This window comes from Coffea arabica, chromosome 8c (assembly GCF_036785885.1).
Source record: "Coffea arabica cultivar ET-39 chromosome 8c, Coffea Arabica ET-39 HiFi, whole genome shotgun sequence".
Lineage (NCBI taxonomy): Eukaryota > Viridiplantae > Streptophyta > Magnoliopsida > Gentianales > Rubiaceae > Coffea > Coffea arabica.
Genome location: NC_092325.1, coordinates 28322074 through 28394162, shown reverse-complemented (window position 1 = coordinate 28394162; position 72089 = coordinate 28322074). Strand labels below are relative to the sequence as shown.

The 72089-nt window shown below is 36.5% G+C and overlaps 2 protein-coding genes and 1 pseudogene across 2 annotated transcripts; 1 reads left to right on the top strand and 2 right to left on the bottom strand.

Moving 5' to 3' along the window:
• Positions 1–34458: 34458 nt before the first annotated feature.
• Positions 34459–35586, bottom strand: LOC113706002 (glutamate receptor 2.8-like). The gene is made up of 2 exons (XM_027227900.2): positions 35220–35586; positions 34459–35117 (listed from the first exon to the last, which is right to left on the bottom strand). The coding sequence occupies exons 1-2, from the start codon at positions 35412–35414 to the stop codon at positions 34500–34502; spliced, it is 813 nt and encodes a 270-aa protein (XP_027083701.2). The 5' UTR covers positions 35415–35586; the 3' UTR covers positions 34459–34499.
• Positions 35587–35856: 270 nt separating this feature from the next.
• Positions 35857–37903, bottom strand: LOC140004424 (glutamate receptor 2.2-like). The gene is made up of 2 exons (XM_072062733.1): positions 36623–37903; positions 35857–36225 (listed from the first exon to the last, which is right to left on the bottom strand). The coding sequence occupies exons 1-2, from the start codon at positions 37901–37903 to the stop codon at positions 35872–35874; spliced, it is 1635 nt and encodes a 544-aa protein (XP_071918834.1). The 3' UTR covers positions 35857–35871.
• A 7516-nt stretch (positions 37904–45419) lies between these two features.
• On the top strand, positions 45420–47279 carry LOC113706003 (luminal-binding protein 4-like; annotated as a pseudogene).
• The last annotated feature ends 24810 nt before the right edge of the window (positions 47280–72089 follow it).

Sequence of the window (72089 nt, the reverse complement as noted above, 5' to 3'; positions counted from 1 at the left end):
TTAATCATTAACTAATTGCTAACTAATTGATGGGGCCCTAAGGCCTTATTCTCTTGGTGGCCCGCTTGACTCTTCGTGGGCTTGGATCATGGTGTAAATGACTCGATTGTCTCTCTCCAAGCCCCCAATATCTTTGTGGACTCCATGCTGGTCTTGGACAACTCTAACAAGGGCTTGGAGTGATTCTTTGAAGAGATTGGCTCGTGCACGTGTGACTGGGCCCAAACTCGGACTTGGTCATTACGTGGGCTAAGATCTGTGCACACATCAGTCCCCTCCACTTGAGAAGGATTTGTCCTCAAATCTGGATGAAAATGAATGACACGAACAAGGGTTGGTAGTATGAATCCTCAAATCGAACGCCACCACACATTGACTTACATGTTTCTTGTTTAGTTTGAAAAATGCTCACAACAGCCAAGAAAAACTCATGGCTTTACTCCAGTGGCTCCTATTGTCCGTATCATTCCCCTCCTCTTGAAGGCAATTTGCCCACAAATTGAAGCACGAATGGTGACAAGACGAGTTACATGCCTTCGACTCAATCTTGTTATGATGGCTACAGATGTCATCCAATGCAAAATCCACATGCTAAGTTGAAAAATAACCCTTGTCGAACCTTGAATCTCACAAACCATCTTCAATGTATGCTCAACTTGATTGTTTGTGGTCATGAGGTAAGGGTCCTCAAAGTGGTGTGAAGTGTATCCCATGAAATCGAACTCCGGCTCGTACACACTTGCAAGGCACCAAAGCGGATTTGGTGATGTTGGAGCTTCATGTGGACTAAGAACAAGACGAAAATCATAATGGTCGTTAAGGTACTTGTTCTTTAAACGAACCCTTGGTACACAACCATCCCCAAAATGTGGAGTGTTCCCTTCAAGACGAGCTCGAATCAACTTCCTTTTGGTGTGGACTGATTTGAGTTGACATTGTTCCATGAATGGATACCAACGGGGTTTAACTCTTGGAGTACCAACTCCATGGAGGCTTGCAAAGTCTACAATTAATTTTGGACTGGAACACACCAAGATCAACTCAACTTGCCTTTGCTTGATCTGTATAAAAGAAGAAACACTAAACAAAGTAAAGGTAAGTTCGTTAGGAAAATAATAGGCCCTCACATTCTTGCTCAAAATCAGCCCTCTTTCTCTCTACTCTTCCTTTTTATCACCCATCTCGTCCGATTTGTCCATCTCTTTTTCTAGTTCAACAGCTGCCCCTTTGATCTCATTGCTTTCAACTCCCTCGGATTTTACCTCTTCAGGCTCAAATCCCTCATCTCGCTTTTCTCCATCCTTTAACGCTCAAGCTCACTTTTCATGCGTGCTAGATCAATACAAAGCTGGTCATAAGTAAGTGATACTAGTCCAAAACGGCGACCATTAAATAAGAAAGAATACTTATTAGCATGTCCGTCATATTTAACTTCTTGCCTTGACATCCATGCTTTGCCTAACAACACATGTGTCACTTGAATTGGGACTACATCACACAACACCTCATCCACATATTTGCCGATTTGAATAGATACAAGTGTGTGCTTAGTAACCCAAACATCACCATGAATGCTCGTCAACTTGTACGGTTGAAGATGATCAATGGTTGGAAGATTTAATTTCTCAACCATGATAGCACTTGCAAGGTTGACTTCACAACTCCCATCAATGGTCAAGCTACAGATTTTATCTTTGACACCACAACGAGTATAAAACCAACCAAACAACTGAGATTTGACGATGTCCAATTGCTCATCTATACCACGTAATGCCACTTCTTTGACTCCCTTAGGATTAGGAAGACAATGTTGTGAGCTAGCTTTTATGCATCTTGTACTCGCCATGATGTATGAGGGAACCTGCAAAAAGTTAGCAACAAAACCGAAGATATTACCTTTCACGTTCCCTTACGTGTATCCACTCGCACTCGTGTATATGGATGTCACTCTAATGGACTTACCAAATATATTTACCTGTTGGGTTAGGTAGTTGAGAAATGCCGCTCAAGTCCAATAATTATCACCAACTTTTTTCACAAGAGTAACCAAGAAGGTAAGACAGAAATGTAGGTGCAAAATGAAGTGAAATGGACGAATTTGGAAGGGATGTTGGTGGGGGTCAGCAATGGTATGTGTGTCACAAAGAAAAGGAAACCCTAGAGTTCTAAAGTGTAGGAGTAGTTTCCTAAAGTGGATGAGAGAATATAAGAGAGTTTCCTAGAATGGAGGAAAGTTTCCTAAAAATGGATGAGAGAATATAGGAGAGTTTCCTAAAATGGATGAGAGAATATAGAAAAGTTTCCTAAAATGCATGAGAGATTATAGGAGAATTTCCTAAAATGGATGAGAGAATATAGGAGAGTTTTCTAGAATGGATGAAAGAATATAGGAAAGTGTTCCTAAAATGTAGGAGAGAATGTAGGAGAGTGTTCCTAAAATGTAGGAGAGAATGTAGGAGAGTGCCCCAAAATATAGGAGAGTGTTCCTAAAATATAGGAGAGAATGTAGGAGAGTGCCCCAAAATATAGGAGAGAATATATGAGAGTTTCCAAGTGAAAACAAAGAAACCCTAGCGCAAATGAAACCCTAGACGCACCAATGAGATCCTAGCCGCACAAAGGGAAACCTCGCCGTCACAAGGAAACCCTAGCCGTCACAAGGAAACCCTAGCCGTCGCCTTCTTGTTTTCTTGTTGCTTCGGCTAATGACTTGGACAGAATTTGGTAGCCATGTTGGAACACCAACGACCAGAAATTTCGATGCAACAAACGACTCTATACCACGAAACAACTTGCGGACAGATTGGTCACAACAACTACGGATGAATGGACAGAAATTGGACTCACGAAGACCAAACAAAATTTCGGGCAGATTTGACACAACAAAGAAACATGCACGGCAGAATTGAAGATGCAAAACACAGCCAAGTTCAAACAGATTTTCGAGTAACGACGTGACACACAAACGGACAGAATTGGTGATACAACCAACGACTCCAACGCAAGAACACGTTATGGACAGAAATTATCAACAAACCAGACACAAACACAAAGGAGATAACACACCAAAAGATTTTGTATTCGGGTGAACAGTGACGGTGAACAGTAACGATGAACAGTGACGGTTTTTTTTTATTTTTTTTTTTGTAGAACAAGGCAGGCACAAACGGACAGATTTGGACTCGACTTCAACAACAAACAATGACCAGAATTTTTTTTTCTTTTTGAGACAAGTGCAGCGGAAATAAGGAAAACTAAGACAAGACTACGGATATAACGGAAAATACCTCCACCAAAGCTCTGAAGCCAACTGATACGTTCCTCGATCAACACGTTCCAAACACGTAGCACGTTTGCCCAAGGATCTAGCGAGGTTGTCCAACGCTTGATTTGCGGAACCTAGAGTCAAACGGACGACACGATTTGACTTAGGTGGTAGACGACACTCCGATGAAGGTGAATACTCCAGGGGAATAGGTCGGATGGACAATCAAGGACAGGACGCAAGATTGCTCAATAACCCTTGCCAAAGCAAGTTAAAGGCTCGAATTCTCTAGAAAGAAAACGAAAGTACTAAGAAATTTATTCATAAAACTTGTCCCCTTAAACCTTACAAAGCAAGCCTATTTATAGGCTAAAGTAACTAAAACCCTAAAAGCTAGGAAAAGGAAAGAAGTCGGCCCATGCTCTTGGAACAAGATGGGCCGGCCCATTCTTTTACTTAATCATTAACTAATTGCTAACTAATTGATGGGGCCCTAAGGCCTTATTCTCTTGGTGGCCCGCTTGACTCTTCGTGGGCTTGGATCATGGTGTAAATGACTCGATTGTCTCTCTCCAAGCCCCCAATATCTTTGTGGACTCCATGCTGGTCTTGGACAACTCTAACAAGGGCTTGGAGTGATTCTTTGAAGAGCTTGGCTCGTGCACGTGTGACTGGGCCCGAACTCGGACTTGGTCATTACGTGGGCTAAGATCCGTGCACAGATCAGTCCCCTCCACTTGAGAAGGATTTGTCCTCTGTGAGAACCCGTATTTTTCCCTTAATGTTTTTCCTAGGGTTTTTCCCCTTTAATTGCATGTTTGCTGCATTTTCTGGCGTAGGAAAAATTTCTTGGTGGATTTTATGAGTAAGTATAGTTTTTAGATGATTTTTCTAGCATTGGGTAGTTTTTGAAAAATTACGGATATATATTGGACGTGGGACCCACTAGTGCGAAAAGTTCGGAAAAATTCGGCCAATAAGGTTAAGTTTTGGATACTGGTTGAAATTTATCGGGTGTTAAGAGATAAATAGAGGAGGTGAAGTGATTGATGTGAGAGGAAACAAAAGGATAGAAATGCATTTAATGGAGTGACAAGTGTCACACTTCCATTGGTTGAATCCTAAGACAACTATTCACCTTTTTGACCTTCCTTACCCATTAAATAAATATCTCAAAAATTGACAAAAAATTCACTCTTTCTTTCTCCATGTTGGCCGGCCACCTTAAGCTCAAGAAGGAAGAAAACTCTTCAAAGAAAAACTCTCCATCTAGTGCAAATCATCCAAACCAAGTGCTTAAATTTGTTTCTACTCCATAAAATCCCTCTATTTGGTGCTAGTAAGTGTTTTGTGGAAGTGTCCAAGGAAGCTAAGGTGCCCTACAACTCCTTCTCTCTTGTTTACTAGGTAAGTGGTGATTGAACTTCCTCCTACACTTAATGAAGCTTAAGTTGTGCTTAGTGGTAGCTAAAGTGCTGAAATTTGGGGTTTATTATTTGGTTTGAGATGAATTGGTGAAGTTTTTATTTTATTGAGGAATTTTCTGGTTTAATGTGATCATGATGTTGTGGTTATTTATGATGGTTGGTAATGAGGGGTAATGACTCTAGTAGGTGTAAATGATTGGTAATTGCAACCAATTTTGGGTTTGGAAGGAATTTGAGGAAGTTAGGGTTTCATAACCCCTTTTCTGTCCGGTTTTGTATCAGATGGATAGAGGCCGAATTGGCCTTTGCTTAAAACATAAAAGTTGTCGGTATTGATGTGTTTGAGGTGCCTGTAAAATTTCAGGTCATTTGGAGTAGTGTAGAGTGAGAAATGTCGATTTTACTGTTGCTGTTCTGGGTTGATCAGAATGTGCGAACTGCGTCTGAAATGGGTTGTTTTGGCTGGGATTGTTTTGGATTTTGTTGTTGGTGTCTTCTGATGAAATGTAGCTTGATGTCCTAGCTATCATATTCCTTTGGAATCAATGCATTTGGACCTGTATAGACTGAGTTGGACTAATTACATCATAGTGTGATTTGTAAACCTGCAATTACGGTTCTGGTTTGGTATTCTGCATTTTTGACCTAGTTGTGCTAGGATTTGGACTGAATAGCCTTCTACGTTGTTGTAGCCCTGTCTTTTAGCTTCGAGATGGTGGGTCTTACACCCTCATCCGATAGGCATAGCGCATTTTGTGCCATTACTGCATAAGGTGGCCAAAACTGTTTTGTTGTTAGGGCTAATATAGTTACATTTCCTGATTTTCTGGTTTGCTATCATACTTATATATGCATATGAAACCCTATTGGAGTTATGATTGGCATGGCTTTATGACTCGTTATCGAGTCTCATGGTAATTGTTTACGTGTTCTAGGGCGTGACGTTAGTACACAACGTACTTTGGACGACAGTGCATGAAACCCCACCTACGTGAGTGGTGAGTATACTACTCACTTAAATGTTACAATGTGGCTTTGTTATTTGTGAATTTGATGCCTTGAAGGCTTATTTGGCTAATGGAAGTGATTGAGTTGAGGGTGTACTTGACCGCCCTCACCCCCTTGTGATTCCATTCATGACTGTTTACCGTTTTACTGAGATACTGCACTTGCTATATGAGATATTGAATTGCAATCATGAAAAACTGATTTGGTGTCGTTTGGACGAATATCCAATGGCCTTACTGTATTGCTGAGCTCAACCCCGTAGGTAGTCAATTGAATCGAGCCGGCGAGGGTTTGGTCGTGAAAATTGACATACCACGGGGACTGTACTGGGGAATCTTGTAGTAATGAGACTCTTGGTTCCGGTATACTCGAGTATTACCAAAAGCTACTGGTTGGAGTGCGGGCCCGGTTGGGGTATGTTGGGTGGAAGGAATGGAAGTAAAGTGAGGTCTACGGTTTGGTACTTTTAACATTGACGGAGGGTCAATGAGGTTGGATCAAAACTGTAAGCATGGAAATGGGCTCTTGAGAGCCGTCCGTATCCTTTTACCGTTTTGTTTCATTCCTTAATTGTGTACTTTACATCCGTATCCTCATTCCGTTCCATTTGTTTTCCTTACAGGAAAATGATCACTTTTGGAAAGGTTGTACTAGCAAGTTGAGCTCATGTAAATGTATATTTTGAATAGCTCTTTGAATGAAACCCTAATGTGTATTGGGTTCATTTTCTTTTGATTGGCAAACCAAACATGTATATTCATGATGAATGGTTTTTGTGGCATGCCATTTGGTTGTAAATGTTGAATTTCAATGTATGTATATGTTGGATTGATGTATGGTTGAACTCCGGATTCTGACATGTCCGGCATTGTTCATCATCGGCGCGTTTTTTATTTTATTTTATTTTATTTTTATTTTGTGATTTTGACTTGTTTGCGCGCGTGGGTATGTTCCGGAACGTAATAGATCGACGTAACTGATCCGTTAGTCCTGGCGAGAGCTGGACAGGCAGTCCGCCAACACCTTTGGTTCGCCTTAGGGGAAGGTGGGGCTGTTACAAGTGGTATCAGAGCCACTTCGCGTGGTCTCTGCGCGGAGTGAGACTGGGCCAAGTGGTGTTGTGGTTCTAATTTCATGAATATGTCTAAGTGCTCGTTTGAGCGTAAGTTATGAACCGGGCATGTGATAAGTGTACGAATCATTATCATGGGACTCGAGGAAGTTAGGTATGTATGTCGGGTAAAAATCTTTAATAAGGATGGTTTACTCTTGGGACCGGCCGGCTCGAGATGTGAATTATCTTAGACGAGATTCTTGCGGCCGGATACGAAAGATATGAGGGCCTAGGTTAGAAAGGATTTGATGAACTAGAAAGGCGATTCTATGGAACTTCGTGTGGTTTGTTCGGGTGTGGTTAAGCGTGATCGACCTTGATTAAGATATAAATATTTGGACGAAACCCTAGAAGGGGAAAAACTTTTCGTGAGTTCTTTTGCACTTGTGACCTAGGTGTCTATAGTACTTTTGGAGGACCCTTTTGTTTCATGGAATGACTTCGTATGTACTTGACTGACTGTTCTGTATAATTGCTTAATCTGGTTATGTGATCTATGTATACGTGTTATGTGTTTAAATGCTTTTCGCGGTAATTGTTTGAGGTACTTATTTTTGTTTCATTGTTCCTGTCTGGTGCTACGGAAAGGAGGGTTGGGTGCCCTTTAACAGTATATTTATTTGGTGACCTAGATTGACTTAGATTGATGGAAGGCACTGGGAGTGGTCGAGGCCGTGGACGCAGAACTAGACAACCCACACCGGTTAGGGGTACGGGGGAAACCTCTACTGGACCCAATCTGGAACCGCAAGTAAACCCTAATGTGCAAATAGCTGCTGCTATGCAGCAAATGACTGACTTGCTAGCACAGGTGGTGCAGCAACAGGGCCAAAACCCAAACCCTAACCCTGGTAACCATATCGAGAGCGAAGACAGAGCTCTCGAACGATTCTAAAAGTTCGCTCCGCCAAAGTTTGTTGGGGGACCCGACCCAGACGTTGCCGAAAGATGGCTTGAAAAGATGGTGGATATATTTGCAGCCCTACACTACCCTGACGAACGGCAGGTGACTTTTGCCGTGTTTCAACTTGAGGGGGCAGCCCGTTCCTGGTGGAACGTAATTCGGCAGAAGTGGGAACGAGAACAGACACCTAGGACTTGGGTGAACTTCATCAGAGAGTTCAATGCGAAGTTTTTCCCTCCTCTAGTTCAGGAGAGGAAGGAAGACGAGTTCATTCGACTCCGCCAAGGAGCTGAAACTGTGGTGGAATATGAGAGCCAATTCATCCGCCTATCAAAATTTGCGCCCGAACTCATCATGACCGAGCAACGAAGAATACGGCGATTTGTCCAGGGCCTGAACGTAGAAATCCAGAAGGACCTCGCGGCAGCCCAAATTAACGCCTTCAGCGAAGCAGTGGAGAAGGCACAACGAGTAGAGAATGTTAGGCTCCAGGTGAAAAACTTCCAGACGAAAAAGAGAGGATTTCCTGGAAGTAGTTCGGGGCAGGGGGATGAAAGTATCCCTCCCAAGTTTGGGTGGGGAACGGGAGGAGTAAGGATGCCGGGAGTGTCACAAGAGAGCCCGTCAAGAGGAGGCTCGGCTTCTACAGCACGCGGACCCTGCGGGTATTGCGGAAAATTAAACCACTCGGAGGACAATAGTTGGAAGAAAGGAGGAAAATGCTTGCTCTGTGGGAGTGCCGAACATCAAATTGCTAACTGTCCAACTCGTCTGCGCGAGCGGCAAGGGACTCTGCCACCAACTACTACCAACCCTGCCCGGCCGAAGGGGGACAAGGATGGATCGAAAGTGTCCTCTCGGGTGTACTCCTTAGAACAACATCAAGTCTTTGACCCATTAGAGGACGTGGAAGGTAATAATTTACTGAACCTGGCCAGTGAAGGGGTACAGATCTGTTAGCTAAGTATAATGCTCAATTTAATTCCGGAGTAGTCAATGATAAGGAATTTCGAGGACGAAATTCTTTTAAGGGGGAGAGAGTGTGAGAACCCGTATTTTTCCCTTAATGTTTTTCCTAGGGTTTTTCCCCTTTAATTGCATGTTTGCTGCATTTTCTGGCGTAGGAAAAATTTCTTGGTGGATTTTATGAGTAAGTATAGTTTTTAGATGATTTTTCTAGCATTGGGTAGTTTTTGAAAAATTACGGATATATATTGGACGTGGGACCCACTAGTGCGAAAAGTTCGGAAAAATTCGGCCAATAAGGTTAAGTTTTGGATACTGATTGAAATTTATCGGGTGTTAAGAGATAAATAGAGGAGGTGAAGTGATTGATGTGAGAGGAAACAAAAGGATAGAAATGCATTTAATGGAGTGACAAATGTCACACTTCCATTGGTTGAAGCCTAAGACAACTATTCACCTTTTTGACCTTTCTTACCCATTAAATAAATATCTCAAAAATTGACCAAAAATTCACTCTTTCTTTCTCCATGTTGGCCGGCTACCTTAAGCTCAAGAAGGAAGAAAACTCTTCAAACAAAAACTCCATCTAGTGCAAATCATCCAAACCAAGTGCTTAAATTTGTTTCTACTCCATAAAATCCCTCTATTTGGTGCTAGTAAGTGTTTTGTGGAAGTGTCCCTGGAAGCTAAGGTGTCCTACAACTCCTTCTCTCTTATTTACTAGGTAAGTGGTGATTGAACTTCCTCCTACACTTAATGAAGTTTAAGTTGTGCTTAGTGGTAGCTAAAGTGCTGAAATTTGGGGTTTATTACTTGGTTTGAAATGAATTGGTGAAGTTTTTATTTTATTGAGGAATTTTCTGGTTTAATGTGATCATGATGTTGTGGTTATTTATGATGGTTGGTAATGTGGGGTAATGACTCTAGTAGGTGTAAATGATTGGTAATTGCAACCAATTTTGGGTTTGGAAGGAATTTGAGGAAATTAGGGTTTCATAACCCCTTTTCTGTCCGGTTTTGTATCAGATGGATAGAGGCCGAATTGGCCTTTTCTTAAAACATGAAAGTTGTAGGTATTGATGTGTTTGAGGTGCCTGTAAAATTTCAGGTCATTTGGAGTAGTGTAGTGTGAGAAATGTCGATTTTACTGTTGCTGTTCTGGGTTGATCAGAATGTGCAAACTGCGTCTGAAATGGGTTGTTTTGGCTGGGATTGTTTTGGATTTTGTTGTTGGTGTCTTCTGATGAAATGTAGCTTGATGTCCTAGCTATCATATGCCTTTGGAATCAATGCATTTGGACCTGTATAGACTGAGTTGGACTAATTACAGCATAGTGTGATTTGTAAACCTGCAATTACGGTTCTGGTTTGGTATTCTGCATTTTTGACCTAGTTGTGCTAGGATTTGGACTGAGTGGCCTTCTACATTGTTGTAGCCCTGTCTTTTAGCTTCGAGATGGTGGGTCTTACACCCTCATCCGATAAGCATAGCGCATTTTGTGCCATTACTGCATAAGGAGGCCAAAACTGTTTTGTTGTTAGGGCTAATATAGTTACATTTCCTGATTTTCTGGTTTGCTATCATGCTTATATATGCATATGAAACCCTATTGGGGTTGTGATTGGCATGGATTTATGACTCGTTATCGAGTCTCATAGTAATTGTTTACGTGTTCTAGGGCGTGACGTTAGTGCACGACGTACTTTGGACGACGGTGCATGAAACCTCACCTACGTGAGTGGTGAGTATACTACTCACTTAAATGTTACAATGTGGCTTTGTTATTTGTGAATTTGATGCCTTGAAGGCTTATTTGGCTAATGGAAGTGATTGAGTTGTGGGTGTACTTGACCGCCCTCACCCCCTTGTGATTCCATTCATGACTGTTTACCGTTTTACTGAGATACTGCACTTGCTATATGAGATATTGAATTGCAATCATGGAAAACTGATTTGGTGTCGTTTGGACGAATATCCAATGGCCTTACTGTATTGCTGAGCTCAACCCCGTAGGTAGTCAATTGAATCGAACCGGCGAGGGTTTGGTCGTGAAAATTGACATACCACGGGGACTGTACTGGGGAATCTTGTAGTAATGTGACTCTTGGTTCCGGTATACTCGAGTATTACCAAAAGCTACTGGTTGGAGTGCGCGCCCGGTTGGGGTATGTTGGGTGGAAGGAATGGAAGTAAAGTGAGGTCTACGGTTTGGTACTTTTAACATTGACGGAGGGTCAATGAGGTTGGATCAAGACTGTAAGCGTGGAAATGGGCTCTTGAGAGCCGTCCGTATCCTTTTACCGTTTTTTTTCATTCCTTAATTGTGTACTTTAATTGCAAGGACATGCTATATGTTCTTTGTTGCTTATGTGGTAGTAACTCACTGGGTTTAAGCTCATTCCGTTCCATTTGTTTCCCTTACAGGAAAATGATCACTTTTGGAAAGGTTGTACTAGCAAGTTGAGCTCATGTAAATGTATCTTTTGAATAACTCTTTGAATGAAACCCTATTGTGTATTGGGTTCATTTTCTTTTGATTGGCAAACCAAACATGTATATTCATGATGAATGGTTTTTGTGGCATGCCATTTGGTTGTAAATGTTGAATTTCAATGTATGTATATGTTGGATTGATGTATGGTTGAACTCCGGATTCTGACATGTCCGGCATTGTTCATCATCGGCGCGTTTTTTATTTTATTTTATTTTATTTTTATTTTGTGATTTTGACTTGTTTGCGCGCGTGGGTATGTTCCGGAACGTAATAGATCGACGTAACTGATCCGTTAGTTCTGGCGAGAGCTGGGCAGGCAGTCCGCCAACACCTTTGGTTCGCCTTAGGGGAAGGTGGGGCTGTTACAAGTGGTATCAGAGCCACTTCGCGTGGTCTCTGCGCGGAGTGAGACTGGGCCAAGTGGTGTTGTGGTCCTAATTTCATGAATATGTCTAAGTGCTCGTTTGAGCGTAAGTTATGAATCGGGCATGTGATAAGTGTACGAATCATTATCATGGGTCTCGAGGAAGTTAGGTATGTATGTCGGGTAGGAATCTTTAATAAGGATGGTTTACTCTTGGGACCGGCCGGCTCGAGATGTGAATTATCTTAGACGAGATTCTTGCGGTCGGATACGAAAGATATGAGGGCCTAGGTTAGAAAGGATTTGGTGAACTAGAAAGGCGATTCTATGGAACTTCGTGTGGTTTGTTCGGGTGTGGTTAAGCGTGATCGACCTTGATTAAGATATAAATATTTGGACGAAACCCTAGAAGGGGAAAAACTTTTCGTGAGTTCTTTTGCACTTGTGACCTAGGTGTCTATAGTACTTTTGGAGGACCCTTTTGTTTCATGGAATGACTTCGTATGTACTTGACTGACTGTTCTGTATAATTGCTTAATCTGGTTATGTGATCTATGTATACGTGTTATGTGTTTAAATGCTTTTCGCGGTAATTGTTTGAGGTACTTATTTTTGTTTCATTGTTCCTGTCTGGTGCTACGGAAAGGAGGGTTGGGTGCCCTTTAACAGTATATTTATTTGGTGACCTAGATTGACTTAGATTGATGGAAGGCACTGGGAGTGGTCGAGGCCGTGGACGCAGAACTAGACAACCCACACCGGTTAGGGGTACGGGGGAAACCTCTACTGGACCCAATCTGGAACCGCAAGTAAACCCTAATGTGCAAATAGCTGCTGCTATGCAGCAAATGACTGACTTGCTAGCACAGGTGGTGCAGCAACAGGGCCAAAACCCAAACCCTAACCCTGGTAACCATATCGAGAGCGAAGACAGAGCTCTCGAACGATTCTAAAAGTTCGCTCCGCCAAAGTTTGTTGGGGGACCCGACCCAGACGTTGCCGAAAGATGGCTTGAAAAGATGGTGGATATATTTGCAGCCCTACACTACCCTGACGAACGGCAGGTGACTTTTGCCGTGTTTCAACTTGAGGGGGCAGCCCGTTCCTGGTGGAACGTAATTCGGCAGAAGTGGGAACGAGAACAGACACCTAGGACTTGGGTGAACTTCATCAGAGAGTTCAATGCGAAGTTTTTCCCTCCTCTAGTTCAGGAGAGGAAGGAAGACGAGTTCATTCGACTCCGCCAAGGAGCTGAAACTGTGGTGGAATATGAGAGCCAATTCATCCGCCTATCAAAATTTGCGCCCGAACTCATCATGACCGAGCAACGAAGAATACGGCGATTTGTCCAGGGTCTGAACGTAGAAATCCAGAAGGACCTCGCGGCAGCCCAAATTAACGCCTTCAGCGAAGCAATGGAGAAGGCACAACGAGTAGAGAATGTCAGGCTCCAGGTGAAAAACTTGCAGACGAAAAAGAGAGAATTTCCTGGAAGTAGTTCGGGGCAGGGGGATGAAAGTATCCCTCCCAAGTTTGGGTGGGGAACGGGAGGAGTAAGGATGCCGGGAGTGTCACAAGAGAGCCCGTCAAGAGGAGGCTCGGCTTCTACAGCACGCGGACCCTGCGGGTATTGCGGAAAATTAAACCACTCGGAGGACAATTGTTGGAAGAAAGGAGGAAAATGCTTGCTCTGTGGGAGTGCCGAACATCAAATTGCTAACTGTCCAACTCGTCTGCGCGAGCGGCAAGGGACTCTGCCACCAACTACTACCAACCCTGCCCGGCCGAAGGGGGACAAGGATGGATCGAAAGTGTTCTCTCGGGTGTACTCCTTAGAACAACATCAAGTCTTTGACCCATTAGAGGACGTGGAAGGTAATAATTTACTGAACCTGGCCAGTGAAGGGGTACAGATCTGTTAGCTAAGTATAATGCTCAATTTAATTCCGGAGTAGTCAATGATAAGGAATTTCGAGGACGAAATTCTTTTAAGGGGGAGAGAGTGTGAGAACCCGTATTTTTCCCTTAATGTTTTTCCTAGGGTTTTTCCCCTTTCATTGCATGTTTGCTGCATTTTCTGGCGTTGGAAAAATTTCTTGGTGGATTTTATGAGTAAGTATAGTTTTTAGATGATTTTTCTAGCATTGGGTAGTTTTTGAAAAATTACGGATATATATTGGACGTGGGACCCACTAGTGCGAAAAGTTCGGAAAAATTCGGCCAATAAGGTTAAGTTTTGGATACTGGTTGAAATTTATCGGGTGTTAAGAGATAAATAGAGGAGGTGAAGTGATTGATGTGAGAGGAAACAAAAGGATAGAAATGCATTTAATGGAGTGACAAGTGTCACACTTCCATTGGTTGAAGCCTAAGACAACTATTCACCTTTTTGACCTTTCTTACCCATTAAATAAATATCTCAAAAATTGACAAAAAATTCACTCTTTCTTTCTCCATGTTGGCCGGCCACCTTAAGCTCAAGAAGGAAGAAAACTCTTCAAAGAAAAACTCTCCATCTAGTGCAAATCATCCAAACCAAGTGCTTAAATTTGTTTCTACTCCATAAAATCCCTCTATTTGGTGCTAGTAAGTGTTTTGTGGAAGTGTCCAAGGAAGCTAAGGTGCCCTACAACTCCTTCTCTCTTGTTTACTAGGTAAGTGGTGATTGAACTTCCTCCTACACTTAATGAAGCTTAAGTTGTGCTTAGTGGTAGCTAAAGTGCTGAAATTTGGGGTTTATTATTTGGTTTGAGATGAATTGGTGAAGTTTTTATTTTATTGAGGAATTTTCTGGTTTAATGTGATCATGATGTTGTGGTTATTTATGATGGTTGGTAATGAGGGGTAATGACTCTAGTAGGTGTAAATGATTGGTAATTGCAACCAATTTTGGGTTTGGAAGGAATTTGAGGAAGTTAGGGTTTCATAACCCCTTTTCTGTCCGGTTTTGTATCAGATGGATAGAGGCCGAATTGGCCTTTGCTTAAAACATAAAAGTTGTCGGTATTGATGTGTTTGAGGTGCCTGTAAAATTTCAGGTCATTTGGAGTAGTGTAGAGTGAGAAATGTCGATTTTACTGTTGCTGTTCTGGGTTGATCAGAATGTGCGAACTGCGTCTGAAATGGGTTGTTTTGGCTGGGATTGTTTTGGATTTTGTTGTTGGTGTCTTCTGATGAAATGTAGCTTGATGTCCTAGCTATCATATTCCTTTGGAATCAATGCATTTGGACCTGTATAGACTGAGTTGGACTAATTACATCATAGTGTGATTTGTAAACCTGCAATTACGGTTCTGGTTTGGTATTCTGCATTTTTGACCTAGTTGTGCTAGGATTTGGACTGAATAGCCTTCTACGTTGTTGTAGCCCTGTCTTTTAGCTTCGAGATGGTGGGTCTTACACCCTCATCCGATAGGCATAGCGCATTTTGTGCCATTACTGCATAAGGTGGCCAAAACTGTTTTGTTGTTAGGGCTAATATAGTTACATTTCCTGATTTTCTGGTTTGCTATCATACTTATATATGCATATGAAACCCTATTGGAGTTATGATTGGCATGGCTTTATGACTCGTTATCGAGTCTCATGGTAATTGTTTACGTGTTCTAGGGCGTGACGTTAGTGCACGACGTACTTTGGACGACAGTGCATGAAACCTCACCTACGTGAGTGGTGAGTATACTACTCACTTAAATGTTACAATGTGGCTTTGTTATTTGTGAATTTGATGCCTTGAAGGCTTATTTGGCTAATGGAAGTGATTGAGTTGAGGGTGTACTTGACCGCCCTCACCCCCTTGTGATTCCATTCATGACTGTTTACCGTTTTACTGAGATACTGCACTTGCTATATGAGATATTGAATTGCAATCATGAAAAACTGATTTGGTGTCGTTTGGACGAATATCCAACGGCCTTACTGTATTGCTGAGCTCAACCCCGTAGGTAATCAATTGAATCGAGCCGACGAGCGATTGGTCGTGAAAATTGACATACCACGGGGACTGTACTGGGGAATCTTGTAGTAATGAGACTCTTGGTTCCGGTATACTCGAGTATTACCAAAAGCTACTGGTTGGAGTGCGGGCCCGGTTGGGGTATGTTGGATGGAAGGAATGGAAGTAAAGTGAGGTCTACGGTTTGGTACTTTTAACATTGACGGAGGGTCAATGAGGTTGGATCAAGACTGTAAGCGTGGAAATGGGCTCTTGAGAGCCGTCCGTATCCTTTTACCGTTTTGTTTCATTCCTTAATTGTGTACTTTAATTGCAAGGACATGCTATTTCTTCTTTGTTGCTTATGTGGTAGTAATTCACTGGGCTTAAGCTCATTCCGTTCCATTTGTTTTCCTTACAGGAAAATGATCACTTTTGGAAAGGTTGTACTAGCAAGTTGAGCTCATGTAAATGTATTTTTTGAATAGCTCTTTGAATGAAACCCTATTGTGTATTGGGTTCATTTTCTTTTGATTGGCAAACCAAACATGTATATTCATGATGAATGGTTTTTGTGGCATGCCATTTGGTTGTAAATGTTGAATTTCAATGTATGTATATGTTGGATTGATGTATGGTTGAACTCCGGATTCTGACGTGTCCGGCATTGTTCATCATCGGCGCGTTTTTCATTTATTTTATTTTATTTTTATTTTGTGATTTTGACTTGTTTGCGCGCGTGGGTATGTTCCGGAACGTAATAAATCAACGTAACTGATCCGTTAGTCCTGGCGAGAGCTGGGCAGGCAGTCCGCCAACCCCTTTGGTTCGCCTTAGGGGAAGGTTGGGCTGTTACATCCTCAAATCTGGATGAAAATGAATGACACGAACAATGGTTGGTAGTATGAATCCTCAAATCGAACGCCACCACACATTGACTTACATGTTTCTTGTTTAGTTTGAAAAATGCTCACAACAGCCAAGAAAAACTCATGGCTTTACTCCAGTGGCTCCTATAGTCCGTATCACGCGAGTACAAGCCAAAAGTCCAAACAACTAGACTACGCTAGTCTTTACATGTCTTACGTCTCGCTCGTACCCCTGTAAGGAAAACAAAACTAACAGAGTGAGCCAAAACTCAGTGAAGTTTCAAATATCAAATTGGCCATCAAACAAAGTAATAACAGTGTGATAATGAAATAGCGAGCAAACAAGTCCTATCAGAGAGATAATATTTCAGGTAGTCAAGAAATATATGGGTCATATTCACATGTAAGGATACAGTGGCTCATGTCTCGGCTCCATCCCAGCTTGATCGATTAGTAGTTGACACTCCGTCAACTTTCAAGTAATAACTAGTCCAGAAATAATATCCCACTTCACGCCAGTCTCCGTCCACCGATCAACTCCCTTTTCCGGGCCCGCACGCCACACGAAACACGGGTGGTAATATTCAAGTATACCGATTAGTCGAAGAGATAACACTCCACTCGACATTACTAGTTACCCAGGGTTCGTTATCTAATCGACCAACCCCTTGCCGGCTCGACTTGATTAACTAGCCACAGGGTTTCTAAAATTCCAGACAAGATATAATTCATATGCATGTAGAGCAAGTCAAGTGAAATCGATAAGCAAGAACAAATTTGGATAGGACAAGTGCGATAAAGTACACCCTTGCCCTATCAAATCACATATATATCACGTAATCACGTTGGTCAAAGATAAATCACAAATATTAAGTTCAATCAGATATTTGGAAGCACTCACCAAAAGTAGTGCCTCTAGTGTTCACGTCCGGGTGGTACTCCGGGTTTGGGGTTCAAATCTGCGATAAAACTTGACTTAAGGTTCGAAATTTAGATGTTTCGTTCAATAAGAATCAAGAAATTGAAATTCACTTGGTGAATAGTCGCGAAACAGTTGCTCGCTTTTCAAACTGAAAAATTTAGTAACATGTTTGCTTGGCAATAACTTTTGAGTCGAAAGTGCAAGGAAAACGGGTTTATAGTGATTATTACCGCTTTTCCTAAGGGTGCAAGTTCGGCTAAGTTTTAACATCCAACCCTCGATAACCAAAGGAGCAAAAGTCCTAGATGGTTCAAATGGTATTCATTATCAACTTTACCCAAGTTGCAAGTGTATTTCTCTAGTCCTCGAGCGTAAATTTGGGCAGCATGCCCTTTGTATTTTCCTATTTCCAGCCATTTATGGCTTCATTTGTTTCCTCAATCAAAACCAAGTTACACACAACACAAATTCATTGCAATAGCCGTTCAATAGGCTCAAGACAATACAAGGGCAAAAATCAAACTAATAACAAGTGCGGAAATGAACTTAACAAAAGACAGATTTGACGGGTTTTTCCGGAATGGACACATCCAAGGCTACACTTATCGGATTGGGCTGCAACTTATACCGTTTCGAAGCTAAGACATAGGGCTACAATTTTCATGAAGATCACTTAGTCCAGTTTCTAGTGTAACCTAGTCAAATTCCCAATTCACAGAACCAACTTCCAACTAACCGGCTAATTAACCGTACTACCTTTAAATGGTCATATCTCAGGCTACCAAAGTCCGTTTAAAGTGTTCTTGGAGGCGTTGAAAATCTAAGACAGAGTAATAAAACTTTCATGTTTTGGCAAATGGCTAAATCAGCATAGATCATAGTGAATAGACACGGTTAATTGGATGAATCTGTCTAAAACGGATCACTGGAATGCATCCTAGGGCAGTCAGGGTATTTTGGTCTTTTCACAGTTTACGTTACTCCGATTGGGTTGAAATTTTTTAGGAAACTATAAAACATCATTCTCTACAACTTTCATTTTTTATTCTAAGCCTAATTCTACCTCTAACATCACTAACTGGAACTGGACAGAACAGGGCTACAATTTTCCAGAAATCTGGAATTTTCGGTTTCAAAGGAAACTTTCTTCATTTCTTGCTTCAATCACTACCAAAGTCCCTTATATAATCTCAGATACAACATATATTAACCATACAGCAAGTATAAGCAGCAATCTTTCAAACTCTAACTCATATAACTAAAAAAAACATACACTATCCACCCAAATCTTGATAATAGCTATCATCCACCACAAATTTAAGGTGCTAAGCCAATTTAAACAAGATCAAGAGTAAGAAATGGGGAAGTCAGCATTATTACCTTGCTAAAGTGACTATCAAAAGCAACCCTAGCTCTTCCTTCCAAAATTTCACCAACACCCCACTAGCTAAACACTCAAGGAAGGTTTTAATCGGTTTAGTTTTTTGTTTCCTCACTTGGATGATCCAATTTCAAGATGGATTGGGCAGCTCTCCCTTGGGTTTTTCTCTCTCTCTCTCTCTCGGCCAAGATAGCAGAAAAATGAGGAAGAAAGGCTGCTCCATGGTGATAAGAAGGCAAGATAATTGGTCTTGGTCAAGGCCCTTAGATGGCCGACAAGTGTCCTCACCAACCTCCACTAATTTTTTTGTTTATTTTCCTTGCCATTTTGGTTCAAATTTTTGGTCAAAGCCCGCTGGAATTGAGGGGATATTTTGCTCAAATATTAATGAGCTCATATGGTAACAAAGTTGTGGCCAAGTGGTGCGTTTAATCGCTAGTGCACAGTACCCGTCAGTTCGCAACGTTTTTCCTTAAATCACACGTACTAGGGTTTTTACTTCCTATTCACTAACTTTTTATCATTACTCCTAATCACATATTATTTCTCACCTAAAAGTCACTCTTGAGTACCAAATTTGATCCTTGCTCCGTACCGAAAAATCACCCTACCGAAAAACGTAAAAACCCTAACTTGCTCAAACTTGAAAATGAAAAGTGAAACCCTTCTTTCTAGGTTCATTTGCACTTATTGTGGAATGTTTAGGTAGTAGGTCTATAATAAATGAATAATTTCCAAATAAAACGGCATTTTTGAGAAAAATATAAGGAATTTGCGAGTCCTCACATGAAGTATGTATAATTTTCCGATTTTGGTAAATATGTGAATTTTACTTGAATTTCAATCTGAAAATTTGTGAATAACTGATGAGTTTATTGAATTTTGTATATGATGGGCTGATACAAGGTTAAAATTTTCTAAACTAAGTTTTTCCCCCTTGATTGTATACTGGTGTATTCTCACACTTGAATTTGTCTATGCTTTACACAAAAAAAAAAAATCTTGAGTTTTCGGAAGAATGGCGAATTTAAGTTTTTATAATGTAAATCTTGAACTTGATAAGATTTTTGTTACTTTAAATACTTTTCTTATGTTTTAAATTTCTTAGTTTTCAAGAAGAGTGAGCCTATCTTTAGGTGTACGGATTGAGGGAACTTTGAGATAAAGAATAACCGCATTCAAGAGAACGAAATTAGTGTGGATTGACTTGGTTTCCATTTGACACGTAAGTTAGCAAGTTGTACTTATTTCTTGGGTTTGAACTTGGAGCTTGAGGCTTTAACTATAAAACCCTAAGACTGGTTATTCTTAGAAATGATTGTGCTCTAGCTGGTGGCTTGCTTATTAAAGATTTTGAATTTCGAATGGATAACCTTTGGTTGTAGCTTGTGTTATGGTTTGATTGGATCTAATTTCAGAAAGGCATGTGATCTGATTGAAATTAGTGATATTTGGACCCTTTGGTTTAACTAAGGACTTAGGAAGGGTGGTGCACGCCGTGAGACCTTTTGTATCCTACTTGCATATACTTCTACATTTTTTGGCACTTAATTGCTTATATACAGTATTTGACATATTGGGCTTGTTTTGTGATTTCTTAACTCGTGCTATAACTTTTGATACATGTAAAGAAGCATGTTTTGATTCTAAATATTTTTGCAACTTGTATATGCATTAAGTTCTTTTATACTTAATCATTCCTTTTCTTGCGCTTATAGACTTCCATTAAATATAGCAGCAGGAATGGGAAAAGGGGGTTGTGGCCTAGGGCTTAGACAACCCCGTACTCATGAGAAAAATTGATGGATAGTCTTATATAATTTAATGAGACCCTAGCACTGAATATGAATCGAGAATAAACCAGAACATTAGATCTACCAGTGTATAATGGATTAACCTAGTTGGGAACTTAGTGAGATTTTCCTGTGCAAAATTTTAATAGTTGCTTTATACGTATATTATGATTGGTCCTGTGGCCATATTTCAACTTTTGTGAAAGTTTGAACTCCAAAAGTATTTTGTTAGTTTGGTGAGATGACTTGAACTCATTACCTATTTGTTCTACTTGAACAAAAGTGCTTTCAATTTTACTTGACTATTACTATACCCAGATTCACTTGTTTTACTTTTTCACAAAATATATATATATAGAGTTCAAGTTCGAATCTTTTCTTAGGAGCATGAATACCTATTTGTTATGAAGTAGAGATTAGAAATGATCAGGCATGATGTACTAGTAGAGTTAGCTCTTGGTTTGGATATAAAAGGATGGTAAAGGTGTTGGATCACAGGTTATGCGAATATGAACCTACATGTCTATTTATCTTTCTTCAAGGTATTTTCTAAAATATACGCTTGACCCAAACATAGTTTTAACTTGAAACTTTGAGGAAAAGTGTTGGAACACCCTCCATGTATATGTTATGATTATTATGTATATGTTTTAAAATTCATGCATTAAGTTGCATGATTAATCTTCTTAAACCTATTTGAGAGATTTGAAAAATGTATTGATGATTGTGGTTAAACATTTTTGAAATCTCTTACTAAGAACATTTAGTTTTGGATCATGAAGAAAATTTGTATCTTTAACGCTAATTTTGAAAATTTTGAATCGCATTTTGCCACAAATACATTCAAAATACATCAAAAGTCTCAACTTTTTCTTGTAGATCATGATTGGTTTGATTTAGACAAACTTTTGAGGAAAAGGATTCTGGTCCTACTAGTGCGTAACAGTTTTTAGTCAGGGTTTGGAACTTGTTTCATATGGCGTATAATTTATGGTTTCACTACATACGTGAGTAAGACCTTAGAATGGAAGTACATATCATTATATCAAGGGGTATTACTTTATTCGTGTGTGTGGATTTTCTTAAGTATCAAATTCGTGGAGAGGTAAGAGTAAATATACCTGGATGACTTAGATGCGTGAGAATTTATAGGTTGTGGATAGTTAAGTTCTAAATTTTAATTTGCTACTCATTTAGATGCTTGGAGTTGTTGATAGGCTGACAGTCAGGATTAAGCAAATGGATGAAATCTTTTTGTTGTTTTGAACATGGATGACTTAGCATGTTTTGCTACAATCTTGTTTATTCCCTTTTCTTTTGAAATGATTTGATAAATTTATCCTAACTTGATGAAACTATTATGGTCTTTTATAGCAAATGGAAGTTTACTTTGCATTTAATCAATTTCATGACTTATTCGTATATCTAAATTTTGTTACGTTTATAGCCTTGTGAGAAGGTCATGTCTATAATATTGAGGCTGGAATCAAGTGGGTATTAGGAATAAATATCTTTTACCTTGCATAAATGAATCATTTGAGTATCTACAAGAGACCGTAGTACTTTCCAAGTTAGATTTAATACAGGACTACAGCTAATTGAGGATTCTAGAGGAAGCTGTGATTAAGGCTAGTTCATCAGAACAGTAAGTACTTTGAAATTCAATTATGCCATTGGGAGTAATGAATACACCAATAGCATTAATGGATTTGGGTCTTTAAGTCGTATTTGGGTTAAAAATTGGCGGTAATACTCATAAATGACTTGGGACTACAATAAGATATTATTGAATTTAAGGTTTCATTTAGTACCTCGATATTTGCATACATGTTTACGGAACCGGATATGATTTTTGAAGTTATTGATTCCTAAGGGCTCTTACTACCTATTTTGAAAGATTATTAGGGTTAAGATCCAGTAGGACAAAACTTGTGTGCTATTAAGATCTTATCGAATTTGATCTGCGAGATATTTAAAGTTCATTGCGTATACCAATTTAAAGGGCTATTACATCATTTGTTCTTGAATTGACAAATTTCTTCAAGCAATTGAATCTGTGAACTGCATGAAAGAATTGTTGTCTCGCTCGTCGTGAATAGATTAAGAATACAAGACTTACGTGATATTTAATGCGGAATAAGTTTTACAATTCGTAAGAGTGGGATGCAAAAGTGACATCTGGAGTTTTTTAGTTAATGTATGAATTTCGAGGACGAAATTCTCTTAAAGGGAGAGGATGTGAGGACCCATAATTTTATTATTTCAAAATATTGTTAAATTGGTCATTTTAAAAATATTTCGTACTCGAGTTACCCAAAAAAAATATATATATATATAAATATATATACTAAAGTACATTGGTTCTTTACGCGCATATTATTTTAATGCCCAAATTTATTCAAGATGAATTGCTTATCGTGATTTTTATTGTTATATATATATACTTGGATTATCATACTTTAGAGTTTTAGAATCGAATAAGTTGAATTTCCAAGTTGAAATGAGAAAACCCTTAAGTTTGACCTTTATACGCGCGCGTGCCGAAAAGGCCCCGACAGGCCCCGACAGGCACATTAATTTGATTAATTGGAGATTTTAAGAACATGATATTAGACTACTAGTAATGTACTATTAATGCACTAGGGAAATTATCTCAGAGGTTTAGTGCACAAAAGTTGCAAACGAGCGCGAAAAATTGGAGACGCGAAGACCCTAAACGGACCTAGCATGAGTTGACACTTAGACTTAACCATTAAGTCACCAATTCTCTCCACTTTCATTACAAAATCTAATTTCACTCTCTCTCCTCTCTTCACTCTCTCTGTTTGGCCGAAAATAGGAAGAAAAAAGGGAAGAAAAATCTAGCCAAAACCCTTACAAAATTACTTCAATCCACTTCCAAATTTCATCATCCATTAGAGGGCTTTGATCCTAGCTTGGAAGAAGGGGCTGTTCATCGGTTTTCTTGGAGGAATTTCGGTCAAGATTTCTGCTCTAAAGCTGTCCAACTAAGTTTTTGAGGTAACTCACTCACCCACACTTCAATCTTACAAAATTATAGCTCAAATGGAGCAAAGGTAGCATGGGTTTGCAACCTATGGTAGAATTTGGGTTGATTGGTTGAGTAATTATGTTCTTGGAATTCCATGACATGCTCGAGGGTTTGAGGATGTTTATTGGTGGCTGATGTGATGAATTAACATGTTGTGGTTGCTGATATTGTGCTATGTTACATGTATATAGAATGATTGATGGAATGAAGTTGGAAGAAAGTTAGAAATTTGGAGAAGATACTGTCTCAAATTTCTGATTTGCTGCCGACTTTCTTGTTTGCTGCTGCCCTGTAATTTCGAAAATTTTTTGGTGCTAATTGAGCTTCCAAATTGGTGTAGATATGTTGTGCTATGTGTATTGTTGTTGTCTACCAAAAATCAACCCAAATGGTTGGTTAAATTTTGAGTTACAAGTAAAGAAGCAAAACTGGAACAAGCTCCAGAATTTTCTGACCAGCAACATTTGTGTAGCTATAACGTTTTGCTCCTTGATCGAAATTGAGTGCCGTTTGTGGCATTTGAAAGTAGACTCTTAGAGCTTTAAAATGGTACCAAGCTCATTTTCGAGTTCGTTCCGAGCGATTCATGGCGAGTTTTGAAAGTTGGCTGCCTGTTTATTACTGTTCATCCGAGACTATCCAAAAAATCCATTTTGTTGCTTGATTTTGAACCTCTTATGTCTGGATTTTGGAAATGATTTCTCCTGATAAATATATCCTTGTGAACCTAGTTTCTAACACCACCAACCGTTTTCAATTTCACTGAGAATCGAGTGAGATACGGCCTAATTAGCGAAGTGCATTAAATCTGGAAAATTTCTGGAAAGGTCAACAGTCCAGGAATTTTAGCGAACTTCAACTTTTTATTTCTTGAGCTAGGAACATCGGAATCGAGTTCCATTTTTTTTATTTGAAACCTGGATTGGAAATTTACATGCATATCAAATTTCAAAGGATGGTTTTGATTCTATGATTTTGGCAAAAATTCCAAAGTTATTGGAAAAACTTGGACTGTTTTGACCTATCTTCAATGAATAGTAAACTTTCTTGGAGAAATTGACTTGTTTCTGATTTGATTCTTGGAAAGTGACCTTCTACAAAGTTGTTATGCTTCGAATTAAGTTTTTGACAGTGTAAAATTTTCCATTTTTAGACTTTCCGAACTTCTGAACTGATATTTCCAAGAATGACTCGAAAAGTGAAAATTTCCAATTTCAACCTAAGTGTTCTTTTAAGGGCCTAGGTTACATTTTTACAACTCGTAGAGCATTTCAAACCTATTTTCATGGTGAAATTGAGTTCACCTATCACTTGAGACCTCATTTGAAAGTCGGTTCCTTATGGACTGAAATACTTTGGAAACTGGAATATTGGAGTCAAAATTGACTGTTTCTTTTCTTTACACGAATACTGTATGGCCTGGAATTTGATATACAATGCATTATTGCACACCTTCAGGATCTCAAGAGGACTTCGAGGGAACTCCCGGCGAAGCGTTTTAGAGCTAATTTCTCAAACTTTGACTTTTGATACTTGGTGAGTGTCAAGTGCATGTTTACTTGTACTTCACTTGAGATTTGTTGCCTACATGAACTCTACTTGAACTTGTTGTTACATGAACTATACTGGTTGAGGGAAGTGTGTACATTACCGCACTTCATCTTCTTTACTTGGATCAATACATGACTTGCGACATGAATTACATGAAATTACTGGACTTTATATGTACATGATCTGAAGTCGAATGCAGAAAAAAATCTCATCGACTAAAACTTGATTTGTTTTGAAAACCTGACCTGTGGGGACGCCCAAACCCAATGGTTAAACCTCGTAATCTCGCAGCCAATTGTGAGGTCTTGGTCGGGAAAACTTGGTGAACCTTGGGAAGTGTTATAGCTTGATCCAAATAAGGGGTCTTACTAGGTATACTTGTTAAGTGATACCACCTACATGCTTGTTTGGTTATGGATCCAAGAGGGTGTCATGGTGGCTGGAGGTAGTAAGTGGAGTTCTACATGGATAACTGTGAAAGTTGATGGAGGGTCAACTACCTGAGCTTGGATTGCGCGTGGATTAGCTCCTGAGAGCTTCAGTATCCTTTTATTGTGATTAAATTCCCTAGTTGCTTAATGTTTCGCAGTTACTTGTTACTCGAATAATTGCTTTATATTGTGTCTTTGCTAGCATGCTTGCATGTTTTTCCCTTGGCCTCACTGAGCGTTAGCTCACCCCAATTTGTTTTCCTTAACAGGTTTGGAAGTGGAAGTTCTGAGGCTTAATTAGTGACCCCCAAAAATACTTTTTCCCCACAGGGCTCGAGGCCAAAGAAAGCGCTTGTATTGAGTTATTAGTGCCTGAAGGGATATCTCATATATAATTTGAATTGGATTCACTTGATAAGTATTTGATGTAATTATTGAAGAACTGAGGACTTTTGTCTTATTCGGAAAATGATACCCTTACTTGAGATTTGTAATGTATCTTATCTCGTTCTAAGTTTGAAAATGTTATTTCGTTTATTCTTGAGGTTGTACCCTATGTTATTGGATGTGAGTGGTGTATTTTATTTGAGAACTGTAGTGAGTCCCGGTGAGAGTTGGGCAGGCGGCCCGCCGAGCCCTTTGGTTCGCCTTAGGGGGACGTGGGGTTGTCACACGATTACACCATTCAGAACACAATTCTTTAAGTTCTTCCTTCTCTCTAGACTTGAAGAAACCTCTCCCTTCTCTCTACAAACTAGTTTTAGTTTTTAGTTTTTAGAATCAAACAAAGGAGCAAGCCTTGTGCAAGTTTCATATCTTGTAAGTTTTCTTACATTCTGTTATTCAATCAAATGGTCGGCTGATCCGCCTTATATTCATTGAATTCTTATTTTTACATTCTATCTTTACATTCTGTTTATCTATGGCTGGTTTAACCGCCTACACTAACTAGTGGCAGTCCAACTGCGACCCACTTCCTAACTTCTATACCCTCTGCTTTATTTATTTTCTTTATTTTCCTGGTTTAAGGGGCTAATCCCTCGTCTCGTCTGGTATCAGAGGTTTGGCTATACATTCCAAAAGGGCGGAGTTTGGAAAGGTATTTTTCTAGATAGATTGTAAGAATCTTCTTGGCATGGGTATAAGCTGCTTCTTGGTCAATTATGATCTCAACTTCATGAATAGCCAATTTTGTTGAAGCAGATCCTGCCTGAATCTCTTGTTTGGCGACTATTTTTGTCAGAGAAGATTTTGTCTGAGTTTTTTGCCAGATGCGTCTGATAGCTTGCCATTTTGTATTTTTTCTTTGAGCAGAGGGATGATCAATCTTTTTCCTTCAAGAATACAAAGGCTGGATGCATTTCTTCTTGAATATCTGGTTTTTCTGACTCCATTTGATGGGTCTGATGGGTCTTGGAATATCAATTCGAGATCTAGTTAGTTTTGATGGATTTCATTTTTCAGATATTCCTTGTATTTGAGACTGCCTCTTTAATTTGTTGAAGATCCATGTCTCCTCAGTTTGTCCCTTGTATTTGCTGGAAAACCATGTTTCCTCTATATAAGATTCCACCTTGAGGCTTGGGTACTCGATATTAAGTACTTTCAGCTTATCTGGCTGCAAATGTTTGTAGGTTATGAAAGAATATATAAATACTTTAGGAATTTTTTCCTGATTATTATTTGTAGATTTTTCTTCTGAATTTTCCCTAGGAATAAGTTTGTTACTAGAAGGGGAATTAGGTTCAGGAGACAAATTAATAAATATTTGTGAAGAATTCTGAATTATATTTTTATTTGACTAGGTTTCAACTTGTTGATTTTCTTGTTTAGAAGAAATAATTTTTGTTTGTGGATCTCTAATAACCTTAGACTTGGTGAGACGTTGAGAAGAAAATTCAGTAGTTTCTTCTTTTTCTGTTTGAAGATTTTTGATAGTTATTGGTTTGACACTAGGTTGAGTTTTAGATAAGACATTTATTGTGGAATATCCTATGCCTAAAGAGTTTCCTATGTCTTTTCTGTGAGGACTCGCAAATTCCTTGTATTTTTCCTCAAAAATACCCTTTTATTTGAAAATTATTATTTGTCAAAGCCCACTACCCAATTATTTCACAATAAGTGTAAGTAAACCTAGAAAATAGGGTTTTACGCTTCGGTTTCAAGTTTGGAGCAAAATTAGGGTTTTCGCGATTTTTCGCCGGATGAATTTTCGGTACAGAGTAAGGATTAAATTTGAGGATTAAAAGTGACTTTTAAGTGAGAAATAATATGAGACTAGTAGCAATGATATAAGGTTAGTGAATGGGAATTAAAAACCCTAGTACGTGAGTTTTTAAGAAAAACGGCGCGAACCGGCGGGTCCCGCGCACTACCGATTGAACGCACCACTTGACCCCCACTTTCTTGCCATACAAGCTCATTAATATTTGAGCAAAATATCTCCTAAATTCCAACTAAGCCTGACCGAAATTAATGGCTGAAAATACAAGAAAGAAAAAGAAAATTTTACTTGGTAAGGTTTGTGACAAGTGTCACACCCTTAGTGGCCATTGACCAAGACAATTGTTCAACCTTCTTATCCCCAAATTGGCTTCATTCACCTTCATTTTTGCTGCTACTGGCCGAGAGAAACAAGAGAGAAAAACACCAAAGGAAAACAATTCCATCTTCTTGATTTGCTTCAATTAAGTAAGAAGTTCCAAATCCAAACCGATTAAAGGGTAGCTTGTGAGTTGGGAAGCTTGAGGAAACCAAGAAATTTCAAAGGGAGTGCTCTATCACTCCTCCAAGCCTAGCTTTTGAGGTATAAACATCTAATCATGATCTTGGTTGCTTCAAATCTTGCTTTAAGATGTTTCTTTTGCTTAAGTTGTGGCTTAATTTCATGATTTTGCAAGTGGGTGTGATGAATTTGGGATGAATAAGCAAGTAAGGGTTTCATAGTATTCTGCCTAAATTTGATGTATGATGCATATATGTTGTGAATAAGGTTATAAAAGGGACTTTGGTAGTGATTAGAACAAGAAAAGTGAGAAGGTTCCATTAAATACCAAAAATTCCAGATTTCTGGAAATTCTTGCTTCCATTCTGTCCGAATTTGAATCCCTATGTTAGAGGCCGAATTGGCCTTAGGTCAAAGAAGGAAAGTTGTAGAGAATGGTATTTTATAGGTGCCTACAAAATTTCAGCTCAATCGGAGCAACGTAGGATGTGAAAAGTCCAAAATACCCTTACTGTTTTAAGTATTTCCTAAGCAGTCCGTGAGATCAGTTAAGTTCAGTTTATCACGTTTTTCGACTAGGATCCATTCTGATTTACCTTTTTTCCAAAACATGAAAGTTGTAGTATTCGGAATTAGCTTTCAAATGCCTCTAAGAACACCTGATTTGGACTTGTGTACTCTGAGATATGTCCATTACAGTGTTCTGCATTTAAACAGCCGACGAATTGGTTTCTGGTTTAGTAATTTGAGAATTTGACTAAGTTACATTAGGAACTGGACTAAGTGACCTTCATGAACATTGTAGCCCTGAGTCTTAGCTTCGAAACGGCATAGGTTACGTCTTAATCCGATAAGCGTAGCCTCGGATAAGTTATTTTCTCTTTCATACGTCAAATCTGTCTTTTGCTAAATTGAAATTCTGCACTTGTTATTACTGTATTTCTTATTCTTATGATATTGTGAGCCTATGGAATGGCTCTTGACTTGAATTGCTTATGTGTGATGTTGGGTTGTGGTTGAGGAAAAATAATGAAGCCAAAATGGCTGGAAAATTAGGTAAACACAAAGGGCGTGCTGCCCAAATTTTCGCCCGAGGGCTAGGTTTCTATTTGAACTTGTATACTTTTGTTTGGCCAATACCATGACCGGTTTTCCATTTTAAAACATGATTTTTCATCCTTGGGTTCAAACAACCCTCTTCTTACTTGAAAGTCATCTTTACACGTTTTACTCCTAATTAGTCGGGTTTCTTTGTTTCCCTTAAATGTTTTGCTCGATAAACTATAATAATGTTCTCTTGTTCAACCTTAGGTTTCATTGGTGATTAAGGGTAATATCCGGAAGGATATTTTGCACGATATTTTGCATTTCTAGGTGAGTGTTCCTTATTTGATTCTATGGCTTGTTGTTATCATTTGCTAATGTGTTAAGTGCTTTTAATGATTTCCAAAACGAGCTTTCTAGGCGAGTGTGTACTTTATCGCACTCGACCTAAATAACTGTGCAATTTTCAAGGATTTAATGATTGAAATGTTACTTGCGCATGAATGTAAGCCTTTTGGGCTGAATTGGCCATTGCCCCTTGTTACCGGTCGTCTCGAGCCAGAAGCGGACTCGGTCGGGCGATTAGGGACTTGGGTGAACGTTTGGTATACTCGAGTATTACCCTGTAGGTTGGTGGAGACTGGCCAACGGCCAGGACGGGGGTGAATGAATGAATGAATGAATGAACGAACGAACGAACGAGGGTTTATTGATAAACGAAAAATGCATTTTCAAATGATTGGAGGAACAAGGGGAAATGTCAGGAGAACGAATGAACGAAATAACGAATTGCTCCTTGTGAGCCGTATCCTTTTAATGAATGTGTTACTATCGCTTTCCATTGTAAATGTTTCTTGAATTATTGATACTCCATGTTTAATGTATTGGATTGATTATCTGATTATGTGTTCGGAACCTCACTGGGCTTTTAGCTCATTCCTTTAGTTTTGTTTTCCTTACAGGGGAAGGCGAGCGAGGACGTGAGCTTGAGATAGACTAGCCAATCTAGTTTTGTTTCTTTTGTAGTGGTTCTCGCCTAGTGCTTGGCACGGGCTGGACGTATGAAGGATTGAGAACCCTTGTATATTTGATGTTTATATTCTCTTTTGGGTTGGCAATGTATATAAGTTCCGCTTTAAGTTTGGATCAATGCCCTATTTATTCTTGTGATTGATTTCAATTTTTAATTGAGGATTGTAGCGAATGACTGAGTCCCGGCGAGAGCTGGGCAGGCGGCCCGCCGAACCCTCTGGTACGCCTTAGGGGGAGGTGGGGTCGTTACATTTTCTTACATCAAGACTAGTGGTGTTATTAGAATTATTCATTGGTTGACTCAAAACTCGAATGTTAGATCCTTGATTTGATATATTTATTGGGTTTGATAGATCTACGGGAGAATCTGATAGATCTATAAATTTGTTTTCCAAAATTTTTTGCGGATATGATAGGTTTATAGATCCTAGTATGGAATCATAATTTGAAAAAGGTTTTGGTGAATTTGCTGAGTTAATATGAATTGATTTTGATGGATCTATTGATTCTGCTGGGAATTTGTGAGAGGATTCTGGTTCATGAATTGTTTGATGTCCTGGTTTATTCGGAAAATATTGAATAACATTTCAAACACCTAAATACCTTTCTTCATATTACCCAGAAAAATGGCCTGGTTGTCTCTCAAAAGAAAATTAGCCTTTTTCAAACCAAAATTAGGTTTCTTGGGCATCATATCCACTAAGGAACCACTACCCCCATAAATAGATCAATCCAGTTTGCTGATAAATTCCCTGACCAAATTCTTGACAAACAACAACTCCAGAGATTCTTGGGATGTTTAAATTATGTCTTAGACTTCATTCCGAATCTTAGCAATATAGCCAAACCTCTATATGATAGACCAAAAACCTTTCCGCCTTTATGGACGGATATCCTTACAGAAACAATACCTTTATAGGGGTTTGCCCCTATAAACAAGTACAAATATTTTAAATTATATATTAAGTTTTAGTTGAATTAGAGTTCGACCCCTCAAAAGAAATTTTCTAGTTCCACCTATGATATCACCTAATACAATACTCAAATTACTAAATAAGAAAACTATCTGAAACTATATGTGATTAAAAAAAAGTAGCTAAACAATAATATGAAAACTTTTAGGATTATTAGGCCTGATTTAGTATGTCAGTGATGGTCAATATCATAAGCAAACTCTTCTTGACTGTTTTCTTCCAATACTGGCCGAATTATTGTATGCCTAGCCAAACAATCTTTGTTTATTTGTTTATCCTTGCATCATAAATTGTTTGAGCAATTGCTTAAAAATATGGATTCTTTTCCGAAGACAGCTTCCGTAGTCATCCTTATGATGATTAACAAATATACTCGAGTAGGATGAGGACAATAAGGATGAACATACATGTGATTTCATGGTTCATGGTTATGAGATAAACTCAATCTCTATTTAATTTTCCATGCCCCTTAAACTTTTCTCTTACTGAAAATCACAAATGGGTAGCCAATCATGCGCATGGAGAACTTCGTGTTTCTTGTATGTTGGATTATCATTTCAGTGCCTTGTTCCACCTCTTTCACACCTAATGATGAATGTCATATTGTTCCTTTTCCTACCTCTTAATGGTTGTTGAGCATCCTTTGAACAAAGCCGTCTTACCAACACTATTTAGAGGTTCTTCGTGGAATCTCCAAGTTGTTTCGACAATAGAGGGTACCACTATATATTATCTATGGTATTATTGTCACACATTTAGTCCATATCATATAACATGTTATTCTGTTTAAAAAGAGAAAAGTTGATCCAGAGTACCATGAGTGCTGATAGCAAACAACATAAAATAGAAATGAACCACATTCTGAAAATTAACAAAAAGGGATCTTAGATAGTGAAATACTTAATAAAAATTTCTTTTGAAGTAATAGAGTGCCAAGATGAGATTACAATATAAAGTCTGATCTCTTTATATTAGCATAGACTACTACTTTAGTTATTGAGGCTGCTTAATCTGTAACATGCTAAACCATCCCTCAATTGCAATGTAACTTTATTAGCCATTTGCTTGGATCTAAGTTGCATAAATGGATTTCTAGATTGCATTTCCTAAACAAATCTTGTTCTCGTTCCCTGTAATCATCTTTGAGTAGTAGCTAATTTAGAATGCAAAAAAAGTGGGTTCATATTTGAGAAAGAAAGAGACTTGTTCTCAAAATATCATGGCTAATTACGTACAAATATGCTTAATTCACAACATTAATGTCTCAAATAGTGCTAAAACCACAAAATATCCCAAGAAAATGAAATTCTTCATTATGTGAGAAAATAAAAATTTAAATGTTAGCTGTAAAAAAAAAAAGATTTTCTAATGAGTTTGAACTGAAAATTACTTCTTCCTACTGTAAGGTAGGATGTTCTGAGGAGAATGGCAATTAGTTCTAGGATTTTGTTTTTAATTGGATATGAAGAACAAAGTGTTGCAATGGGTTTTAATTTTAGGAGAAATTGACCAATTCTATTTTGCTCCCCAAGATAATGGAAAATTGTTTCTCACCCCTATTTGAGAGAAGTTTTTTGTTTCTCTTTGGACCTGGCTGTAGTTCCTATACTATCCTTGATTTTTTTTGGTTGTTTTTAAGCCGGAAATACTTTATTGGTTGCATCATCATACAAGGATCAAATTGGATACAGAATTAAGTGATGTTACAAAAGAAGATGGAGGAAAAAACGTGGATAGAGGCCATCATCTCCACCTCATGGGAACTAGAGATCACCCCAAGGATGCCTTCGGTATCCAGGGGTCATGCAACGGTTGGTGATGGGGCAGAACAATGATGGGTGACAAGTGAAACTGAAGGTGAGTGATTTGGGAATATGATGGATGCCGAATATCATGTGAAGCAGACAAGACTAATAAAAATTTTAGCAATGTAGTCCCAGTGTAAACTCTTGAAGATGCTCTGGAAAACTGCTTCTTGTTGGTTATAGCGAGACTACTGTAAAAATATGTGTTTGTGATTTTAGTAATTGTTGATGCTTCCATCATTTATAAAAGGGTAAAAAACACTTTACCACCTTTGGTTTTGCGATTTTCACGTAACCTCTCTATGCTTTCAAAAGTTATACATAACCTCCTTATAGTTTGGATTAAAGTGTTAAAATGATCTACATTCCATAACGGAGTTCACTGAATGTCAAAAATACCCCTATATGAAGTTGAAAATTATTTATTAACCATGGGAGGCTATACATGTATTTTGAAAACCATAAAAGAGTTATAGTAAAGTACTAAATTATAAGGGGGTAATATGGTAAAATATAAAATCATAAGGGGGGCGGGGGGTTATATAGTAAAATATAAAGGCATACCGGGTTAAAGTGTCATGTATAATATGTTTATATATTATAATCACTTTAACCACTTGAATTTTCAAACAAGGATAATTTTAACATTTTTATGGGTTCTGTTACAGAGAATCATTTCCTTCATTTTGACGTTTTAGTCTAAACTATGAATGAGCTATTTTGAAACTATAGAGGATTATGTGAAAAATCGCTAAATCACAGGGCAGTAAATGCAATTTACCATTTATAAAAATAATCAAGATCAACTCCTAAACCAAGAATTTAGCAGCACAACACATGGAAATGCTTGATACAAAAGCTTATTAATAATTAATTCTACACAGCGAGAAAAGATGAACAAAAAACTGACTCTATGGTTTTCTTGCTGTGACCCAATTTTCAAACACAATAATAAGAAATTTGACAAGTGTTCAAGAGTATAGTACAAATCCTCCATCAAGTAAGTCTTTAAGTTGAGAATAGTCAATCAATTCTCAAATAATTATCGAATTAACCTCCACAAATATTCTTTTTTTTCAACACCCCATCAAGATATTAACGGACTCAAATAACTTATGTTCACCTTCTTGGCTCATACAAATCTGTAAGATAATTGGCTATAGGGCTTGGCTTTTACATACATAGTAGGTTGCGAGAACTAGCAGGGTTGGGTGGGAAGCTAGTAGGACGAAGAGAGGGATAATAGAAAATGGACTTGAAAAACAAAAGAAAATGAAACAAGGAGGAGGAGAAAAGGACCGTTACATAACCACAAATAATTTAATCAAATATGAAGGAGTACCACTTTAACAAAGAAAGTTTTATACAATGCTACCAATATGTAAACAAAGAATAATTCTTGCATTATGAATGGATCCGTATGAAATGCCTTGTTAACAATCTTCATCCTTGACCAGTAAGCTCAATGGCCGGCATTATGTATTGAGGTGTGTTACCTTCTTGATTTGGACTTTCACTCTCATAAGAAGGAATTTCATGCTCTTCGGAAATGGTTAAATTATGCTCCATGCGACTTGAAAAGCTTGGATTTGATGGCACAATTGTATGTGGAGAGGCTTGCAAAGAAATTGTTACTGGACTTCCTGAACAATGTGGACGGCATGAAACTTCCTTATCACCACCTGGGGTTGTTTTTTCACCTCGCATATCAGGTTTCCTATATGTATGGCTGGGGACATCTTTGCAGTCAAAGCATCTTGACAAACCAATGATTTTGTCCCACGTTGAAGAACTATAATTAGTTACGACATTCCAATGCTCGTATAAGAACATTGTCCAATGGATGATGAAAGCTGAAATAGCTACTATTCCCATGATTAAAAATAGGCCGCGGAAGCTCCCTATGTCTAAGCTGCCAGGAGTGGAAGATGTGTTGAAGTCTTGGCAGCTGGATGTTTCCAAATGCCATTTTTTCTCAATTTCAAGAATTTGACTGCCCTGTGTAACATTCAGGATCGCTCTTGAAACGTCAGGTGCAAGAGGAGATCCAATTGGAAATGCCTGTTAGTCATGAAATTCAGGAAACAAACAGTGAGTGAAACTTGTAGGAAAAGAAAATAGAATAAGATCAGTAGGCAAGAGTGATGAAAGCATGTGGCTTACAAATCCGAAACCGTCAGTCTTATATGCTGCTTGAACCATGGTATATTTAGAGCAATATGTGCCAAGTATAAGCTTCATATACGGGATCTCATCAAAAACAGCAGCAATGCCCCCATTTCCGCTCCCTTTGGTAAAAAGATCATTTAATTCCTCTGGAGAGTGGTAAGCTACAAGTCTAGACTCATCAAATCCCATTTGAAGCAGAATTTTTGAAAGAAACGAAACATTTTGGTAACCAACATACGCCCTGGTCTTGATGAGCTCATCTACACTTCTTATAGTTGGTTGGAGTTGTTGTACAGTTAAACTTGTTGTAAGACTGGCTGTATAGCTCTGGGTAAGTATAAACACAACTAGGAACCAGATGACCAGCACGAACCAGGCCAAATTACTTACTATCTTCTCCTCTATGAAAAACAGATAAATAAACAACAGAAGAAATTTCAGTAAACACCCAACACAGTCAAGATTAAATGATTTTGTAAGTTTAGAAACACGCGATTATCCCTACAATTTCATGATTTTTTTTTTCTAAAAGATGTGGAGTTACCAAGTAAAGACAATAGGGCATGAATATTATGGCAAACCAAAACTACCAAAATACAGGGAAGAAGGAAAGGGATACATCCTCTTCATAGTAGAATATTCCATGCTACTTTGTGAAAAAAAAAAATGTGGAGAATGATGAAAACTTACTATGTGCAAAAAACATGGTAGAGAAGGAGAACCAGAGGATCATGCCAATTTGATGCAAAGGCGGTCCCTTGAATTCATCATTTATTCTATGTTCAAGAACCCAAATAAGAAGACCAATAGCGATAAAAGCTAAAAAACTTGTCAGCCAAAGATCCCAAGTTAGTGGCTTCAAAAATATCCATTTATTTCTACTTTGGTTGTCTGTGGGAACAATCATCGCTATCCCAGACTCAGTATATGCCAAAGAAAAGTCAACATACAGCGACCTGTTTGCTGTGATTGCTATGTCTCCAGCGACTGCATCAAAATTCTAGTAGAGGAACATGAAGTACAATTCAGGACTCTGGCCTTTCATGAACTTAGCAGACAAGCTATAACTATTAGCAAACGTGATATGTTATTATATGATGCTTTGCATGGTTCAGTGTGTGGCTCTTGTGGAAAAGGTTGACGAAACTTCAAAAGGTTGTAAATTTTGATAGATGTCTTTCACCATTGTTGTTTCTTTAGCAGCAGCATCATAAATTGAAAATTGACATCCATATTTAATATGTCTGCAAACTAGAGTGAGTAAGCATACAAGACTATGTGGTTTGTTTGTAGAAAAAACTTCTTAAAAGTAGTTGTCTATGTTCAACCAAAATGGATATCTCTATGTTGCCTGAAATAAAAATGTATTACTAGTATAAGAGGGAGAGAGACATTACCCCTAAATAGACTTGGTACGCCAAGTCATCGTAATTTCCAGCACTCATACCATCTGATGTTGCAAAAGGAACATACTCGTAAGGGACAGCATATGGTAACAAAGCCATTACTGCATCAAATATATCAATGCAATATCCTTCGACCATGGTTGTATTTGTCTGGGAGTTTCTTGTAACCTTTACAAGTTGACTAAATCGAGCATTCACTGGTACACCAACCCTCAACTTCTTCCCATTTTTTGGAATTGCCCAGCCCTTAGGAGGCGTTGCAGTGTCACCTGGCCACAGTATAGTTCCCAGTTTCTTTATAGTTATAGGGTTTATCTGCCTAACAATTCCTTTATCTGCAGTCCAGAAGCCAATTTCTTTTATGCCATTACCAATGACGTTTACTATGTCATAAACTGGAGATTCAAGTTGTCCATCAACTATAATGAAGTCTCCGCTTAGGCCTTGAAATGCTGTGCCTAACATTGCCTGCAAAAGCTTAGGACCATTTCTAGATACACCAAAACTTTCAAGGTCTGTAGTGTTCCTTGAGATATCTGACATTTGATCAAAGCCAATGTTTGAAACTCCTGCTTCCTCTATTGCCATTGCGAGTGCTGTCGTTGAATCATATGCCCATAGCCCAAACACATTCAATTGAGGATTGACGATGTCTGGATTGCTTTGTTGAAACTTCAACTTCCATCTTTTAATGAAGCTTTGAAGCTCTGCAGTATTAGGAACATGAGGCCTTACACCTAGTACTCCTTGCATGGTGTCAATGATAGAAGGATCAATTGAATTAAGCTCATCTGTTATGGCATCAGTGCATATCCAAGCATACCCTGCAGCCATCATTCCAAGTTGTTTTGCTTTAGCAAAAAGCCGAGAGCCAAGACTGGGCAGTAGATGAACAATGAAAACTCTAGTCTGGATAGTCATTAGCTTGTGAAGCTCTGCAACAATTTGCTCATCAGTGGCTAAAGAAGGAATGACACTGCGATAAGGGATGCGTGTATTAATTTTATCGAAGGCATCTGTCAAGAATGGTAAAATCCCTTCTCCAAGCTGATTATCAACGTAGATTGGCACAACTTCTCTCCATCCAAAGGCCTTGACAACTGAACTGATGGCTTTTACTTGAGATGAGTCATTCTGAGTAGCACGAATGAAGTATGGACTGCTAAGTGGTGAAAGAAATGTGCTTGTTGCAGAAAATGAGATGATCGGCACATGAGCTTTATCTCCAAGATCATTTATGAATTCTGCTTGTACTGATGACACCGGCCCCATGATAGCTTGCACTTCAGTATTTTTTAGTAGGTCTAGAGCTGTATTTTGCACAAGAAAAATCAATTAATTAGTTAGTTCACTTTTGAACAGATGTGTCAGCTTGCAACTGCAACTGCTAAATTTGTGATGAGAATAAACAATAACAAAACTGAAAATAGAATGATCCATTTGTAGATGAACAACTTGATGATCTAGATTATTTCCGTTTATATCATATTGGGCTCCTGGTTTCGTGTATGATAAAGAACAGTCATTTCCAGAACTGAAAACTTGAAGGCAAAATGTAGTCGTTGGTTAGACTATTATTCCTGCAAAAAAAGAGAGCAGGACATGGCCCAATAATAGGCAAAACAAAACAAATTCTGAACGATTACTTGTTTGTAGGAATGAAACTTAACATCAGAAGTAGAATTCCTAGCTCTACAATGTGATAGATGGATTAGAACAAACTGTAGTCAAAGAATTAATTACAAATTATCCCCTTGAACTTTCTTTGGATTGCAAAGTGCTCCCGAACTATCAATTTCAGCACAATACATCTTCCAATTGTTAATTTTTTGCTTTGTACTCCATTCATCTCGTTGCCACCCAAATTGAATGAGTGAAAAGTCATTGATGTCTATGGATTTGGTTAAGTAACTAAAATGCCTTTTTTTTCTGGTCTATAACCAACTTATATACTCATATATGGAGAGTTTCGTTCTTTTTCGTGTATAATGCTGAAATTGATACTTCAAAGAAAACCTAAGAAAGTTCACTGCGTATTTTGCTCTAATTTAAAACCACAAACTATTTTCATTCCCTGAAATCCCCGGTTATAACCCCCAGGCATATGTTTTGGAGCCTCTAAAGTACCCTTTACTACTACAGTAAAACTTGCCTAGAAGAACGGAAAGAAAGAAATAAAGGGAAAAAAGTCAAAAACATGCCTGCATGTAACTTGTCTATTGTAAAGTCAATAGTATGTTTGGATATTAGATTATTTGAAATATTATTTGGAATAATTATTATAGTATTTTTTAGAATGTGATTTATGTGAGATAAAAAAGATAATTGAGAATATAAAAAGTTCATTAGAAATTGCATTTGTGATGAAAGTAAAATATGTTTTAGTGGAATCTTCAACAAAGTCAAAACATATTTCTTAGACCAATTTTATTCCAATCAAATCGTTAAGTAATAGTAAGGGAAAATCATTTAAAATATCTCTCATCTTTCGTCAAATGAATTATTTCATTTTCACTTTTAAAATAATAACTTTACGTCCCTAACAAAAATAAGTTAGTAAATCTTGGTTCCAACCTAAGTTTTCAACCATCTTTTGTCCTGAATCTATTACGTGATCCATACATCTTATTTTTTTAGGACCAAAAATTAGATCCCATTTGTAATTAAACAAATGACACGATCTATATTCATTTTTCCCTAAAATACTAGAATCTAATTTGAATCATATTTATTTTCCCTTAAAATTGTGGAATCAATCTAATCCATATTCAATTACCATTAAAAAAGTGGAATTTGACTTTTTTTGTCCGTAAAAAATGATTGCATGGGAATCAAATCATGTAGTGAGTTTTGACTAAAAAGTGGTCAAAAACTTAGATTGAGGCTAAATTTTTTAACTTCAATTTGTAAAGGACGCAAAATAACATTTCAAAAGTGAATGACCAAAAAATTTATTCGATAAAATGTGAGAGACATTTTGTCACATTTTGAACAATTTTTTCTAATAGTAAACTATTTCGTATATTCAACCAGCCGTGTGGAGGAAAAGTAGTTGGTCCTCAAATTGCAGTTTCCCAAATGTCATTTCACTGATGAAATGAACTAATTCCATGGATGAAAATTTTTCTACAAAGAAGCGGCAAAAATGGAAATGGCCGGCCTAAAATCAAATGCGATAGACGCTTCTAGACGCAAAATTTTGCGCTGGCTGAAGACCTTTAGCAAATACTTCAGTCAACAGCCTAACTGTTTACGTTTTCTAAAGCAATTAGTTTCAGAATGATATGTAATATGGTGAAAATTTACACGCACATAACAAACAATCATGCGCGTTTCCATTCTGACGGTGATGGGGCACGCTTTTTATTTCCACAAGGAACGTAAAAGTGGGAATGGGATCAAGACAGAATAATTCGTTTTCGACGTTTTAGCCTACTAAAGCTATTCTTTTACGCAGTTTATCGAACAGGTAATGGGCATAACATTCTGTCATCCTGGCATCTTGTCCAGGATATTTACCCACACTCAGCAGAATGGTTAACTCAATGTAGAACAAATAATTCATTAACTCAAACAACAAATGAGTATTAGAACTGTAACTTCACCAGACAGTCAATACACACTACAAGAAAATTGGTCATCAGTGACAACTTTTCTCTGTGACGAAAAAAAGTTGTCACAAAAGTGGATCCTTTATTGACGACTTTCTAACTTGTCACAAACCTCTAATGGGGAGCCAACCCATTTGTGACGACTTAGAAAAGTCATCACTAGTAAATTCCCGCCAAGTTTTAGCAAGAGCGCGGGAGTGTTTAGAACACACAATAGTGACGACATTAAGAACATCATCACTATTGTTTGGCCTATTTACGGACGACTTTTTGTTGTCGTCACTGATCACTAAAAAAAAAATTTATTAGTGACAACATTTTTTAGTGAGGACAATAAGTCGTCACAAAAGGAGTTTCTTTAGTCGCGACACCTAAAGTTGTCATAATTGCATCAAAGCAACTAAATGTTTAGTGACGACCCGTCATTTTCGTCACAAACTACACTGCAAAAAATATGGTCATTAGTGACAACATTTTTTAGTGACGACAAAAGTCGTCACAAAACGTGGTTGTTTAGTGACGACAAGGAAAGTTGTCATAATTGCTCAAAGCAACTAAGTCTTCAGTGACGACCTTGAAAAAGTTGTCACTAAAATGATCTATATAGTGACAACTTCTAATATCGTCACTGTCACTCTACCGATTTGGATTTAGTGACAAGAATTAATCGTCACTGTTTAAAGTACTTATTTCTACGTCACTTTCTGTAATTCTACTGTGCCACCCTAACTTTTGCGATTTAACCCCAAATGTTGTAAAAAATTCCATTAATTCGATTATGATACCTTAACTTTTACAATTTAGCCCCATATCTAGTGCACCGATTTCTTTAATTCTATTATTACTCCCTAACTTTTGTAATTTAGCCCCATATGTAATTCACCAATTTTATTAATTCTACTATGGCAGTCTAAGTTTTGCAATTTAACCCCCATATGTAATACACCAATTTTATTATTTCTATTATGGGACCCTAGGTTTTACAATTTAGCCCCTATTTTTTTATTAGGAAATTGCGAATGGTATCTTGATAAACTATGCATAAATATTTTATAATTTTCTCAAACTTAAGTAATAATTTGTTATAAACTCTAAAGATATATCTTTCATTACAATAGTTATAAGGCAGGCAGGTCTTTTTATCAATGGAATAAGAAATTTATGCCAGATTTATCCTTTGTACTACATGCCAAGTAGTATTAGCAAAGGAATAACAAAGTACTACAAAGTAATTAACAAAATAGCCTTTAGGGAGTGTAGTTTATGGGCAAATGAGCATTATCTATTTAAAGTACCAACTTTTGATGGGCATTTTACTCTCAAACATATAATTTATGATAAATTTATAAATGTTTGTAAGTAAAATTCAAAAAGTATTACACTGATTTCTTACAAAACGAAAACTGGCAGGTTATCTTTTCAACATAAATTAAATTTTTTTAAAAAAAGAAATGGCCCATAAAGTACCAACTCTTTGTGGGTTTCCTCCATTACATGAATAAATATTCTGCTCTTTATGGGCATTTCACTCTGAATCATTTAATTTACGTTAAATATATAAATGTTTGTAAGTAAAATTCAAAAAGTGTTGCACTAATATTTTTATGAAAGGGAAACTGGTAGGTTTTGTATTTAACATAAATTAAATATGTGAAAGCAAAAAAAAAAAATTACCCATAAATCTATGTCTTGCAAATCTATACTAGTAAAATAGTTTCAAACAAAATTAAATATTAAAATAAACTGTAATTTATACACATTAAAATATCTGTAATTTATACACAATTTGCAACTACTACTTTGTGTTTTCTCTGTAATGAATTGTTTAACTATTGAGAACTTAAGTTTTGTTTTGCAAATCTATACTAGTACAATAGTTTTAAACAAAATTAAACATTAAAATAAATGTTTGAAAAAGAACAAAAGTACATTTATCACTTGCAGTAATGTAACAAAATTTTCTCAACCATTATCAATATTTTCACAAAAGTATTAAAAACTAGCAATTTAATTAGTGACCACTTTTCTTGTCATTATAATCTTGAATAAATTAGTGATAACATTATGCCATCACTAAATTTTCTTTGATTTTGACTTAACAATAATGTCTTATTAATAGCATTTGATTATTTTTAATGAAAGTCTGTTATAACCATAGAATTTGACTTTCGTTATTTTCAATTAATGATGTACTTTAGTGCTGCAATTATAAAAAATTACAGGGCTAAAATATTTGCAAATTATAAAAGTATATTTTCACTTATATGTAATTAACAAATTTTGCCACCTATATTGATGAAAATTTGTGTTTTTGTACTAAAAAATAAAGAATAATACTATAGCAATAAAATCTATGCTTCGAACCAAATTAAAAATAAAAAAAGCATGATGATTAGTCTCAAATGTTGGGAAAATGATTATTTTTATTGAAACTATGTTATAACCATATAATTTGAGTTTAATTATTTTCAATTACATGATGTTCTTTAGTGCTGCAATTATAAGAAATTAGTATAAAATATTAGCAAATTATAAAAGTACATTTTCAATTATATGAAATTAACAAATTTTGCCACCTATGTTGATGAAAATTTTTATTTTTTGCTAAAAAATAAAGAATAATACTATAGCATTAAAATCTATGGTTCAAACCATATTACAAATCCAGAAAAAAAACATGATTTTTGGTATCAAATGGAGGGAAAATGAGTGAAGTCAAAATTTTGATCAAATCATAGTGAAAGTGCCGCGCAACAAAAACAATATCCAAAGCAAAGCAAAGACCAAAGCAGCGGAACACATTCTGAAAAGAAAAGCAACGGAACACTTGGTCTGAGTTAAAGCAACGGAACACTTGAGCAACACAAACTTTCACCGAGCTGAAACAAACAAGCTTCTGCACTGAGCACAAAACAGAACTTCCACACGGCACCTGATACCTTCACCCACACAACAAATCCGTTCTCTGGCTTCTCACTAGCATCACCATGGCTGTCCAGCATTAAAGGGCAAGGTTTTCATTGGAAAGGTTCGTTTTTCTCTCTCCTATACATTTTCCCCAATTTTTCCAAATCCCTAATATTCTACAATATTTTTTGCAAATTTCTGCCCAAAATCTTTTAGCTGTCGAGGAAGAAAAGGGGGACGTCGGCAGGGGAACGAAGGAAAAGACTAAAGTTTCATTTGGGGGCTGGTGATTGAGGAAGTGAAACCAGAAACAGAGAAAGGTCTTGGCCTAGAGGGGACACAAAGAAAATACAGAGCAACAGCCGCTCATCGGCCATCACAGCACGCAATCTCCATAGCTGCCGTCACTCTGCTCTCATCCAATTTCCGCCGCCTCCAAGTTCCGCCACGGCACCTCCATTTCGTGCCCCGCCTAGCTGCCTGACGCATCTCCCCTTCCCGCACGGCCTTTCTCTCTCACTGTCGCTCCTCGATTTCATGTTGCCACCCACCACTGGCGCCCAGCTCCAGCGCGGCTACCATGGCAGCTACAGCCGCCTGATCATTCACACCTTCCTTCGACCATCACCATCGCCTGCAGTAAGCCGTCTGCCTTCTTTGAATTTTAGTTTTCCATTTTTAGTATGAACATTGAAAAGTCTCAAAGCATGTTTGCCGTGCGTTTGTTCAGTGCCAACTTCATGTTGATTGCTAACGATTTTAGATTGTATGCTATTGTATGTTGTTTGGACTGAAATCTCTTGTGTTTTGACAAATTTTGGGGGGCTAATTACAGTCCCAATTGAGCAAAAATTGCTGGATCCTTCTATGCCCATGTACTGTTTGTTAAAATGCCCTAGTGAAGGTCTAAATAGAAGATTGATGCCTAATCTGCTTGGGGAAGACGATCGTTTGCTTAAATTTGCAATTCCGGTCATTCCATTTTCTTTTTTGTAATTTAGCCCCAGAGTTCCTGAACTTCATAATTCGACCCTAAAACATCCATAATTCATTCAGTTAAGTCCCTATTTAGTTGCATTTGAACCCCTCTAAGAATATCACTTTCAAACTCCATTTACGTTTTCTGTTGTTTTCTATGGCTTTTTTGTTTAGTTTTATGAAGTTAGATGTTTCTTTTCCTGTATCATTTGTTTTGCAATTTGTTTCTTGGCAAAATTGAAGTGGGTTTTTCTTAGAATCATTAGTAAAGGTTGGTTTGATTTGGTTTGGTTGTTTTTTTTTAAAATATAGCAAGCTTTTGCTGTTTTCTTGCCCATAAGGTCTGTTGGAGTTCAAGGTGATCAAAGAACACATTCTCATGTTGTTGCATTGAGAGCTGTCACAAGTCAAGATGGGATGACTGCTGACTGGTACAATTTTGAACACAATTTCCTTGATGTTGTTGCAAGAAAGATATGCAATAGTGTACGTGGTGTAAATCGAGTTGTTCAAGATATTACTTCCAAGCCTCCATCAACAATTGAATGGGAATAATATCATGTGATATGCAGCGTGGTTGATAAAGTTTGGAAAAATCTTGCGGCTTTCTGCTGATCTATTAAAAGGTACTAATTCTTGTAGTCAAAGATGCTGATAAGTGATTCATGAAAATCATCTTATGGCAAGGTGGTGCTCAATGAAAATAAACTGCCTGATTATTCGATTCAGTGACTGTCTGCCTGATTATTGTTTTTGCCTGTTAATGTGCTAGATTATCACTGTATAGGCAGAAACTCTGGTAAAACAAGATTACACATCTGATATTATGCCTGTTGATGTTACAGCAAAAAAAGCTCTCATAATTTCTTGATATTATGTCTGTTGATAGTCAAACAACTATAGCTCATTGATCAGCATTGGCCTAATTTTCAATGATAAAAGAACACATTTTTTTTACTAGCCATTGATGTCTATTTTCATTGTTTTTGTGCTATTATTTTTTCTATTTCATTTTCATAAATGAAATTTTTTTTATCTATAAATTGGTTGGAAATGATTCAAATTAGTTCTCTCCAATTAAGCCAAAAAGTATATCAATTCGAAATGAGCCAAAAAACAAAGAGTTATTATCTGCCACGCCCTCCTCACGTAGCAAGTGACTAAAGATTTTTAGAATAACTATTATAGGATCTTCTTTAAACTAACTCAGTTCGCTAATTTGATAGGTACTATTTGATACTTTCAAAGCCATTTTTTAGCAAGGAAGGATTGGGAAGGAAGAAAAAAGGGAGATGGGAAAAAAAACCATTAACCACTACGCTATCTATCAGATTGTTCTTCGCAGTTCATATCCTTCTTCTATTCCTGCACTGTTTGTTAGTTTGATACTTGATGCTCATTTCATTTTCTTGAAATTAAATGAGTTCTTATTTTTTCCACTTGTTCTTGGGATGGTCACCACAATGTTTGAGCAAGCTCTTCGAACTCTTCAATCCCACGGTTGCTCGAGTAATTGTGGATTTCATCATGAGTGTGGAATTGCTTCATCCTGCAGTGTTTTAGTTTTTTTCTCTCAAAAACTATACATAAGAGTTTTACTTTTTCCAATAATATTTTTCGGTGCAAAAGGCTGTCTATCTACAATTTCCATCACCAAAGAATAAGCTGCAAAATTGGGAATAGTCATTGGAATAGATCTTGGAACTACCTATTCATGTGCTCATATTTACAAAAATGGTCATGTTGAAATCACAGCAAATGACCAAGGAATCGTATTAAGCCATCATGGATTGCATTTGCTGGTAGCGAAAGACTGATTCGATGTTAATGTTGAAAGAACTATCTTTGATGTCAGGAGACTTATTGGATGAAAGTAAGGCACACTCGTGTATTTATCATTTTTGCTGGAACATTTTGGTGTGTATACATATGCTCACTGAAGTCTTAACTGTTATATAACAGGATTGAGACTAATGAAGTTTAGAGGGATATGAAGCTCGTTCCTTGTAAGATTGTGAACAAGGATGGAAAACCTTATATCTAGGTGAAAATTAAGGATAGTAAGGTTAAAGTCTTCAGTCTTGAGGAAATTAGTGTAATGGTTTTAACTAAGATGAAAGAAGCAGCTGAAGCTTTCCTTGCAAAGAAAATTAAGGATGCTGTGGTAACTGTTCCCGGTATAGCTCAATTTCTAGAGTTACTCGTTGAATCATATTTTACTTCAATGATGCCCAGAGGCAGGCAACAAAGAATGCAGGTATTATTGCTGGGCTGAATGTTGCTAGGACTATCAATGAACCCAGAGCAGCAGCAGTTGCCTGTCTAACTACGAATTAAAAAAGTTTATCTAACTACACTAATTAAAGCAACCAATTTCTTGTATAAGTTTTATTAGTTACATTTCTTATAAAAAGCTTTCATATGGTTCTAATTGCTCTGTTTTATTGTAGGCAAAGGCTTTCATCAAAGGATTATAGAATATTTCATCAAGTTGATTAACAAGAAACATGGAAAGAACATCAGCAACCACAATAGACCACTTGGAAAACTGAGGGAAGCTGACCGTGCCAAAAGAGCTTTAAGCAGCTAGTAGCAAGTTAGGACTCATGCTTGATTTGACGAGTTGAACAATGACCGCTTTAGCAAAAACATGGGACTTGTCAAGAAGGCTATGGGGGATGCTGGTTTGGAGAACCACCAGATGCATGAAATTGTTCCTGTTAGTGGGGCTACCAGGATCCCAAAAGTCCAATAACTTCTCAAGGACTACTTTGATGGAAAGGAACCCAACAAGAGTGTAAAACCAGATGAAGCAGTGGCTTATGGGGGTGGTGTTCAAGGAGGTATTCTAAGCCGGAAAGGTGGTGATGAAAGCAAAGGTACTTTTTAAAATTTTTAATGGACATGTAAAACTTGATATTTTGCAAACTTAAGATGCTACTTGATTGTCTCAAGAAAGTTGAAACTGTTCGTATTGAAACTGTTGCTGTGGTAATGACCAAGTGATTGGTACTTGTGAATTTATTTTGCTGCTTCATAATTTATGAATTCATTCCTTGTGAACCCAGAACAAAAAAAAAATTTGCATGTGACCAAGTTGTAGCAATATCTTGCTACTTCCATTAACTGTTACTGCAGTAATGACCAAGTGATTGGTACTTGTGAATTTATTTCATTGTCATCTGAGTTGTTGTTACATGTTAATGGAATGTATTTGAACGTCAAAGGAGCCTCTTTCTTTTGAATCATCTATACTAAATTACTGTTGTATATGAAAATATCATGCTTTCCTTTTTCTTGTGAATCATCATGACTGCATTGGCTGTATCCTTTGTATTAGTACATGACTACTCTTTGAACTAATATATTTTTGACTAATACTCCTTTTCACTCCCAGCCCAAGTTCACGATACACACCACATCACTCTTTTCATCATCTAAAATATTAAAAATATTACAATAACAAATACAACCTTACTAACAGGTCTAAAGTTCCCACGCCTTGCGTGGGAAGCAATCACCTAGTTTTAATATATAAACAACCAAAAGCATAAACATTAAACAATAATTACTGTGGGAGTCCAATTTAATTGTTCAATAAGTTGAGCTATTTAAAGAAGAAGAAAGAAAATTAAAAAAAAACTGTTTTAGAGAGCTCTTTAGTTGAGCTTATGCAGTGTTGTATTTGTATAGATTGGACTGTGATTTCTAACTTCTTGTTGGTGTTGTAATATGTGGGCCCAAATTATATGAGGTTCTTAATGAATTGTAATTTTTGTCTTAATAATCTAAGTCTCATTACTTGTTCTTTATTATTGTACTCTTCCCCTTACCTACTTCTTTTACTCTTTTATGACAGATAAATGCTATTCATACTAGTTTTTGGAAGATATCTATGGTTATGGTTGAAGAATGTTAAAGACAAAATTGCCTTTTGCTCATGGAGTGGTTCATTTAGATGTTCTTCAATTTCTTAAACTGTGATTGCTTTTGTAAATGTACCTTATGTACAAGTGATATTTTGGACAAATGTTATTTTTGTAGGCATTAGTTGGGCAATGTACACTTGAATTTGGCATTTGAGAATGCTATATTATTACCATGTAATCTAATGCAAATACTTTTGGTTATCAATCGTTCATATTTATTTGTATGGTTTGTTTAAAATCAATGATTTAGCAATGATTACAGGCCAAATTATGACTATTAAGCTATTATGAAATTATCTAATGACAAAAAAAAAGTTGTCACAAAATAGAAAATAAAAACTCCTTATCACAACAGAGACTGTCACTAAAACTAAGTTACATTTGTGACGACAATTGTTGTCAGTAAAATAGTTATATACAATGGCTTTCGGTGTTTTTTAGTGACGACTTTAAGTAGAGCATTTTTTACAAAAGGTCAATTCGTCAATAAAACACTTGCAGATTGTCGTCACTAATGACAACTATTTAGTGACGACCAAATAGTTGTCACTAAATAGTTGTCATTAGTGACGACAATCTGGAAGTGTTTTATTGACGAATTGATCTTTTGTCAAAAATGCTCTACTTAAAGTCGTCACTAATGAGAACTATTTAGTGACGATTTTTTAGGTCGTCACTGTTTACTTTTACCGACGGGGATTTAGTGACGACTTTGTGACGATCAAAAAGTCGTCAATAAAAGGTATTTGTGACGATATTTGTATGTTCTGTGATGATTTTGTGTTGTCACTGATGAACAATTTTCTTGTAGTGACACAAGCCAATGCCACAGAACTTGGCAACAAGCCTGAGTGTTTGGGAATGCCTTCTGAAAAAAAATTACATGAAAAATTCCAACGAGAAAAGATATCTTATGTTCAAATTACAAACCCTTTGACAAGATAAAAGTTTCTAGAGATTTTTATTATTGCAATTCTCTTCCAACATATCTTTTCGCTGATTAGTTCCTCAAGGTTGCAGGTTTGTGCATGAGAAATGGGAGGGTTGGAGTTTATTTCTTTTGGAGAACTGAGAGGATGGAAAATAGGGATTTGGAGATTTATTTTTACGCCTTTTTTATATCGCTGCATGTAATAACAGGGAAAAATAAAAAGAAAACTAGAAAACTGTGACGGAGGAGGCGCTTTATAATCAAATGATGTTTCGTAGAATGGAAGAGGTGCGTTAGCTTTCAGTTTAAAATTATTGGCTATATATGGAAATTGATTAAATATATGATCTGAAAAATAGTGGACCCTTTAATCTTATTTGGAGTTTTTCCATTAGTCTTGTCCAATATTAGGCTTGTCCAATAGTTAACGTTGATCAGGTAAGACTTGTGAGTAAGCAAATTGTTAGTGGTCTTGTTTTGTCATCTAAAGATAAAAGATCTAGTTCTACGGTTTGGAAATTCCAAATACGGAATTTGTGTCGTCCAAGACTATTCCACCTCTCCCTTGTTTCTTCCTCCCTCTGACATCCTAAATCTTATGAGTAAGCAAATTTTCTTGCAGAAACAGATATTGGAAACGAGTTTGCTTGCGAGAAGTTTATTGTACAACGATATGTTGCTAAATTGGAATCTGGGCCGGAGATTGAAAGAACAAAAAGCATACCTGCAGCTGCAGCACCAACCACATCTTTCTTCGAGTTCCGGTTGTTGAGGACAATCCTAGTCTTGTAGTCACTATGGGAGGAATAGAAGTCTGAAAGAGCCATGGAGATGCAGCTCAACCCCATCTTTCCAATCCATGTATCCATGTCTAGAACCACTCCCACATTCACGGGAATTGTTGTGTTCTTCTGTGCACTGACAATTTGCGATGGTAGAATCAGCACCCAAAGAATTTGTGGGAAGGAGAGGAGAAATGCATGGACTTTGAGATGTTTTAGTTTTTTCGGCATCTTTGCAGTTTGCGAGATTCATGTGTAGGTTACGAGACATATTTATACGACTGAGGGTCGGTAGCTTGATGAATATTTAGAGTATGCAAGTTTTTGGAAGACCGGATTGGACTGTTGTGTTCATCCAATCAAATCATGACACTGGTCCGATTCACTATTCAATGCAAAAATTATTTAACTGGTCAAATCAGATAAAACCGATAAAAAAAATTAGACTTTTGAACTGATTCAACATAAATTTAATTTATTTTTTTTAAAAATTTCATAGTCATATAAATTAATGATTAAAAAAATAAAAAAATCTTTAAACTAAATTAAACCAATATGATTCATAAACCGAAAACTTATCCAATTAACTTAATAGTTTGGATTTAAAAACATTGGAATCTACTATTATAGTATTGCACCGAAATAGAAGTTTTAATTTTATATTATAAAATGATACCTGTATAAATCAAAGAGAAGCCACCTTTTGATTGTTAATGGTTTTTGAGAAAACTTATGAAATTTAGATCACTGGCTCAAGCTCATAGAGAATGATGAAATTTTTTTTTGGCATGATAATTGGCATTTTGAAGATTCTCTGTTGTTTTGTATGTATAAATACACACACACACACATATATATATATATGTATGTGTATGTATATATGTATATATGTATGTATAATCTTGAGGAGGTTATGCTGCTCCAGTGATAGGATATTAGTATCGCTTGTTAAACATCCAAACTGTTTGGTGAAATTGGAGGATTGGAAATTGGAAGCAGACTTAGTATAAATAAATATGAGTGATTTTGATGTTATCCGAGAAATGGATTAATTAACTAAACATTATGCACATATTGATTATAGAGGGAAGAAGGTACTTTTTATGAACCCTCACCAAGAAAGTTTCTTAGCAATTTCCTATTATAAAGAAACTCCTGATAAAAATGTTAACAATGAATAAATTGTTAAAAATAGGTATCACATAAATCATTTTTAATATAAATAAACACATTATTTACTCTCTTATGATGATTAAAAACTTTAATAAAACACTGACGATATATCACATTTACAATCAAGTTTTATATTTATAAAATTCTAAATACCCAACACACAATTTTTCACAAGTATACGAGTCGAAATTGAGTATAAGATATTAAGGGTCGAATCCACAGGGAAGATTGTCAATTATCGATATTTTTCGAACTCCTTTATTATTTAGACTATCACAAGTACTAGCTATTAAATCTACACTATAAACATGAGATAAAAATATTAAAAATAACAACAGAAAGCTCCTAGAAATATGGAATTCCTTACAACTCTTGCAAATGGAATTACCAGTTAAGTGAATACTATTATTTTAGCTAATTATGGCGTAATTTCCAAATGTATGTGATACCCGCTTTTGCTGGTGTACCAACTATACCAATAGTTAATTCACACCTATTTTTATAGTTATGAAATTAGTTACAAGTTCATTTCTTCTATGAAATTACATAAAACAAGTCAATAAAGCCACAAAGGTGCACCTCTTCTTTCGTGAGTGTATTCCTTAGGTTTATCACTTCCTTGAACTAGTGCTAAATTCCAATTTTCATTGCAAACCTAGCACCTCAAGATTATTACAATTAATGGCCGGTTAATTATGATTAGAAAAGCAAAAGTGATAAATAACTTGCTCATTATAACATAATCAAATAACCAAGTAAATATCACAAATGAGATATAGAAAGTTCATCTATACTCTAGGCATAAACTTTAGCAGTACATGAAAATAAACTCCAAACTTGTATTATAGATAAACATGAACTCAAATAAAAAAGAGAAAGTGATAGGAGAGAAATCACCCTTGTCACATGACCTCCCACTCTCCATCTTTACTCCTTGATTCTTCATCCAAATCTAACTACAAATACAAGAAGGAAAAACTATACTAATTATATTATACTACTCTGGCTAATGAACTAAGGAAATCCTAGTGAACACTACATTTTTGGTGAGTTTCTCTAACCTTTCAAAAGTTGTGAAAATGTCCTCCAAGGCTGCTATTTATAGAGGAATTCAAACTCAAGGTGAGTTGTTAAAGTTGATGTAAATTGCTCCTTGGAATCACCAAAATATGCTTCTTGAATTCTTTATACTTACTTGCCCAGTTCCAGCCATATTTCTTGCAGATAAATTGGTCAAAAAGTTTGTGTGAATAGAGCACAAGTTGCAAAGCAAGTTGCAGAGCCACAATTGGAAATCCGAGGGCAAGATCCGAGGTCGGATCGCTCAAAATATCCATCAAATCTTATTTTTCTTCATTTTTATCTTCATTGCACATTAGAATCCTAGGCTTGTAACATGGGGATCCAAGCTCGAATTCTCCTCTTGGATGCAGCCTCTGATTACAGAAGTTTATCCAAGATTAGGTTCAGTACAGATCCGAACTCGGATTTACTTGCTCTGTTTTTTGTCCAAATTTAACTGATATTTCTTGATGATAGAGGCTGAACTAACTCTTGTGTAAAGCATGAAAGTTGTAGATCTTTGAGTTTCCAATGCATCAAGAATCAATCAATTTGGAGTTTTGTGGAATGAGAAATTATCAAAATACCCTCGACTGGTCAGGGCTCTATTTTAACTTTCGACAATAAAAATGTACTTCTGTTGATATTTTGGCTATGGAAACGACTGAACTGGACTTCAATATCTTGATACGAAATATATATTTATCTCTTAGCTTCAAAATGCTTCAATAATCACCTCAATCGATACTTTTACCTCAAGATATAGCCGAAATACCACAAGGTGTCAAAGCTGTGAAAGTTGATTCCTTCTATTCTTGATTGCATTTCCTCTTTTGCATTTCATATTCTCTTTTCATCATTTCAAACCATCATCAATCATCCAATTATCTTCTCAAATCACTTCAATTGATGATTGAATCCTTAAATCTATGAAAACATGAAATTTTCACCATAAAAATCCATAGAAATGCAATTTTTACCACTTAAACCACAAAATGCATATTTTCACTAGAATCTTAACTAATTAGTTATAAAACTAAATAAAACACACAAAAACTAACTAACAAAACATACTTAAAACATGTAAATTATGTACTTATCAAACTCTCCCACATTTGAACTATTGCTTGTCCTCAAACAATTAACACATAGTCAACAACAATGATTCAAGAGGTGAAACACTATATGCACTTTTTCGAATTCAATTCCTTATAACTTGGCAAACAATCATTATGCAATTGTTCAATTTACACTAATACTCATAATATCAAATAAAGGAAAGATAATTATACCCTAATTTTAACAAGTTAAACTTAATCTCTCACCCTAACTTAATTTCACAAGCAAGCAAATTACATAGTCAATTTCTAACTTTCCTCCTCCTATAATCATTTTTTCCTAAAAATTTTTAACTAAGAGGGATTTACGGCCGGATATCTTACTTAAATAGTGAAAACATCTTTTGGCGCTAAGATCGACACTTTTTAGGTGAAGAACTCCGGTTACTCAATATTTTAATTATTTAAATTGCCATACATATTCTTAATTTAAGTATATTTTTACGCGAATGTCGACATTTGTAAATGCCAACCGCCGGTTGCTCAGTACAAGAATCATTGGAGTAGAGCAAAAACTCCTATTCTTATTATTTTTTTAAGATGATAAAAGACAATAAATAGACATTCCCTCTTAGCAAATATATACGAATAATCAAAGGAAGAATATAGCTTTTATTGACTCTATCAATCAGTTACTTGCAAAATTAAGTAAAGAAGAGAAATCTCATTAAACATGCAAAATTATAGGCATAATTCTCCCTACTTTACAGGATATAGTTCCTAATTGCATAATAATCATTTCCGAGTCGAATGAGAACTAAATCTTCCAAATAACATATAAAGTTTCAATAAGTGAAAGAATTACAATGCTCAAGGTTGGAACAAATTGGTCCTTTTTAAAACAAAGACAAAATTGCAAAAATTTTTGGGCTATAGTGAAATATTGAAAAAGATTTTAGAAAAATTTGATAGAATTTTCCCTTATAACTGGATGAAACTCCTTGCCAACAAACCAATTTTTCAAGAAAAGTTCAACATGGCAATATTTCCAAGCACAATTCCAACATTTCTAAGACATTTAAAGCCACAAATTATCATCACATGGCATAAAATAGCACGTCAATTATTTCTCTCCCTGACACTTAAACTTCACATTATCCTCAATGTGAGAAAAGGAAAATAAATAAAGAGTAAGAGAAAATACTCCCCTTATGACTGGCGCAATCCAAATCCATGGCAATGTGATGAATTTTCAACCTTATTTGAGAAAAAATGGAGAATTCAATTAATGCACCCTGAAAAAGACAAAATCAAAATAAAACAACATCTTAAGAATAAAAGCTTGCAACCAACAAGAAAAAAACATGCAAATCAAAGGAAAAGGGAAAAGTATCAAGCATGTGGAACCATACAATATTCAAGGGATAAAAACATGAAATGAGGTAATCTTTGCTAATCAAGTATATGCATTAGTATCCAAAACAAAAAGAAGCTAATTTCACAAAATAAGCCCATAATCATGAACAAAATAAGTTTCATTTATACATTTTGTTATCAATGATCAAATCCCCTCAAGTACAAAAGTAATCTCAAAATGGAGGCAAACATACCAAGCCAAAATATAAATGACCTTCTTAAGAACTCATGAAATACTAAAAACCATTGAATCACAAAGATTATACGTGCATTTATGAATTTCATCAATTAAGGCCATCTTCAATTAACCTCTTTTTTTAGAATTATCTAAGAATTCAAGAAATCATTCAATCAAGCACTTCTTCAGTCATCAAGCAATCTAGACTACTCATATGAATATCATAAACTCTCACAAAGCTAATAAAAATGCTACATTGGCCACTTAATATGCAACTTTATTACCAAGCCAAATTAAGTATAAAACTAGCTAAAATTCACCAAATGAATACAATAAACACACCCACAAGATTTATTTATCACTAACAATCACCAATCACATCAATAAGCTCAAATAAATACACCAAACTTCACTTATTAATGAAATTTAAAAATGGCTAAAAATAGAATATATTCAACCATGGCAAAATTCAAATGATAAAGTTAGGTGAAGATTTGTTACCTCAAAATGGTTTGGTGATGATTAAAGATGAAACCGATGTGAAACCCTCCAAGAAACTCAATCCAATTTGGCCACAATTGCAAAATATGAAAAGATAAAACCCTAGCTTACTTGAATCTTAAATTCAAATTTGGAGATGTTTTTGAAAGAATTAAACCATGAAAACCAATCTAGATGGTGTAGGGAGTAATTTGGTGAAGTTTGTTTTAAGATTAGATAGTGAAAAGAGTGATTTAGTAAGTAGTATGTGTTTTGGATTTTTGTGTGTGTGTGTGGAGTTGAAGGAAGAAGAGAGGGAAGAATGAGAAAAAGTGAACCGAGCCTTTGTTTTTGAATTATTTCTGAAAGGATCCGAGGTCGGATCATGATAATTGAACTAGGATCAAAAAGCTTGAATTCATTCTCTGATTGTAGAAGTAGATCAGAGGTCTCAGATCTGTACAGATCCGAACTCGGATCCATTGAATCTGCACTTATTGCAGAATTTTCTACAATTTTTAATTTGACCCCAATTTGAAACATACTCTCCAATTTGTACTCTGCAATGAAATATTCAATAATTCAACAATTCACGCATATGAAAAGTGACTTAAACATGAATCTCAACTCCTCAAAAAAAATAAAAAAAATATAGAATGCAACTTGAGGGTTGAGGTTCTTGGATCAAAAAGTCCCCCTGACACTTTCAATGCACATGATGATGCTCAAATGGTTCAAAAGAGTGCAAATAGATCATGAACATACTTAATCACTTAAATGCACTGTAACTTCATGCAAATGACTAACTTAACCTCATATCAAGAAATTAAGTATTATAAACTCAAAAATAAAGGTTAAGCTTCCCTTTTTTTACGTCGGTCTCCACTCCTTATAAGCTCTTTTGCACTTGAAATAATTTACATGACTTCCTGTCATTGCTACCTACAAAACACACAAAAATACTAATCAAATAACTAAAACCTACTAAAAAACTAGAAATCGTTGGGTTGCCTCCTAACAACCGCTTCTTTATAGTCATTAGCTTGACTATTTCACTTCACTTTTCAAAGCGGCTTTGTTAAAGAATAATCCACCATTTTTGGACGTGGTGGATCAACAAATGGTGGCTCGATAGCAAAAACCACATATTCTAATGATGTGAGAGATGGAAGTGGTTTTCCTATTTCAAGTAATTCATAGAGATTACCTTGAATGTGTATCACTTGCGAACTCACCAAAGGAATGTCTATTTGCCTTTTTTGGACAATAATACTTTTAAAACCTATATTCTCAATACATTCCTCAAGAGGGGTGAAAAATGAGTCATTAAGGTTCACTTCTTGAGGTTCAAGGTTAGCTCCGAAGGTATTATCATGTAAAATGGACATTTTCTCATTGAAACACAGTTGAGATTCATTATTTTCTTCAAAATGTAATCTACTTTCACTTGCAACATGCTTATTATTCATGCTAGGGTCATAGTGCATATCTTTTTTTTTTGTCGAAACGATAGATGTCCTATAACCTAATCTAGCCTAGTCTAAGGGGGAAGGGAAGGGGGTTCGATGTGAGTACAGACTCCATCGATGAAGGTCAATTAAGACCGCCACAAATTGTGGCAATTTTGTGGGAGGCAGGGATTGAACCCCTGACCTCCAGCATCACCTTTAATGGTGATGACCACTGGACCAAATGGCCAGTGGCTCATAGTGCATATCATTAGAAGAAATAACTTCACACAACTCATGTAATTGGTTTTATATTCTATCAAAGTGAGAAGCTAATTCATCTAACCTTTCCTCAATTCTAGCAAAATGATCGAAGGTCGCATTAGCTAGCTTTTCTATGGCTAAATCAAATTGATTAGAACATTTTTCTATGGCTAGCTCCCAAGATACATTAGAATCATTAGCTAATCTTTCTATTGCCAAGATAAAGATGCATTACCTAACCTTTCTATTGCCAATTCCCAAGATGACTTAGATTCATATTGGACAAATTCGAATTGGTAATTATAAGAACATGAAGAATCACTATATGCACATTGATTAGTCCAACCATAAGTGGAAGAATTATCCCCATTAGGACATATTGATCAAAATAAAGATTATAATGCCCAAATTCATCATAATAATTCACATTTTGTACTTGTCTACATGTATAAGTAACATGACACACAAGTCACAAATCACATGATAAGAATTAAAAGCATTAACATTCCTGTTTTGATCAATTTCATGCATAATGGTGTCCAATTAAACTTTAAACGTTATAATATCAAGTTTAGTCTTAAACCATCTTCAAACGACATACCTTCGGTAATTCCTTGGTTACCTCTATCTATGGGATTTTGCACGTAGTAACCATTCATTGCCGAATTTCCACTTCTCATGCATTGTTCTCCAAATTGACCTATCCTCCTCATTACCAAAAATTATTTTTAAACAACTTAAGAGCAAAATTAGTAAGAAGAATAGGTGATAAAACACATACATACATTAAGCACAAAAATAAAAGAAAAGAACATTCAAGACTAATAAGACTCAATACAAACACAAGTAACTAGACTCAACAAACACAACAAACTAGATTCAATTAATACAGAAGAACAACTATTAAAACATCTAAACAAATAAAGTTGTTCTTAGCACCAATATTGCCAAATCTTCCCGGACAATGATGCCAAAAACTTGACGAGCGCAGGGCATACATATATCAATTAATTCATCCACAATCAAATTTTATATTTATAAAATTCTAAATACCCCACATGCGATTTTTCGCAAGCATACGAGTCGTGATTGAATATAGGGTATTAAGAGTCGAACCCATAGGGAAGATTGTCAATTACCGATGTTTTTCAAACTCCTTTATTATTTAGACTATCAAAAGTACTATATATTAAATCTACACTATAAACATGAGATAAAAATAATAAAAATAACAACAGAAAGCTCCTAGAGATATGGAATTCCTTACTACTCTTGCAAATGAAATTACCGATTAAGTAAATACTATTATCTTAACTAATTATGGCGTAATTTTCTAATGTATGTAATACCCGCTTTTGCCGGTGTACCAACTTTACATATAGTTAATTCACACCTACTTTTATAGTTATGAAATTAGTTACAAGTTCATTTATTCTATGAAATTACACGAAATAAGTTAATAAAGCCACAAAGGTGCACCTCTTCTTTCGTAAATGTATTCCCTAGGTTTATCACTTCCTTGAATTAGTGCTAAATTTTAATTTTCATTGCAAATTTAGCACCTTAAGATTATCACAATTAATGGCCGGTTAATTATAATTAAAAAAGCCAAAGTGATAAATCACTTGTTCATTATAACATCATCAAATAACCAAGTAAATATCACAAACGAGATATAGAAAGTTCATCTATACTCTAGGCATAAACTTTAACAATACATGAAAATAAACTCCAAACTTGTATTATAGATAAACATGAACTTAAATAAAAAAGAGAAAGTAATAGGAGAGAAATCACGCTTGTTACATGACCTCCCACTCTCCATCCTTGTTCCTTGATTCTTCATCCAAAGCTAACTACAAATAGAAGGAAAAACTACACTAACTATATTATACTACTCTAACTAATAAACTAAGGAAATCCTAATGAATACCACATTTTTTATGAGTTTCTCTAGCCTTTCAAAAGTTGTGAAAATGTCCTCCAAGGCTGCTATTTATAGAGGAATTCAAACTCAAGGTGAGTTGTTAAAGTTTATGTAAATTGCTCCTTTGAGTCACCAAAAGATACTTCTTGAATTCTCTATACTTGCTTGCTCAGTTCCAGCTGGATTTCTTGCAGATAAATTGGTCAAAGAGCTTATGTGAACTGCACAAGTCGCAAAGCAAGTTGCAAAGCCGCGATTGGAGATCCGTGGGCAAGATCCGAGGTCAAATCGCTCAAAATACCCTCGGATCTCTCTTTCTTTTTTTTCATTTTTATCTTCACTGCACATTAGGATCCAAAGCTTGTAACATGGGGATCCGAGCTTGGATCCTTCTCCTGATGTAGCCTCTGATTATAGAAGTTTATCCAAGGTCAGGTTTAGTACAAATCCAAATTCGGATTTACTTGCTCTGTTTTTTGTCCATATTTAACTGATATTTTCTTGACGATAGAGGCTAAACTATCTCTTGTGTAAAACATAAAAATTGTAACTCTCTGAGTAAGCTTTCCAATTTATCAAGAATCAATCAATTTGGAGTTCTATGAATTGAGAAATTACCAAAGTACCCTCGACTGGTCAGGGCTCTGTTTCGGCTTTCGACAATGAAAATGTACTTCTTTATTTCAACATTTTGCCTATGAAAACGACTGAATTGGACTTCAATATCTTGATACCAAAATCTCTTAACTTCAAAAATAATTCCAGAATCATCTCAATCCAGTGCTTGTAGCTCAAGATATAGCTGAAATACCACAAGGTGTCAAAAATGTGAAATTTGATTCTTTTTATTCTTGATTGCATTTCCAATTTTGCACTTCATATTCTCTTTTCATTACTTCAAACCATCATCAATCATCCAATTGTCTTCTCAAATCACTCCAATTGATGATTGAATGCTTAAACCTATAAAAACATGAAGTTTTCACCAAAAAAATTCATAGAAATGAAATATTTACCACTTAAACTACAAAATGCATATTTTCACTAGAATCTTAACTAATTAGTTATAAAACTAAATAAAACACATTAAAATTAACTAACAAAATATACTTAAACACATGTAAACTAAGCACTTATCAAAAATAATAGTATACATTTAAGCATCAAATGAAAAATCAAAGTGTGCTAAAGGAGAAAGAAAATCAAAGTGCATTAAAGGAGAAAGGAAAATGAAAGTGTACTAAGTGTTTTATTTCTAATTCTTTCAATAAAAAAAATAATAGTATACATGCTATCTGTTTCATTCCAGGTGTAATTTACCCAAGCCTAGTTTGTATTGTACCTTATCTTGTCACTAGATCAGAATGGTCTATGTTGTTGATGCTTACTCAAATGTTGTTGATGTGTTCAAAAATAGTTTTGATGCATAGTCGACTTGTGGAAGTTGACCACATTTTGACTCCAAGAAAATGAGGGCTGACAATCATGTAACTACTTGGCAATGACCAATAAGTGATTCGTGCTACTTGGATACTTTGTAGTTGAGCCACATTCTATGGCAATGATAGGGTGTTAATTATTAGTTATTTTATTGTTAATTTTCCATTTGTCCTTGCCAAATATTGCTTTAATTGTTAACATATATTTATATTTGGTATTTGGATCTAATTTCAGGAAGTGGGGCAAAAAAGTGCTAAAAAATGGAGATCTTCTTGCGATGAATACTCCACACGTGGGAAGTGCCTAAAAGTAATTACAAGCCGGGCTCCATAAGATGCTACAAATGGATCTCCCATCATGGTGTTGATAAAGAGTTGACATATACTAGGAATCCTACTAGGACTACAAAATGAAGAGGAAGGAATCTCTCGGGGAGTGCTGGAAGCTTTTTGTTGTTGATTGTTCCTTATCCGGCGGGGACCACGGAGAGAAGTTAGGCAATTGTTTTAGATTAGGAACAACTTCGTTCTTTTGGCTTTGGTCGAACTCCTTCGTTTTATTTATTTTTCTTCTTTTCCATCTCTTCGAAGGGAACGAGGGGAACATAGCTTGTTTTCGATAATAACTTCTGCAATTTCACATGGGATTTCCTCCATGTAAATGAACTAAGTTTCTTATCTAGTCGAAAACCAACTTGAAGGCGTAATTCCAAATATCTGTGAAATCAAATTAATTTTATTTATTTCTTTTATTCATTGATATTTGTACATTTCCTGATTTAATTGCTTATTCTTGTTATGTTATTTGAATGTCAAGGGTCTGATATTCGAATTAACCTAATAATCTAATGCCAAATTAATTGATTGAATCCGTAATTGTTCAATTGATTAATACCAGTGGCGACTAGCATGATTAGTTTCATGTTAGGGAAACGTATGATCTAATCTAACTTAAACAAACCCTCATAGCGTGCTTGTTGGTTAGGGTTGGGCTTTTTTAATTATTAATGCAATCTAGTAATTAAATCCTATGGTCGTATCTAGGGTTATTTCTTGGTTAGAAAAATAGTTAATGGTCATACCTTAAACTATCGAGAAATTAAGAAAATGCTGGTTGTTCATCGCGTGTATGACAACTATAACCAATCTAGTAATGAGTAATTGAATTATCTTTGCATCGATAATCAGTTGAATGGACCGTGTTTGAAAAGTTACACCTTTGGCTAGAGTCGTATTGGTTATTGATTAATTTTTGTTTATTTCTATTAGTTGTTTCATTAGTTAGTTAATTAGTTATTTTATATTTTTAAAAAATCCCCCATGCGCTGAACTCTAGAAGAAACGAATTATCCCCAGTCCCTGTGGATTCGACCCTGCTCACCGCTATATACAAAATTTATATTTTTCTTGAGTAGGTAATTATTATTGCACAGACTCGACACCCTGTCAATTTTTGGCGCCGTTGCCGGGGATTGGTGTCTAATTAATTTGTTTCTTTTTAGTTCATCTTGTTTTTTTTCTTTTTTTCTCCTATTTTTTTTATATATAGTTTATGGCTGCTACCATTCCGTATTTTGGTGATAGACTGAATTTTATTTCTTGAAGGAGTTATGAGACTTATGCTTTTTCTAATGATCAATTGGCTGTTGCAAATTGTGAAAGTTATTTTGCCTCAAATCATTCAATCGACATATACCCCATATTTCAAAATGGCCTAAGTGCTCCAATCGATACTTTTGGAGATTGTTCACCTCAATATCAAACGTGGTATGACCCTTATTCAAACGGGTATGATCAAGGATGGTGGGATGATTCCAATTTCAATTATGCGACCAGGTCAATGGATTTTCAACAGTAAGAGTCTCAACAACCATCATCCATGTCAAGTATGTCTCTTGAAGAAATGATTGAATTACTAGCTGTTAATACATATCGATTTCATCGGAAGATTAGTAACCTGGGGGATCAAGTGCATATATTGACATCTGGGATGGCGGATCAAGTGCATCTATTGACATCCAGGATAATGCAATTAACTTCTAAGATGTGTGAAAAATTGCCCTCACAGACCAACATCGACCTTGAAGAAGATGAGAGTGCAATTATTCTGACAAGTGACATGGAGTTACAAGAGTCTCAAGAAAATAGATCTAAAGATGCAATTGAAAAGGAAGTTAAAGTGCAAGAAATGCGACCCCAACATCAATTCGTTCAAGTGAATGAATCTAGTGAACAATCTCCAAATGCGATGACATCTCCTCCATTCCTTAATCAATATTCTCCTGACTCTTATTTTTCAATTCCTGTTAGTGAGATTGACTTTATTATACCAGAAAATTTTGAATTTCATGACAGGAATAAATTAAGAGTGGCGATGGCAAAATATCTTAGACCAATAAATGCGCCTGATAGAGGAGCGAACGGAGAATTCAGATTATCGTTGACTTGTTTGGCGTCATCTACTAGTTCATGAAAAACCGTAACTCGTGTGCTGAAAGATGACTCTATTTACGAGGGCTATCAAAACTATATAGAGGATAAAACACTGAAACGAGCCACAAGATTTTATCCTCCCTGAACAAACATGATAATGTCTAGCCAAAGACGTTAAAGAAATGCACTTTTTGGAAGGCAACCCAAATATTGGTTTTATCGTTTTTCGTTGTTCAATTTTTTCATTTTATCGTTTCTCATTTGGGTGGTAGTTGATTTTAATATTTTCCTCCACTGTGGTCAGGATAGGAATCTTGGCGTGCCCACGCGGTGTTAGTGACTCAAAAGGTCAGTGAACATTTACAAATCTTGGCATGCCCACGTCATGTTAGTGACTCCTGCGGTCAGTGGATGTTTTACGATCTTGGCGTGCCCACGCTGTATTTGATAACTCAAAAACAAAGAAAATACCAAATATATATATATATATATATAAATTCAAATTCTGGAATTTCAATTTCTTAAAAAAAATAAATAAATAATTTTCAAAAATTCAAAATAAAAACATTTTCTATTTTACACCTTCAGTTTTGGTTCTCACAATTCGAATTTTGAAAATTGAGTTTGCAATCAGGAAAAAAAAGAGAAAAAAAATCCAAAAACTATTTGTTTCTTTTTTCTTTTTTCTTTTTTCTTTCTTTCTTCTTTTTCTTTCTTTCTCTTTTGTTCCTCTTCTTCCCCGTTGCCTTGTTTTTCTTTTCCTTCTTTTCTTCTTTCAGCCGAACCTCCTTCCGCCGCAACCCACCTCACACACCGCCGCCTCCATCTGCCTCCGACCCCCAGTGCGCAACACCGCGTGCCGCCAACAGCGACCGTCATCTCCCTCGCACACTCTTCACCGCCGCTGCTCACCGCCCGTTGTCTCTCTCTATCCTTGAGCGACCACCGCTCTCAACCCTCCAGCCACCACCCGCAATCGTCGAGTTCAGTCATCCCTCTCGCGCGCCGCCGCTGCCATGCGCACCCCAGCCGAAACCGCCGCTGCCTCCAACCTCACGCGACTACCGACACTCGAACACCGCTGGCGGTACTCTCTCTCACCCTCTCTCTCCCCGGTGGAGGTACCATTCCATTCTTCCTTATTGTCTGCTTGTTGGGATTATCCATTGCTGGATTTTCATTGTTGGCCTCCATAGAGGGCACCTCTGCTGGAATTGAGTTTCTTTAGTTTGCATTGCTAAACATTGTCTGAATATGGTTTACCTTGTGGTTGAAATGGGCAATTGTTCAATTTGTTGATTTGTAGGTGTATGTGACGGTTCAGCTAAGTGCTTCTGCTTATTCAATTGGTGACAATTGTTGAGTTTCATTTGCTCAATTTGGTTGAATTCACTGCTTTGTGGGGTCTTTTTTGGCATCACTTGAGTTCAATTTCGCCGTTGGTTGAAGTGTCTTGTTAGTTTCTGTGTTTGTTTGTTGCATTGGGAGGTGCCTGTGGCACTTGCGTTTGCTTATTGAAGTAGGTTGCCTCTATTTGCCTTGTGTAGGAGTATTTTGTCTTTTTCATTTCAATTACTAAGTTCATTGGAGCACTGGTTGTGATTTTTCGGTGCATTGTTATTGCATTTGGCTAAGCAGGGGACTACCAGTGCTTATTGTTTGACATTGTTGTATTGTTGGGGCATTTCTATAGCTTTTGGGTGCCTGCATTGTGCATTTTATTGTTTGGGTTGCCTGCTAGTTACCATGGTGAAGCTACGATCCTCCTCTAGGTCTAGGATACCTGGAACTTCCCAGTCTCTTCCACCCTAGGGGCCGACGACTGGTTCCAACTCTAGATGACAGCTGAGAGACTGGAGACTCGAGTAACCCACATTGACATTAACTTGCATAACATGACGTAGAATTTGGCACCTCTTATGCACCATGCGGGTCTTGCTCCTCAATTCCCGCCCGACCCGCCCCTATTTTGAGGACTTCAGGGAAGTACCGTTGCCCTTCTACTTCCTTTTGCTGTTAGTTTATCACATTGAGGGCAATGTGTGATTTAGGTGTGGGGGGGATTAGTTTTGGTGCTAGTATTTCTAGTTTTCGATTTTTAGGTGTTTTTCTTTTGTTTTTAGTTTGATATTTATCTCCTTTTCGTTTATTTCTTTTATTTGTGATCAGCTTTTATTTGAATACCAAGTTTTGATGTTGAATTGTTACCTCTAATTCTGCTCTTGCCGAGTTTTAATAATAAAAGGGTATCAAATTAATGTAGTTGAGTTCAAGAACATCTCTATGGTGAATATCAGTAACTGCTTGACTCCTCTAATTTTTGGTTAACTTGTCTAGGCATAGGGAATAATTGTTGGCATTTTTCATGTGAATTGATCCAATTATTAACTTTAGTTCTCCATGTTTGAAAATATGAGGCTGGCTGCTGTTATGTTTGTTTTATTTTTAGTTATTGTGTTATATGGGTATAAATAAGAGTTGACTGTACTCCGCCAATGGTTACTACTGAGTAACCGGGATCTTCATCTAAAGTATCGATTCTCGCGTCAAAAAGTAGCTATCACTATGAGTACGTGGTCTTATAGCGATCGGAGCTGAGTAACCGAGCTCCTCCATCTGACAAATGGTGGAGTTCGCGTCAAAAGACTCTAATGGCTAGAGACTAAGTCTTTTGCTATTATTGAAAAGAAAAAAAGAGAAACAATAGAAAAATGTGATAAAAAGGCGAGGATTGTTTTAGTGTGTGAAAAAGTCAGCTTGCCTACTTGTGAATTTAATGTTGAAATTTTGATTAATAGTTGGACCATTTGCTGATGAGTGGTGAGCAACCATTCCTTCTTCTTAGAATAGTTTGCCTTAAATTGGGGGAGTTGGTGGTTTAGAAGCTAACCGGGGTGATTCTTCTTGGATCTTGACTTGTGGTGCTTGATATATGTTTTTCTTGGTATCTTGGCCATACGGTAGCTGGAGCAATAGCCATTGTCAAATTTTGGTGCTTGTTGCTTTTCTCATGCTTGAGGACAAGCATGGTTCAGGTGTGGGGAGAATTGATAGGGTGTTAATTATTAGTTATTTTATTGTTAATTTCCCTTTTGTCCTTGCCAAATATTGCTTTAATTGTTAACATATATTTATATTTGGTATTTGGACCTAATTTCAGGAAGTGGGGCAAAAAAGTGCTAAAAAATGGAGATCTTCTTGCGACAAATACTCCACACATGGGAAGTGCCTAAAAGTAATTACAAGCAGGGCTCCACAAGATGCTACAAACGGATCTCCCATCCTAGTGCTGATAAGGAGTCGACATATACTAGGAGTCCTACTAAGACTACAAAACGAAAAGGAAGGAACCTCTCGGGGAGTGCTGGAAGCTTTTTGTTGTTGATTGTTCCTTATCCGGCGGGGACCACGGAGAGAAGTTAGGCAATTGTTTTAGATTAGAAACAACTTCGTTCTTTTGGGTTTGGTCAAACTCCTTCATTTTATTTATTTTTCTTCTTTTCCGTCTCTTCGAAGGGAACGAGGGGAACATAGCTTGTTTTCGATAATAACTTCTGCAATTTCGCATGGGATTTCCTCCATGTAAATGAACTAAGTTTCTCATCTAGTCGAAAGCCAACTTGAAGGCGTGGTTCCAAATATCTGTGAGATCGAATTAATTTTATTTATTTCTTTTATTCATTGATATTTGAACGTTTTCTTATTTAATTGCTTATGCTTGTTATGTTATTTGAATGTCAAAGGCCTGATATTCGAATTAACCTAATGATCTAAAGCCAAATTAATTGATTGAATCCATAATTGTTCAATTGATTAATACCAGTGGCGACTAATGTGATTGGTTTCATGTTAGGGAAACGTATGATCTAACTTAAACAAACCCTCATTGCATGTTTGTTGGATAGGGTTGGGCTTTTCTAATTATTAATGCAATCGAGTAATTAAACCCTGCGATCGTACCTAGGGTTATTTCTTGGTTAGAGAAATAGTTAACGGTCGTACCTTAACTATCGAGAAATTAAGAAAAGGCTGGTTGTTCATCACGTGTATGACAACTATAACCAATCTAGTAATGAGTAATTGAATTATCTTTGCATCGATGATCAGTTGAATGGACCGTATTTGAAAAGTTGCACCTTTGGCTAGAGTCGTATTGGTTATTGATTAATTCTTATTTATTTCTATTAATTGCTTCATTAGTTAGTTAATCAGTTATTTTATATTTTCCAAAAATCCCCCATGCGCTGAACTCTGGAAGAAACAAATTATCCCCAGTCCCTGTGGATTCGACCCTGCTCACCGCTATATACAAAATTTGTATTTTTCTTGAGTAGGTAATTATTATTGCACAGGCTTGACACCCTCTCAGGTAGCTTAGACTATAAGCTTTATGGTCAAATGATGGGAGGTAACTTTCCCAAATCAAATCAAAAAGAAGAAAACAAATACAAATCAAAAGAAACCAAAGTAGTTCAAATTTTGATTGAACGTGGGACTTTACTTTTGGGATATCACTTATAAAGATCGATATGTTCCCAAAAGGAAAAATAGATAAGAAGGAGGTTCAATATTTCTCAAAACATGTGATTTTGCTAGTCTTTAGCATCAAAACATGAAATCATGATCTGAATCTATGCAAGTACTATGATATCATACACTCGCATTATGGAAAAAGTTGAAATTTGTTCCTGTGTTGCACTAACAGTGAGATGAATAATTGAATACTCAACCATAAAGTTTTGTCCTTGTTTTTTCCTTTTAATGATGAAGCAATAACATATTTTATAGGAGAAAAAATTCAGACGTTAGAACTTTAGTAGATTTAATTTAAAGGAATATCAACTAAAATGATGACAAAATAGTCAAATTTGGTCCAATAGACCTAGAGGGGACTAGTCAAGTCAAGCGCATGCATATCTATTTTCTACACATTTCTTGAGATAATGGAAAAGTGATGAATAGTTATTTTTTCCATGGTGCAGGTTTGTTTGACAGGAAAATTAAACAACTTTCTTGTATTTTCTATCCTGCAAGATTTGCAAGTATTGAAGCAATCCCATTGATCCAGCATTTGGAAATGACAACATCCGAAAGAGGACTGGATGACTAAAAATTGCGTTAAACTTCAAAAGATAGAAACAAAAAGGACCAGTGATAATTTTTCTTGGTCAATGAACGGATTAGGTTACAAAAACTTGTGAAAACTTTAAAAGCAGTGCCAAAAAGTGGCAGGTGAAAGAAAACTACATTGTGGGTGTTAAAGGTGAATTGAAAGACACTGAAGTGTGAACGATACTGAACTATATATTCTCGGTATCCAAAGAGGGAAAAAATTGAACTTGCATCTGCATCTTGGCTTAACTTTCTTTTCATATCGAGATGGCCATAACTTCAAACCATTATCAAGAAGTTTATTCTCTTTTCCCACTTTCTTGATTGTGGAATAGTAATTTAGTAAGCATTAAGACTCTTCAATACAGCAACATTTGACAATTATCTCACATCCAGCCTATTTCTAATGACATTTTTTTTCCAAAAAAACATTTAGACCAACTATTCTTCATGTCCGAACTTGTCTAGTCAATTGGTTCTGTTATTTGAGACATCAAGAGATTTATATATGCTATAAGTACACCTTGAACAGGATCTATTCTATTGGTTCGTACCTTTGTATATGCTATAAGTAAGAACATTTTTGCAGTACATCTCGTTAGATTAGAAGAAGCAAAATGAAAGAAAGAGATAAGATCTCATCTACTATTTATAGAAGATTGAGAAGCACCAACGAGGCAGAGGTAGAAGGTTCTGTTCGTAAAGGTCAAGTTCCCGTTATAGTGGGAACAAATAATGAATCTATGGAGAGACTGACCATCCTTATTAAGCTAATCAATCATCCTTCTTTAGCTCGTATACTTGATGAATCCGCAAACAAACTTGGTTATAATCAACAAGGATTGCTCAGAATTCTGTGTGATGTCGAAAAATTCAAGGAAGTGCTTGATAGCATATCAAGGCGACTCTAAGTTTTCTCCGTTAATATATATATACATACATATATATGTCGCGCCCCACTTTTTTATGTTGGTGTGAAAGTAGTGTGTGAAATATGTATGTGAACGTGTGCGAAAGTGAAAATAAAAGGCCGTAGGATTGAAATGCGACGGTTTGGCCAAATAAAGTTCAAAAAGGGTTTTTGGATGAAAAATGGAGTCGCCACTTGGTACGGAGTTAGGGTGTACCAAATCACCAAAAAATGATTTTTGTTTTGTTTTTGAAAGAAAAAGTAAACAAACCCTTTTGAAAAACTTTTAGGTCTACGTAACCAAAGAAAGGGATCGGGGGTCACATTTGATAAGGGAGAAGGCAAAGGCAAAACCTAAGGCACTCCCTTACCCTAGCCAAAGTTAGTTGCGTGACTTAGCTCCACTTTTCCTAATTTTTCTACCCAAGGTATGTATCGCATGTTGGATAGGACTATATGAAATGCAAAATCTAGACCTAGGGGAACATCGGGGTGTAAAATTTCTCTCCAAAGCTTGAGTGGTGCCAATCACATTAATTGTGATGCTCAACAATGATCCTTTGGAGAGGTCACACATGATCCTAAATGACGTAAAAATGAATGGAATGAATGCATGCCATGTGAAAATGTGAGTTTGTGTGAAGTGAAAAAGTGATAAAAACAAGAGTGTGTAAGTGGAAGTGTGCAAATGGATGTACAATATAAGGTGAGTAAAGTAATAATGTGAAAATGTATGTGAGATAACATAAAGTGCATGTGTGCGAGTGATATTATAAAGTGTAAGTAGTTGAGTGAAAACGTGCAAAATTAAAGTAGTGTGAAGTGAAAATGTGGAAAAAGGGTTAGAATATAAAGTAGAAGTGTATGTGATAGCGAATGAGTAAAATGCATGAATCCTATAGGAATGCATTAAGACGGGAACGGGGAGTCCTAACTTTGTGACTTTAATTTTCCCTTTGATTAGAAAGAAGAACTAGTGTGCTAAGGCTATTGAGTAGCCACAGTCGCTCGCTTCCCTTATCGAAAGGGGACTCTCAAGCAAATGTACCCTATAACTAGTATGAGGATGTAAAAAGCCTAAAATGAGGGGAAAAGGATTGGAGGAGCATGCCAAATGATAAAAACTAAGAAAAATGCATGAAATGTAGTGAACATGCAAGTATGCACTAATGAAAGGGGGACGGCCTATTGGGTCTAGCGTTGGACTAGCCCTTTCTATGAATTCCTAACGGAATAATAAGCCACAACTAGCATTGGACTAGTGTGGTGACGTACATTCATCCATCACATTCATCTACGACTATAGAAAGCAAGTAGACATGCAAATCACCTACAAACACGTAGCACATAACACTTAGCATGCTCGACTAGATGCAAAAGCCTAATAAAGCAAATTAACACATAGCCACAAAAAATAAGCAATCAAACTGATGGACCTATTACATTTGCTAGCTAGGCACACGTCTTCAATAGGTCTTCATCAAATGCTCTCCAAGCCCTATCTATTACAAGTCAAGAGGTGTACACATACCCCATTAAAAGAATAACTTAATAAAGCAGAAATAAATGAAATAAAGGAACTAAAGAAAGGCAATGAAAGCAAATTAGTCATGCAATTCTCACGTAACACGTTGGATCACATAAGGGAGAGACAAAGAAGTTATACCTCTCTTGAAATGGAGCCCTAATGGGGTGAGTTATTTATTTACCCTCCAAAATCAAAGAAAGGGTCAAGGCATCACTTTAACTAACAAAATAATCAATAAAATGGAAATTGAATCATTCAAAGCGTTCAAATAAACTAGACAGCTCATAGTCATCCAATTGAAACAAACAAAGACCCATTTGAAAGAATTAAAGGAGTTCGAGTGATCAATTTATTAACGCGTATGAGGGTAAGCTTGAGAGGAAACCTACCAATCAAATGATAGAATTCACAAAGATAAATGAAAACAAATTTGCCACGGTTAAAACAATCAAAATCCCCAAAAATTCCACAAAACCAAAAACAAACTAACACTATATATTCAGAGAAAAGGAAAGTTAGTTGACCCTTCAAAGTCGTCCTAAAACTCATTAGGAATCTGTCCCAACAACAAATTAGAACATATTAAAGAAAACATGCATGTTAAGAGGACAAAATTGGTTGAATTATTCAATTAGTTGGGCCATAGTGGCATTAGCCAAATCTTAAGGGGTTAGAGCGCTATTTCTGAAATTTATTTCATGCATGCTACGAAACCACTTCCTCCAATGTTTCTGCAGCAACGAAAACTATCATTTCCAGCCGCAAGCTTTACTTACAAACCTTTTAGCAAACCAAAACTTTACTATAGCTCTACCTTAAACATGTCTAAACACCCTTAATCAAGACAAATCTTAGAAGAAATTCATGCAAAGAAGGAACTTTTACAACCGAAAGACTGTTCTGCAATTTCTTACTCATTCAACCCAAAACAAATATTTATGTAAACAACTTCGCATAGCTGCAGGATGATCAAGGGGATTCTGGTTCCTTTGAGCTTGAATGTAATGACATAGAAAGAACTCAAAACAGGTCCTAAACTTACTCCAGCACAAGTGAATCAAACCCTTCAAACAATCCAAAACATTTAACAAGCAAAGATGAAGTTTGCTGCAATTTTTTGTTTCCAATGGATACTTTAGTCTTATGCATGGCAGATTCACTCAAAGCCTCTCAAACCATGACCCCAAACTCAGATTCCCATTACTTATCATACGCACAAGGAGAGATTTTCATGCAACATGCATACAAGTGCTACCAAGGAACAAACAGACAAGCTTTTGCAATAAGCCTTCGGCAAGCTGAAGTTATTCTTTTCCTACAAATTTCAGCAACCTAGCAAGATGGCAAAAGTTTCAAACAAAGCTCACGCTCCATGCATTCTTCTATAACCCTTATTGAAACAAAATTTGAATATGCAAACAAGGTGATGAAACTCAGCTTTGGGGCTGTTCTAAGAAGAAAGACAGCAAAACATAAGAAAAACATAAAGGTTTTCTTCCAATTCCTTGGGTTTTTCGGTGCAAGTGTGCAAGTTCCACTTCACTAAACATAACTAAAATTTGAACCAGAAATCAAACTTTGATCTTAAACAACGAAATCACATAAATTCAACTATCCAAGCATGCAAACTTTCGGCAAAAACTTTTTGCGATTCTTCTGGGTTTTTTAACAAACTTGTAGAATGCAAATCAATCTTCAAGCCAGCAAAAAACTTGCAACTTACACCTTTTAACACTAAAACCCGATGTAAGGTCGAAAACAACCTAAGAGGAGGGTGAATTAGGCTTTCAAAAACTGCTAAGATATATTCTACCTTTTTAACAGACAGCCTTTCTTTTCTCAAATACCTCCCAATGAATAAGATAACACAAGAGCACAGGTATTCGTGAGAT

What these genes read in the sequence shown, in the direction of transcription:
- LOC113706002 (XM_027227900.2), bottom strand. Translation starts at nt 35,414, where the DNA reads ATGGGATTTGATGAGTCTAGACTTGTAGCTTACCACTCTCCAGAGGAA. An exon ending in AGACTGACGGTTTCGGATTT is followed by an intron (nt 35,118 to 35,219) that starts GTAAGCCACATG and finishes CATGACTAACAG; the next exon opens with GCATTTCCAATTGGATCTCC.
- LOC140004424 (XM_072062733.1), bottom strand. Translation starts at nt 37,903, where the DNA reads ATGGGGCCGGTGTCATCAGTACAAGCAGAATTCATAAATGATCTTGGA. An exon ending in CGTACCAAGTCTATTTAGGG is followed by an intron (nt 36,226 to 36,622) that starts GTAATGTCTCTC and finishes TTCCTCTACTAG; the next exon opens with AATTTTGATGCAGTCGCTGG.